At 32.3% G+C, this 72,089-nt stretch overlaps 5 protein-coding genes across 5 annotated transcripts; 4 read left to right on the top strand and 1 right to left on the bottom strand.

Moving 5' to 3' along the window:
* The first annotated feature begins 20,501 nt into the window (after nt 1-20,501).
* Nucleotides 20,502-22,119, top strand: LOC136784294 (uncharacterized). The gene is made up of 2 exons (XM_066744875.1): nt 20,502-21,279; nt 21,329-22,119. The coding sequence occupies exons 1-2, from the start codon at nt 20,502-20,504 to the stop codon at nt 22,117-22,119; spliced, it is 1,569 nt and encodes a 522-aa protein (XP_066600972.1).
* Nucleotides 22,120-23,527: 1,408 nt separating this feature from the next.
* LOC136784293 (uncharacterized) lies at nt 23,528-26,412 on the bottom strand. Its single transcript, XM_066744874.1, has 6 exons — nt 26,399-26,412; nt 24,871-25,540; nt 24,542-24,727; nt 24,151-24,400; nt 23,740-24,069; nt 23,528-23,661 (listed from the first exon to the last, which is right to left on the bottom strand). Exons 1-6 carry the CDS (start codon nt 26,410-26,412, stop codon nt 23,528-23,530), a joined length of 1,584 nt encoding a protein of 527 aa, XP_066600971.1.
* Nucleotides 26,413-35,933: 9,521 nt separating this feature from the next.
* Nucleotides 35,934-37,556, top strand: LOC136784318 (uncharacterized). Its single transcript, XM_066744895.1, has 2 exons — nt 35,934-35,954; nt 37,236-37,556. Exon 2 carries the CDS (start codon nt 37,236-37,238, stop codon nt 37,524-37,526), a length of 291 nt encoding a protein of 96 aa, XP_066600992.1. The 5' UTR covers nt 35,934-35,954; the 3' UTR covers nt 37,527-37,556.
* A 7,325-nt stretch (nt 37,557-44,881) lies between these two features.
* On the top strand, nt 44,882-48,024 carry LOC136784292 (putative nuclease HARBI1). Its single transcript, XM_066744872.1, has 4 exons — nt 44,882-44,966; nt 47,507-47,528; nt 47,591-47,774; nt 47,851-48,024. The coding sequence occupies exons 1-4, from the start codon at nt 44,882-44,884 to the stop codon at nt 48,022-48,024; spliced, it is 465 nt and encodes a 154-aa protein (XP_066600969.1).
* Nucleotides 48,025-58,243: 10,219 nt separating this feature from the next.
* LOC136784291 (uncharacterized) lies at nt 58,244-60,478 on the top strand. Its single transcript, XM_066744871.1, has 2 exons — nt 58,244-58,507; nt 59,663-60,478. The coding sequence occupies exons 1-2, from the start codon at nt 58,244-58,246 to the stop codon at nt 60,476-60,478; spliced, it is 1,080 nt and encodes a 359-aa protein (XP_066600968.1).
* Nucleotides 60,479-72,089: the final 11,611 nt, after the last annotated feature.

The following is a 72,089-nucleotide window of genomic DNA, read 5'->3' as shown; positions in this document are numbered from 1 at the left end:
GAATAGAGATATCATACAATTTTTGATGTCTCTTTATATATGGATACTCAATTTCAATGACTTGCACCAGGTATAGTAATAGTCTTACGAAGTTGAAACTTAAGTATGTGAAAGCTTGAAACTTAAGCTTTCATTTAAGACCAAAAACATATATAAATTGTTATTTGGTCCGCAGTTATTTGACAATTAGTCGAGCAGTATGCGACCAGCATTTTGTCCGGAAAATATCTGCTCGCTAAGCTCTAAGAACAAATGCAGGTCGGTATAAGTTATGGGTGCCAAATGGGTACCACTTTTAATTTTTTTATTTTTATTATTAACAATACTACGTGTTCCAATTCAATCAATAAAAGTATAAATATGTTAATTGTATTTAAACTTTCATTGATTTATTTGAAACCGTAGAATAGTTGTTAACCAAATGAAAGAAAAGTTAAACGTGGTTCCCCCTTTTTGAACCCATAATTTATACAGACCTGAATTTACTTCAAGAGCTCAGCGAGCAGATGTTTTACGGGAAAAATGCTGGCCGAACACTGCTTCATTAATGATGTAATAATTGCGGACCTAATAAGAATTTATAAACGTTTTTTGACTTGCATGAAAGCTAAAGATTCAAGCTTTCACCTACTTGAATTTCAAATGCCTCAGACAATTATTATGAGCGGTGCAAGGAATTGAAAATTGATATCAATAATTAAAGAGACGTCGAAAATCTTGTCATGTTCCTCTCCTTGAATACAGACACCCATTAGATTTTCTTAGGTCAAATTAATGCAGTAGGATGCGGAATGTAATAAGCTTCACGACGATATCCTTAAATTTATTCTGTCTCTTAGGGTTGCCAAACTACACGCACTTAAAGGAGAGCCTGTCTTTTTCACAATTTTACCAAGTGGTCCTAAACTTTTGGCCTGCAGTGTATATGTAAGCATAATATAATACATATATTTGTATGTTCACAAAATCTGTGCATTTCGAAAGAAAAAAAGAAGTACAGACATCGAATTTTTCCTTTTAGAACATTCGGCGGCAAATAAAAATATTAAAAATCTTTGAAAGAATCAAAGCGTTAAATATAAATTTAGGGTGTAGCGTACTGCTAACTTTAAGAAAAATCTGCAACTTGCCTTATCTGCCGTCTAAATATATTAAAAAGGGATTTTCATATATAAAAGAAGAAATATATGATAGACAGAACCTGGACATAATGTTAAGGAAATTGATGATATATGCATTAAAGCAGTGGATTAAAAATACGGATCCCAAGATCTTAAGCATATATAGAGCAAAAGACACTACTAATAATCCTCAAGAGAGGTACCATCGAGCACTTAATAAATTATTAGGAGATCAACCATCATTTACTCAATTTTGCTGTAAGTATCTGATGTATATACATAGACGTTGCAACGCAGATCATTGAAAATATTTTGATCACAGCTTCTTTAGACAACTCTGTGTAAAAAATATGGAAAACATTTTTTTTCTATCTCATTCTGGATTTTAATTCATTGCTTCGATCTTTAGCTTATAGCCTATAACATTGCTGCAGACGACAGAGTGAGAAGGAGAGAATGCGAAGGTGAGAATGGAGGCAAACAATTTTATACCTTCCTAGCTCTTACCAATGAAGCAATATGATAGGCAAGACCAAAAAATCCAATAATTCATATTGATAGGGATAGAGAAAATTATCATTCCACTTTCTTCACTCAGAATGATCTAATAAAGATTTTTATTCAAAATATTTCCTATGATATGCGTTACACTGTGTTGATCACTAGTCCCATAGCTATAGTGTTATAAGATTATTCCTTTTCTTAAAAAATTTATATAATTTATGTCTAACTTTTTCAATAGATAAATTAATCCAGTTAATAAAAGAAGTAGATAGAGAAAGGAAGCAGCTGCTAAACAATAAAAAGATAAGGACCGTACAAATGAGGAGAGGACAAAGAATTTTTAATAAACATATAGAGGAAATTTTATGACAATTTGAAGAAGAGGTGACCGAGGATGAGGAAAGAGCAATCAAAAACTTTCTTACGCTTTCTTCTTTCAAAAAAGAAGAAACTATAAAGAAGATAAGAAGTTTATATAAATGCGATTGTAAATATAGACATATATATGCATATATCTAGATTTAATCGAGATATGCAAGAAGTTGTGCAGTACCAAGTAAAATGGATGGTGAAAAACTGAAATTATAGTATTATCTTAATACCTACTGAAAATCATGCGATGCACTTTAATTTATTAAATTGAAACTCAGGTTTTGATTTTACATTCCAGTAGTTTAACACTAGAGCTTATATGCAATTGAAAATCGAATTATGTAGTGCACGATTGGTTAAAAGTTAAAGTATTTTGGAAAAAGCTATTGAGATAAACCAAAAGAGTTACATGGAGAAAATTACAAATTAGCAATAAAAGAAAGTAATTTGAGTTGCATATGACCTACAGGTTATCAGTCAATGATAGTTCAATATTTTCATCATCAGCTCCCCTTAATTGGAACACCCTACAACTTTAATCTGAAATACTTTTCTATATCATATTATTTTTTATTCACAGTGAACCGCATTCAACGCATGCCTCCTTCTATGAAAATAGCTGGAAAAGGACCGGCTGAAACAGTATTTTTAAAAATGAATAACTCTTTTAAATAACCTAGCTACAATTTACTTATTTATTCTCCCTAATTATAAATAAATCATATCATTACACAGTTTTTTATTATCATTATACCATAATTTATGTATAAATAATTTAAGATTATTGATCAAGAAAAAAAGAAGAGTTAACAGAATTATAATTTGAAGATGAAACCAGGTTTTATGAAAGAAGTGCAAAATATGTATAACTTAAATATCACTCATTATGATTGGGAAATAGCTTACAGATATGTTTTATTTTCACAAATTAGCAATGGAATATTATCTACTTTTATTTAGGCGTAAACCTATTTAATAACAGCAGTTGGTTTACTGTATAGATGCAGTCCAGTTAAACTCATTTATTTATATAAATAAATTGTGGATATAATCACAAAATCGCTTATCGAAAGAGATATATACATTATCTCTGAAATAATGTTTCTAATTGTTTATATTCGCGGATATCCTTAGAGAAATATTACTTGCATCGCGCATATCTATATGCCGCTTTCGGTTTCATTTCACAATTTTTGAAGATATATTTTATGTGGAAATTATCGGAAATTTGTCATAATTAACAATGCAAATATACACCTGATGGGCATCTATTGCATTTTGCATATAATATCACAATAAATTCGAACATTATTATGAGAACATAAGCCCTGTGAGATTTCACGTTATTGCACAGCTGGTAATCTTTTCCTTTTCTCAATCTAAATAGTAATAACTGTAATCTATGGAAAAAGCTGAGTAAAAAAAATCAATATACCATAATTTAGCAAGTAAAATAGTATATAGGGGTAGTCAAATGGTTTCCAATACAATTTTTATTTTTGGCACAAATCATATCATCAGGCACATACATTTATAAAATCTATTACATGCCATATATAATTATTGTGACAAAATCATTTGAAACGATCTTATATTTTCTTGCTTGAAAATCCGTTTATCCTACTTAATCTAGGACTAGCATATTGACTAATCCATATATTATCAGAACTATGCATGCTTTATGACTATCTGCTATAATATAAAATCTACTCCCCCATGGAAAAATATATATTTCAAAATATAAATGAAAAATGTAAAAAATATATTAATAAATATATGTTCAATTATACGAGATTTGGCCGAAAAATTATAGTATAATATATATTCATGTTCATAATTTTAATTATATGCATGAATATATATTATAGTATAATTTTTCGGCCAAATCTCGTATAATTGAACATATATTTATTAATATATTTTGTGGTATCTTTAAATATACTTTATGATATATCACGAATATATAATCAATATATAAGAAATGTAGTTTATAAAATATATGTATTAATTTTTTATTATATGTACTGTTTATTATTATTTATACAATTCATATATGTATATATAAATTTACTGGGGTTTCTGCTGATGGCGAAGCTGATTCAGTTTGTTATTTAATGCTGTCCCCAGAATACTAGCATTATATACCACTGGATGTGCTGCCTTTACTGCATCTAGAAAGATTTAAATTTAAAGTATTGAAAAATCGGTCATAAACTATGTAAACAGATACACAGCAAATTTAACTTAAAAATCATTAAAGATTTTTGGATAGATTAATATTATTACCTTTTATTGCTTTTAGTTTATTTGGGTCTAATGCTGTATGTACAGAAACTTTATCCTCTCCCTCGGTTTTTATTTTGGGAGCTCCACCTTTTAAATTACTCCGTAGCAGAGTTTCCAAAGGAAATGAGGCCATCATCAATGCTATTGCCATCCCTGTATAGCTGTTCCTTGTTTTGGCGAAATTCCATTGATTTTCAGTAATTTTAATTCCGCTTCCTTTATAAATTTCAACCTAAAAAGTTAAAGATTATATAATAAATTAAATTTATATACCTTTGACTCTTATAAAGTATTAAATGACATGTATTTACAAACTAAAGAAGCATTAACAGTCAACATAAAACTGAATCTCATATTAAAAAATTGTAGATTTATTCAATACAAATCCAGAAAGTGCGAATACCTTATATGAACTTTTACTTAATTTTCTCAGATGATGCGTGCATATAAATTTTATTTAAATTTTTTTTGTAATACATTTACCATTTTTTCGTTTTCGTCTTCATCCTCACTGCAGTTCTTATAGCTTCCCATTTTTTTTAAATTTGTATAATTCCTTTTTAGCTCTGCTACATCTTTTTCTAGCTGCATAATTTTATCACTTTGTTCTTGCATAGCTAAAAATAAATAAATAATTTAATAAATATTTAATAATTATGAAAAAATATTTACGCTTTAATAATAAAGAAATGGCCGTTATTATAATGTATAACGAATAATCTACTATGTTTTAAAATCTTTCAAGAAAAATAAATAATTAAAATTTATTTTGAGGCAGATAGTAAAAATTTACTTTATAAAAGAAGTATGCCTAGACAATACATATATGTTTGTGTATATCAAAACTTATCGTGTGTATGTCGAGTCATTACAATGTATCTGGGCCCAGAGTGTAAAATTTCTTTATCATCAAAATGTGCGTAATTTTATATTGCTTAAACTGATTGACAATTTACTTTTACTCAATTCTTTGTAATCTGGAAAGGCTGAAACTTGGCTCTCTTTGGGTTTTGAGTTTGACCACAAATTGTCTCTCCTATCCCATGCATTTAATTGTGCAGAATTTTCACTTGCTTCATAACGAGGCTTCTTGCTTATTTCTTTTAATTCCTGCAAAAATTTGAAGCAAATAATATACAGATGAAACAAAACTGTACAAACACATAGATTTTATTTCTAAGAAATGCATTTTTTTGCGCATTCATTGATCGTTTTCTACGATTAACATTAGTATTTTATTTTGCACAGCATATTTTTAGAAATTTATTATTAATTTCATAAATGATAATAAATTTTAAAAAAAATTGCTGCGTATAATAAAATACTAATGACAAAACAGAGAAATAATTAACAACCGATAATAAAATTTAAGTATATAAACTGCAAGTATAAAGCACATGCTATGTCAATCATAGAAACTAGTTAAAAAAAAATCATAGTAACCATAGTAATTTTTAAGAAAGTCATATATTTTACTAACAATATCCGAATCCTCAGTACTGCTTGTATCCATGGAATGGGGATTATCGTCTGAGGTGTTTTCTTCAAGGCCTTGATTGCTGCATCGTAGTGATTTGACACCTTCTATAATCTGCAATGTATTTTCCAATTCTTCTTGTTTTTCTGTAATAATCGCATTTCATTAAAATGATACAATAATAATTAATCAGTAAGATAAGACTTCAAAAAAATAATTAATATATACCTGATATTTGAATAATCAGCCCATCAAATAAATTCCAACCTCCTTTAGGCCTTTTTCTTCCGTTTCGCCATTCTATGGCATATGGAATTTTCTTGCATTTATAGTCGGAATTATATTTACAAAAGTCAAAGTTTCTTATCCATTCCACTGGCACATCAGTGGAATACGTATTTTTCGCAGTTCCTTCCGTCCATTTGACTAAAGCAAATAATTTCTTATGTTTGCTCAAATTTTTCGATTTAGACATCTTGGTTACTTTTCTAATGTGCTCTACGTAGAAAACAATAGTGTTCAATTGTTTAGTTTGAAAACTGATAGTAATGGATATTTCCAATCGCATAAAGGCGGCTGCTCATTACTATATCGCTGTATAGTATATTAAATGAGTCCAACGACAAAACATTATTGTACATATGATACGACATCTGATTCGCGCCACAAATCACAATCCATTCACATTTATTATGCACCAATATCTAATATTTTATAGATATAGGGTATTCCACATAAAACTTAGGCTTTTAGATTTCGTATTTAGGACTTATTTATCTAAAATACAAATGACTAAAAATGTATTTTTAATTCTTGTTATAATTCCGAATAATTTTACTACAGCGGAAGAGGAAAAACTAATGGCTGAACCGGTAGAAAAAAAAGGCGTGGGTCTTATAACTGTTTTAATTATCACAAAAGCAAAGCATCAATTCCACAGCGAACTCAAAGACGCCATAGAGAAAGATTGTATGGGTATGTCCAAAATGCGCAAATATATGCAACTAGGATGGTGACAAATTTCTAATATAACGATATACACATAATTGTTTTCCTTATCGTAAAACTCATCCATCCATAAATAAATCATTATTACACAGTAATTAAATCGTTAAGAAGTTATTATTTTATTTCTTTCAATTTGCAGAAAAAGATTTCTTGCTTCATTATGTACGCCTCTCACAAATACTGCTGATAATTCTACAGAAGAAGTCACTCTTTCTGTAAGAACACATTCATTTTATTTACAATTATAATTGATAGAAAAAAGTAAAAATCATATTGTTTTTATATAGAAAGTAAATAATACTACCAACTATGATGAAAACAATGAAGAATTTATGACAAGTGAGAGCGAAGGGATTAATGTCAATATTAATGATATAGACCCATTGATAATAAGTAACAATAATGACCAAGATATTGAAAACGATGAAAATAATTATGAACAGGGGAATGAAAATGAATGTACAAACTCTACATTTAATTCCCAGCTATCCGAATATCCTATTGAAGATTTAATTAATAGCTTAATTATAATGGCTTTGAAGCAACGTCATAATTTAACTCACGCAGCAGCTGAAGATGTATCAAAATTGATGAAAACACAAAACTCCTACGAAGGAACTGATTTTAATTCATACCATTCGAAAAAGTTGCTTGAATCCTTCGCAACAACTATTTTAGTTTATCATTTTTGTAATAAGTGCACTATTATTATCGGCAATCACAATCACAAGGAAGCTACTGCTACGTTTAGGAAACTGAAGTTTTTTCATTGTGAAATTTGTGAAGAAACCATTAACGTCGATAAAAATATAAAAGCAGGAAATTTTTTTCTTTTTATGTCGCTGAAAGAACAATTAAAAGACTTTTTTGAGGGATCGGCATATGAAACTTTATATAAAGATTTACGTTGCAAAAAAAGAACATATGCAATTGAAGATATTTATGATGGGCGATCATATATAAATCAAGTAGATGATAATGCGATAAGTATTAACTGCAACATTGATGGTGTTCCTGTTTTTGAAAGTTCGCAAAAATGTATTTACCCGCTAATTTGCACTATTAATGAACTTTCTCCAAAAGATCGTCGACGTTATGCAATGATAATTTCTCTTTGGTTTGGTCAAACAAAACCTAAAAATATGAATGAGTTTTTAAAACCATTTATAGACGAAGCTAAACTGTTGTATCACCAAGGATTTTCTTATGTAAGAAAGGTAATTTTATATACCAAGAAAGTAAAAATACTAATGTTTATATGCGATTCTGTAGCTCGACCATTAGTAGTAAATGGAGCTCAGTTTAATGGCAAATTTGGGTGCAACTTATGCCTTCACAAAGGTAAATGTGTTAAAAAAGGAAACGGACATACAAGAATATATCCTGTAAATGCACAACACAGCCCTTATGGCGAAGGACTTAGGACGCATTCACAAACTTTACAAGATGCAAAAAATATGTCGAGAGGAATGAAAGGCGTTTCAATACTTTTTGAAATTCCTGAATTCGATATCGTTACTGGTGTCGATGTTGACTGGATGCATGCTGTTCTACTTGGCGTATGCCGTCAATTTACTAAATTATGGTTTGATTCATCTTATCATGGACAAGAATTTTATTTCAAACCACTGTTGAAAGATATGGATGAACTTTTGCTTTCGTTTTATCCATCATTAAAAATTTCCCGAACTCCAAGGAAAATGTCAGATTCCATTCACTGGAAAGCTCATGAATGGGCTATATTTTTATATTTTTATAGCGTACCTATTTTAAAAGTTTTATTTCCTAAGAAATATTTTCGTCATTGGTGTTTACTTGTAGATGCAATATCAATTTTATCTAAATCCTCAATACTAATTTCTGAAATTGAGTACGCCAGAAATTGTTTACTTTCGTTTGTCAAAAAATCAGAAATATTGTATGGAGAAGAAAATATTTCATTTAATTTACATCTTTTAACACATTTATGCAACAGTGTTATAGAATGGGGACCTCTATGGGCTCATAATGCATTTATATTTGAGGATTGCAATCAGGAAGTATTAAAATACATTAAAAGCTCTAATGGTGTGCCTTTACAAATTTGTAACGCTTATCGAGAGCATATTGTTATCAAGAAACTTAGGGTAATATGTGATGAACACTTAACAATTAATCAAAAGCTATTTCTATCTAGAGTTATCGATGAAAAATTTCATCCACGTTCTGCACTCACGATAGAAAATATTGTTATGTTAGGTAGCCCTAATACATGTACAGAATTATGTCGACGTTACTTTTTAGCGTTTTCGCGAAGAAATATACAATTTCAGTCTAATACTGTTTTTCAATTTTATGAAAGAATTATCATAAATGATGAGGTAATACACTCAAAAAAATATACAAGGCCAACAAAACGTCGTAGCTATTTTGTTCTTTTAAAAGATGAAGAAATCTTTTCAATTGAAATATTTGTAGTTGTTAATACTAACAATCTACAGCAGCTGTATGCTATTGGTTATTATTATTTAAGGCAAAATAAGCCTTTAGTATCAAATTTTAAATTAGATCATTTAATTCCATTAATTGGTAGCGATAGTAATCTTTCTGTGATTGATGCTAAAGATATTTGCGAAAAAATTACTTTAGTAGAGATTGAAATATTTAATTTATGCATAGCTTGTGTTCACCCAAATAAGTTTGAATTTCTTGAATAAATATTATTGTTAAATTTGTATCAAACATGTATTTAAAAATAACCATATTTACTACATGTGAATATATATAAAAATAATATTTTGTGAAAAAAATGTAAAATATATATTTCTATATATATAGTATGCTTATATTTAGTACTTTTAAACTTTATATAGCATACATTATAGTTTTAATATAAAGTAAATTATATTTTTAATAAATTTTTAAATATACTTTAAAATACATTCAATATTATAAAAAGTATTGTGGCATTAATTTAAAATAAATTATATTCTTGAAAAGATTTAAAATATAATTTAAAATACATTTAATTATATAGAAATTAATATAGTTTTTATTTAAAATAAAATACATTTTCTAATATATTTTAAATGTATTTGAAAATTCATTTAATAATGTAGAAGTATATTACATTTTTGATATATTCTTTGGTATATTTTAACATATATTTAAATAAATATATTTTAAATTACAATTTCTTTATATTTATCAATATAATATTATATAACTTTAAAATATAATGACATAAATATATTTATATGGATTTATAAAAATATATTATTCAATATATTATTCTTCTTTGAAATATATAAAAATATATTTTTATACATTTTTCAATATATATTTTTCCATGGGGGCTATTAAAGTGTCAACTATGCACATTTAACAAAACCAGACTTACATTTACTAATTGTATAACATTCCATTGTATCATTCTTTTGTCTTTAATGAATGATATTTCAAAAATCTCTAACATCTCAAAATTTGTCAAATTAAGTTGTTCTATGCAATTTTCAATCTCATAGTTTTTCATGTCATAGAAAGTAAACTATTGGTAATGTGCACGGTAAAACCTACTGAGAAAGTCAAATTCTAAATTACATCTCTTCCCCTAGGTGACTTGTTTAAACTAGTTTTATTATCATAAGGGAAGGACTTTCATAATAGTTAATAGTAATTTTAGGTATGGAAAATGTTTGCATAGTAAGGCAAATTGTAATCCTCTTGTCGAGCTAACTCCATCAAGCCATTCCATGAAAATATTGATAATATAAAGTGCTGTATTTTCAAGTATATAAGTTCGCATCATTTAAGTTACTCTACACATATATATTAGCTAATAACAAATAATGTAATTTAATGATTCAAGAATTTTATACAACGTTGCTTCGCCTATTAATATTTTTTCAGTAATAGCTAAACCATCTTCAATTGCCACTTACATAATAGCTCTAGTATCCAAAAGTACAATAAAAATAAGATTTTTTTAGGATATGAGAGAAAAATAATAGGCAAGGAGCAACGTTTACCAGATATATATACCTATGACCTTATACATATATTTTTTCATGATACCATAATCAAGCTCTTAATATCAATGCAATTGTGAAGTAACCTGTGCTTGGTAGCACATTGCATTTGAAGTGTACACTTAACGGAGTAACACTCTGCTATTTGTTTCCATAAGTAGTGCAGAATCTACCAGAAAAATGTTAAGGAGGATACACACTCTTCGCTCCCAGAAAGAAAAACCTACAACCATACTTCCAGGAGGCCTTAAAATCACTGGCGCAGGATAATCCAACGGGGTGAATAGAAAGTCAGTGTTATATAATTAACCTTGCAATGGCATTTCTAAAACTTGACATGGACCAGTTTCAAGCTTTATTCAGGAAACGCATCCACTGCAATTCTAAATGTTACTACAAATTACATGATCTATCAAATTTAGAAACATTTAAAAACTGATATCTCGAATAAGATAAAAACCTCTCAAAAACTGCTTCAAATTGATCTCAGCAGCTTTAAAATTGGCAGTAACATTGAATCATATTTTCTTCTTTTTCATCTCTGGCAGGTACTTTTCTCTGTCCAGAATAACTTATTCCATTAATGTCACTCGAAACTGCTGAACTGGTGAACGATGAAAAAATTTCATAATTGGCGGTTTTCCTAAAATATGATAAATTTGCCACACAGAATAATATTCTCTTTGTTTTAAAAGGATTGATGAGATTGCACGATAAAATTTTATACTTATCTAATAATTTTATTTATTTTATCCATAACCCTTCTCCGACAAAGTGCATGAAATTTATCTTAGCAGCTTCAAAATTGTCAGTAACAGTGATTATATTTTCCTCTTTTTTATCTCTGACAGGTACTTTTCTCTTTCAGAATAACTTATCCCATTAATTTCACTCGAAACTGCTGAACTGGCGTATGATGAAAACATTTCATAATTGGTAGTTTTTCTAAAATACGATAAATTTACCACACAGAATAATATTCTCTTTGCTTTAAAAGTATTGATGAGATTGCAAGATAAAATTTTACACTTATCTAAAAATTTTATTTATTTTATCCATAACCCTTATTACCTTTTATATCCGCTGTTCCAGTCGTGTTGCAATTCACACATACACATTCAAACAGAAATGTCAAACGAGTAGTTGCGTTCCAATTTAAGCGAGCGCTGACATGAGAATTACTCATATACCAAAAATGTATAGAAATCCGCACGCATTCTAATGGCCTAGGGATTTTTCGGAGAGAATTCCCTCTACCGAAACGATTGTGTCTATGGGCGGAGGATGAGTCGCCGAGACCGGAAACGCTGCTGGATGTCCTAGTGAGCAAGGATGAGTGGGCGGAATTCCGCACGTTTTGCAGGTTGACTATTATGAAGGACGACATGGTACGGGAGCTGGAGATGAGCGGATGCAACGTAGACTCCAGCAACCGGAAAGAAGCAGGAGGACACTCGTGAAGAGTGGTAAGGGGAAGATGATGGAGGAAGGTCGGTAAAGGCGAAGGTAAATATGCGGACCTAAGCATCGAGGGTCATGGCATTGCATCTACAATGCCAACGCAAGGGAAAGGTTAGGTCGGGCAACCGACCTAATCTGAAGGGTAATGATAGGCGGAAGGTTAGGGCGATGCATGCCTTCGGTGGTTCCGCACTAACCTTCCAAACTAAGCCCAGTGCAGGGGTTTTAGTGGGTAAATGCTCCTGTGTTGAACCGCCATGCGGGGGAGTCCCACATAACCTAACGCGGGTGACTGTCCTTTTCAGGGCACTGCCCTTTTCAAAGCGGTCGCGGGGGAGGTATGCATAAAGCATTTCCCCTTCACTTAAAATAGTAAAACAAAGGGGGTTGTGCTACGGCCGCCATCTTAAAAGAGGGGTAAATTTATATATAGAAATAAGGATATCTTAACCAATAGAAACCGCAGAACATTGTTTTTGTTTAGTTTTATAGAGAAAAAGAAGATCTAAAAGTTTTATTTGAAGTATTTCTTTGTAACTATCCTTTAAAAAAAGTTATTAAAAAAAAATAATAAAAATTAGAGGATTGTTTTGTTTTCCCTCCATTGTCTCTCCCCCCCGTTGATTCTAATAAAAAAAAGGTTAAAGTAAATGTTGTAGAGCACTAAATTTTCTACAATTTTCATTTTTTAAATTGTGAAGTGGCTAAATCTATGCGGCTTGGCAGCATCACAAGCATAATTATTGAAACTCCTCGCCCTCTCGTCTACGCCCCATGGGGTCATTATTTTAAATAATGTTAATCGGAACATTCGTTGCTTCCTCGATTACCGTTCTACGAGTCTGTTAAACTAAGATTTTATAGCCCAAGGTCAGGAGAGGCTCCATGACCGCTGCGGAATCCAGCCACCACTAAAGGTCAGAAGTCTCACTTATCCAATAATATTGCTTTTGTTTATCTCACCGGCCACCAATGATATTTAGTCCTATGTCGCGATGCGCTGGTGGCTTTCTTTTCGTGCCTTATACACCCTATGGTTCATGGTTACTTGTACGGCGTGCCGATCAGAGTGGAGGCCTTGCCTCTCTTCACCGCCCATCCATCGCCAGCTCCAGGAAGGATGCCAATACCACCTCAATCGTCAACAAGAAACTCCGCAGTTTCGCACTCTCACTTTCCGGACCCCCAATGGTTGTCGACCCTCCACCCAACAGGACTGGGACTGAAGAAGAAACTAACTATCGCTACACCAGGCCACCTAGGCCTGGATTAAATCAAAGTCCTCTCGATATGAGGCATAACGATAATAAGATGGATCTCGCAGTTCCTTTTTCTCGCATAACGGACCCATAATGACTTTCGACCTCCACCCGATGAGACTTGGACGAAGGGCAGGCTGACTGTTGCCTGCTCGGGCTCTCTCAGAGCGTTTATCCATAAGTGGACTCCTGAACAACCTCAGCCTAAGTCTCCTGTTACCGCTGCCGCCGACGAAAATATTTAGTCGTCCCGGACAAAATTGATTCCGGACGACAGGAAAGAAGAGACTAATCTAATACTGCGGATCCTCGTGAATCTTCGGTGATCCGATCGATATCCGAACCTATTAATGACTAGGTGGGGATGATCGTGAGGTACTCAGATCACTGTATCGCTCTGGGAGTCGAAATTTGGCACTAGTTGGAATCCGACGTGAATCTGGAGCTTCTCGAACCTGACCTGCGACCGTTTCCAGGAGCCTAGTCGAATCTACCGGACCAACGTTGTCCTGGGGAAAAACTACCGTATGCGAGAGGAAGAGTTTGAGGTGAAGAATATGGAAAATTGAGCAAATCGGTGAGTGCCTCCCTCGGGTCGACCATGCCAGTAATTGCCTACTTTCTTTATATCGAGTCATTTATTGCAATATGCCGAAAATCCTTTAATTCTTGCTTGCGTGTGATCATGGCCGTGAATTAGAAGACGAATCGTTGGAATAAAGTTCAAAGTAGAGTATCGGGAAGTAAGCTGGGGAGAAACTAATTATTTCTTCTTCTAGTTAATTATCGTTGGCGGTGTCGCGCGTCGAGGCCTACCTGTCGTAGGCTCGACATAATTGTCGATTTATTTATCGAGTCTTGCCGAGACGAAATTGCCGGAGTTTTGTATCGTTTAACGGATTGATAGTTCAAGATTGAGTGTCACTGGACATCAACTCCGTCTCCAGCTCACTCTCCATTTGAGGGATATGTTCTCCGCTTTTGAGGCATGTGAGATTTGTAACAGATATTCGTGACGAGTAATTGACGGTATAGGTGTTTGGCCGTAATCATAGGCCATATTCACCACCTTTTCTTTAAAGCTTCTTGTATCTTCCTGCTGTATCTCCACTTTACGTTATCTTGGGTTGGCAGGATATATTTTGTATTTTACTAGCATTTCGCTTGTATGTTTCCGTAAAGAGTGGATACTTATAATCCTTTAATAAATTAACGTAAATTGTAATAGAATGTGGCGGGCCAATCTATTTACGAATTTCGACTTCTCGTTCTTATGATTTGGAATCTGAGGTGTTCTCGATCATTGTAAAATAGCTTATTTTGTTAATAAACCTCAGAATTTTCCTGGGTAAATCGTGCCTTTTCCTTTATTCGAATTTTACCTAATTATTTAATGATTCTCTTATCAGCTTTAGCGAAAACCTCTCTTAACCTGACCCCTCTCCATTATCCAGAAAGGGACCAAGCTAGCCCAGCCTTTTTGGGGAAAAACTTTACTGTATCGAAGAAGTCATTTTCGTGGAGAATAACATACTAGAGAAAACTGGTCTACGTGGACTTGGCGCCCAACCTATCGTTCATTGAGATCTAGTTTTAGAGCATTCGAAGAGGGACGTAGAGAGAATCGCGTATTAGTTTTTGGCGGTATCGTATCATCCCCAAATACCATTTATAGAGTATCCCGAATTTTGCTCTACGCGGCAAGTTTTATCACCAGGATTTTTGCAGCGTAACAAAATATTTACGTACTTTTATAAATGTAGAAAATAAACAGCAATATAATAACTATAAAATACTATTTTAATTTTGCCCTTTTCTCCCGTGGTTCTTCCTTAGTATAGCATTCATTATATTAGCATAATTCGATGATGTGTTAAATGAGTAATATTCTGTAAAATTCGAAGTGTTGGTGTGTTATTATATATAGTCTGAGGATAAGGAAATGGGGAAGGGGAGCAATATATAAGAAGTCGAAGTGTAAGCCTGATTGTATGAAACGTTCTTACTTCTAAAGTAAATCTGAAACTAATTAGTTGCAGTATAAATTAATACATCTTTGAGTGATTGTGTTTTCATTACCACAATTAAATTGTGAATTTTTGACAAGTTAATACAAGGGAAAAGTAGTCGAAATTGCTGGAAGGATATTGTTAAAGAGAATTACAACGAAAATCAGCAGAATATCGAAAATTAACGGAAAGAACCAAGTTAGTCTGAATTACTATATTTGACTATTGTCTTTGTTCACATATTTTTGTAAATCTTTATATATACACGAAGACATCATTATGAATAACAATATAATGTAAATTATATAATGTAAAATCTCTATTCAGTAATTTTTGATTAGGAGTTTTAATTTCTACATTATTCGAAATACAAGGTTTATGTTTCTTAGGAGATATAAGTCTATTTCTTAAGAAACATAATTTTAAATTAAAATACATCTCCATTCTACTTGCTAATATAATATAAATAAATCATTTTCTTTTAATAATAAAATTTATCTATGAAAATACATGGAGGAAAATTGTTAACATCAAATTAATTATAATTATATAATGTACAAACACTAAACAGTAGTTCATGATTAGTAGTTTCTTATACATTATTTGAAATATAATATTTATGTACGTCAGGAGATCTAAGTACATTTTCTAAAAAGTTAAATTTTAATTTAAATAGTATCTCCATTACTTGTAAAATAATGAATAAGTATTTTTGTTAAATAGTAAAATTCCTTTACAAAAATATTTATTAATTATTTTGCAAATAATGGAGATACTGTTTAATTTAAAATTGAGCTTCTCAGAAAATGTACTTAGATATCCTGACATACATAAATATTATATTTCAAATAATGTATAAGAAACTACTGATCATGAACTACTGTTTAGTGTTTCTACATTATATAATTATAATTAATTTGATGTTAACAATTTTCCTCTGTGTATTTTCATAGATAAATTTTATTATTAAAAGAAAATGATTTATTTATATTATATTAGCAAGTGAAATGGAGATGTATTTTAATATAAAATTATGCTTCTTAGGAAATAGGCTTATATCTCTTAAGAAACATAAACCTTGTATTTCGAATAATATAGAAATTAAAAACTCCTAATCAAGAATTACTGAATAGAGATTCTACATTATATAATTTACATTATATTGTTATTCATAATGATCTCTTCGTGTATATATAAAGATTTACAATTAGTGAAATTGAGGCTTTACAAAAATATGAGAACAAAGACAATAGTCAAATATAGTAATTCAGACTAACTTGGTTGTTTCCGTTAATTTTCGATATTCTGTTGATTTTCCTTGTATTCCTCTTTAACAATATCCTTCCAGCAATTTCGACTCCTTTTCCCTTGTATTAACTTGTCAAAAATTCACAATTTAATTTTGGTAATGAAAACACAATCACTCAAAGATGTATTAATTTATGCTGCAACTAATTAGTTTCAGATTTACTTTAGAAGTAAGATCGTTTCATACAATCAGGCTTACACTTCGACTTCTTGTATATTGCTCCCCTTCCCCATTTCCTTATCCTCAGACTATATATAATAACACACCAACACTTCGAATTTTACAGAATATTACTCATTTAACACATCATCGAATTATGCTAATATAATGAATGCTATACTAAGGAAGGCCCACGGGAGAAAAAGGCAAAATTAAAATAGTATTTTATAGCTATTATATTGCCGTTTATTTTCTACATTTGTAAAGGTACGTAAATATTAAAAATATGAAAATTGTAGAGAATTTAATGCTCTACCACATTTACTTTAACTTTTTTTTATATTAAAATCAGCAGGGGGAGAGATAATGGAGGGAAAACAAAACAATCCTCAAATTTTTATTAGTTTTTCTTCAATAAATTTTTTTAAAGGAAAGTTACAAAGAAATACTTCAAATAAAACTTTTAGTTCTTCTTTTTCTCTATAAAACTAAACAAAAACAATATTCTGCGGTTACTATTGGCCAAGATATCCTTATTTCTATAAATTCACCCCTTTTTCAAGATGGCGGACGTAGAACAGACCCTAGGTGTTCGAACTTTGCGGATTCCGATTCTCCGGGAGACAACCTTTCAAATAAATAAAAAAAAAACATTGAAGTATTTTTTGCAATTCACACAATTTTCTAATTTGACTGGACTACAAACCTTTTGCAAATTAGGATGGATAGCTTATCTAACCTTTTCTGATGTTAGCGTTTATTTCTGTAGTAAAATCTGCTCAATCTATGACTTGTTTTTACACTAATTAATACAAAAAAACATAATTTCAAATAAATTATTTGTAATATCAAATGAGTAACTCGGAATTATTTGCTTCTAATCATGGAATTGTAATCAGCGATCCCGGAAACTATTATACGGCCAATGATTTTCAAAATATATGTTTATCACAATAAAGCGCCCCTGTAAGGGTTCAAAGGAACACCATGTTTACAGTAAGTCCAATTTTAAGATCCCACCTTAATTCATTTTTTCATTATTTTATTGTAAATAAAAATATGTAAAACAAAAGTTATTTAACAATAAAGGAGACACATGACAATTTCGTTAATTTGGCTGTCAAGTCATTTGAAAACTGCTTGCAGGTCAACTTGGGTTTTTTCATAAATAAACATTAGTATTCTTTATTATATAATCTTTGTAGCTAATTTGAAGAGCTTTGCTAAACCCTGTTTTAATTTTAAAATTGCATCCACTCGCTTATAAGATATTTCTATTCGAAAGTATATATACTTGGATTATTACGTGTGATGTGCGTAGCTGTTACGCATAATCTACAGCTAAGCTCACACAACTGCATGTAAACCTAAATATATATATCTCGTAAATAGAGGATAAATTGAAAACATTATGAAATACTTTTAGAAAGTTTTTGAAATAAGCTACAGGAACATGTAGTAAATTATATGGTATCCTATTGTTAAAAACCAGAAGCTGGCATTCGTATAGCCACAAATTATTTTTCACGTTAAACCAATGATACCACCTCCTGTCCTTCCCGACGTTAAACACTTTTTAATTGATGTTATGTTTGCAATCAACAATAAAAAATATTGGAATATGACTCTAAAACAGGACATTTGGTATATAAATATTTTTAAAAATATACAAATAAGCTAATGGAAATAGTATTAAGCGAAAATAAAATGAAATATATGTCATAAAATTGCATCGGATAGCAATATGCTACACGGAGAGAATATTACAGTACAATTTAGCGAAAAACACAATCAGTTTTACTGTATTTTAAAGTATGGTTGACATAAGTCTGCATTACTGTACATTTTAAAGTCTACACAGTAAAAACTCGAAACCACGAATATCTATTGTGTATATCACTGATTTTTGCAAGAAAGCATGGGAAATTTTACTGTGGTTCCAACAGTAAAAGCTATAGTAAGAATTAATACTTGAATTTTTACTGTGTTAGCACTGCAAATCTTAAAATCGAAAAGTATGCCCCCCCCCCCCCATTAACACATTTTTCATTGACATGAAAAGCCCTATTATATCACAGTAGCATATATATATTTTTTTATTTGATTTATAAGTGTTTATACAGGGTGTCCAGTTAACTATGGCCAATCCGGGATATTCGGATAGAGGGTAAAATTTCGAGTAACAAAGTTCGAAACACTTTGTGGATAGCATCCTTAATTAAAAAGTTATTAGCAATTAAAGATCCTCAGTTTTAATTGGATTTGCTTAGACGGAGGATTCTATTGGTCGCATTGTTAGCCCATAAACGCTAAGTTCAGTAAAAATTAATTCTAATGCAAACATACGGGCACAGGGGTATGACACTCCTATATATTCGGAGGGGATCAAGTTAGTTCCAGGAGAAAAGGCTGGGGTTTAGATGGCGCAGCGGTCGCCACGCTTAAACGCGTAGTGCGCCGGCGCAATCAGTTCGTCTGGCTCGACTGTTTGGCGCGTTTTGGCTACACTATTCAAAATTGAATCTTGTACACACACAGTTTCTGCTTCCTTCTTCTATCCAATATCGAAAATGCATCCCACAAAATAGATTCATGTACATCTCAAAGGGAAACAGTCACTGTACTTGTACGTGATTCAATTTTGAATAGTATACTACGTAACGCCCCTCTACTGATGTTTTCAGCATTTCGATGAAATTCATGTTGCTAGCTTTTATTTTGTCAAAATTTTCTATCATTGATTAGAAATGTCTATATTTTATGTAAGTGTAATTTATTTGAAATTTGAAACATAAATTATGGAAATATCAAAACTTTAATCGTTTTTATTATCTCCCTTATATATGGATAATATTTACGAAGTTTAAGGATTCAATTATGACATATGGATGTCGATAGAAATAATTAAGCTTTAGTTTTTAATACATAAAAGCACACTCGTATAATTAACATAAGTTATTATCGCGGTATAAATGAAAGAGTAAAAGTTTTATATAAATTGTATGGGGAAGTACCCTAAGCTCGGACAATCCCTAAGATCGGACACTATTTGATTTGATCATTTGAAGCCCCCCACCTTTTGACTATCATCACTATTAGAACAAAGCTGTCACGTGTGCTACGCGGTAGGTTGGGCGTAAGCGTGTCGAAGCCTGTTAACAAGCAAGAGCGTTCGCAAATTTTTCATCGCATAATATCTTGTCGCAAGCAATATTTAGGTGTTTGTAAAAGCCACTAACATTTGAAAATTGAAACAACCAATACTACTTATTGTTACTAGGTATGTCACCTTTTATATTCCTTTCCTATTTTTAAGATTGATCAAATCCTTTAAGACCAGGCAAAATTTTTGTATGAATCCAAATTTCCTTAAAACCGGACACCTGAAAGATCCCCTAATGTCGGACAAATTAACATTTATGATTTCTTAATTCTAGTGACTCGTATCGAATATTTGTTCAAATTAAATATGAGTAGACAACGTGAAAAGACTCAGTCAGTTGATAAATAAAAAAATACTGCGTTCTACATGAAAAAGGCTATTGATAAGGTTCTAAGTAGAGAATTATCTTTACGAAAATCATCAATAATTTATAATATTCCTAAGAGTACACTGCATGATTATATAAAAACATTAAAACGAGGTGAAGAAATTAAATTATTGGTTAAACGAGGAAGATTTGAGCCAACTTTTAACGAAAAATTTGAGCAAGCTTTAGTAGAACACGTAGTTGACATGTCAAATAGATGCATGCCTCTCACTCGGAAAGAATTTTTAAAGCTCGCTTTTGACCTTGCCGAAAACTTGAAATTGGATCACAGATTTAATAAAACCACGAAATCTGCTGGTCAACACTTCTACTATGATTTCATCAAACGTCATCCTGAGATAAGTCTAAGGAAACCAGAATCTACAAGCATTATGAGGGCTGTAGGCTTTAATAAGCCACAAGTAGATCGGTTTTTTGAGAATCTCAAAAATCTCTACGATAAATTTAATTTTGGTCCATCTAATATCTTTAATTGTGATGAAACTGGTGTTAGCACTGTTCACAAACAGATGAAAGTAATGACGTTAAAAGTTAATCGTCAAGTTGGCAAACTAACATCTGCAGAGCGAGGCAAAAATGTGACAGTTTTGTTTTGCATGAGTGCTGCCGGTTATTTTATCCCTCCTTATTTCATATTTCCTCGGCAGAGGGTCAATGAGAGACTAATGATCAATGCTCCATCAAATAGTATAGCTATGGCACAACCAAACGGATGGATGAATGCTGATTTTTTTTTTAAAATGGATTCAACACTTTGTAAGGTATTCTAAACCTTCCAAAGAACACCTAGTGCTACTTCTTTTAGACGGACACTGCAGTCACAAAAGTCTTGCTGTTATAACTTATGCAAAAGATAATCATGTGCACATGTTAAGCACGCCACCCCATACAACTCATAAGTTACAACCCTTGGACAGAGTTTTCATGAAACCTTTTAAAGATGCATATTCTGAGGCATGCGGATCATGGATGAGAGCTAATGCCGGATTAAGAATAACAGAGTATGAAATAGCTGGAATGGTAGCACAAGCTTTTACACTTGTCGCCCGTTTAGAAATAGCCAAATCTGGATTTCTTTGCACGGGAATTATGCCTTATAACCCAAATGTCTTCAATAACTTAGATTATTTGCCATCAACTGTAACAGACGTTCCAGCCAAAGATAAAGAGAGTGTTGAATCACAACCGTCAACAAGTAGCACTATTGTTGATGAAATTCACAAAGTATCCCCTGTCCCAGATGCTTCAGCAAGAAGAATAACAAATCGGCGACGAAAGGCTGAAAAAAGTGAAATTTTGACATCTTCTCCTTTCAAAAAAGAGCTTGAAAATAAAACTATCCCATTAAAAACCTCTAAATACAAGGTAGCAGCTTTTAAAGGAAAAGCGACCAACGATCTTGGAAAAATAAAGAACTCTAAAAAATTATCTGCTTCATTAGCAAAATCTCAAACTGAGGCTACCACTTGTTTATTGTGTTTAGAAAACAATGAAGAGGATTGGATTTTATGCCAAATGTGTAATAAGTGGGTACACGAAGCTTGCACTGTACTCGAACCTGGTGAAGATCGTTACATTTGTGACTACTGCAAATAAAACAACAAAATATTTTTTTATTAATAAATATATAATTAATATTAATGTTCCTTAATATGTTAAATAAAATAGATACTTAGTCAATTTTAGTAGTTGCTCATTTCACCTATTATAATAACTAGAAAGACTATTTCAAGACAAAAATAATGACTGTCCGAAACTAGGGGACCCTGTTATGATCTGCTATATAATACTGTGTATCTTAAATATCCAAATTTTACAGTTTTAGCTTATTTTAATATTATTTTTATGTTAGTAACATTAGCTTATATAATATAGATTAGTTTCTATTAACTTAAAGTGAGATGTAGAAATTATTGATCACTTTATTTAAAAAAATGCTTAAGTGTCCGATACTAGGGTACTTCCCCCTATAGGAGCCTATCAGATATTCCTTGGCATTGCTCAGGGTCTTTTATCAATATATATTGACGCCTATCACCTGATACCGCAAGATATCTTATGCAGTCCTTTATTAATAAAATAGTTTAAATTTATTGCTTAAATTTAAAAATTGTAAATATATACCACGAATAATATTCATAAATTAGATATATCATTTATCTGATTTAAATTCTTTGTTTCTTTGGTTACACCAAACTACAATATACCTGATAGCTATTTCACTTAATAATGCATCCATTAATATAGTTCCATGCAACTCACATTGACAAACAGATTGTGGAAAATATTGTATAGCATATTGTTTCAATATTTTACTTAAATTTAACATGTAATAAGAATTTCTTAAACAATGTGATAGCTTTACGGTAGTTCTTTGAAAAACATTTTTTAAGTACTTATAATGCAAAATTTGTTTACACTCTTCGCAGCATTTAAATGGATCTTTTTTTAAAACTTTTGACACGATTGCAGTTGATGAATAATATAATGGTTTGCCGATCTTTATCTTTTCGTTACTATTTTGAGTTTCCTCGATATTTGAGCTGCAACCTACTGTATCCATACTTTCAAAAAAAGACTCGGATACTTTGGGCACATTTTCAAAGAAATTTGTTAAAGTAAATAATAATTTTCCGTCACATTTATTTTCGCAATTAGTCTTAGATGAATTAAATTGCATGTCGTGTAAAAGTAGTGCAAAAAAATTATGCTCAAATTGCCAACACGAAGGATTATTGTTTCTGTGACAGTAACTGCGTATCTTACCAAAAAAGTTTTCTAAATGATCTTGATTTAAATATCTTACAGATAAACTTTCGAATCCTGCAGACTGTACTGTATGCCATATTTTTTGAACCCCTTTTATTGTTGCTATCCAATTTTGTAACGATGGAACATGTTGCTTCTTCGTTCCTTCATTAAATATAAATTTCATTTTTTTCAAAATAGTTGTTGCTTGTGGCCAAAAAATATTATGTTTTGAATTTCCTGTTAATTACGTTCTTCAACTATTCGAGTCCTTCTTTGTATGTCCATTCATTGAGTCCATAAGATCATTAAAAAAGTTCAAAATTTTACTCATATTTTGACCATCCTCTTTACATATTTTTAATGGACCTATTTCAGTATTAACATGACCTATTGAAAAATATAAAATAATTGATAAGAAAAGTAAAACTAGGAAATAGTTTTGTTAATTATAATCTTAAACTTTACCTTCTACGTTTGATATAAATGCAACGAATGAAGAAAAAGTCCGACTGAATACTTGTGTTGCATTAAAAACTTTTATTTTATTCGTTTTCTTAGGATAAATATGATCCTTGTTTATTTTTGGCAATTGTCTCTGTATCTTTTCTGTATGAATATCCATTAAATATGCCGATTCAATAGTTTTCCATTGAACTATTTTTCTAATTTCACTTCCAACGTCGAACTCTAAATTTTTAGTTAGCAAATTATTTCTGACACCCTTAATTAAATGGGGTGGGTCGAAAATGGATATTATTGTATCTGTTCCGACTTTAAATATCTTAAGTATATTACCTAAAAATGAAAAATATATCAATCTGATCTAAATAAAAATTGCAATGTAATTAAATATGCAAAATAAGAGGTATTTCCTACCTGTGACATCTGAGCTAAGTTTACTATCCTCCGTTAAATAATTAATTGCCGCCATATTTGCCGATCCTTGATCGCAAACAGTTCCAACGACTTTCAAATTAATTTTTTGTAAGGAAGAAATTGTTTGTTTTATAATTCGCACTAATGTTATTGTCTTTGTTGCTGTTGTTACAAATCTGTAGGATATAGGTATTTTCCATCCAGAGTGAAGGCCACGTAACATGAAAACTATAGCATGATCCGCAATTTCCTTTGTTCAAAGATCTCCAAAATCTTGAACTCCTACTATGTATTTTGTCTTTCGTATAGTCATATTGTAAATGTTTTTCCAAGCTTACTTCATCCCATATGAGTATGCATATTATATCTCTTTTGTCGGATATCCTTCGACTGCTTTCTTCAAATTACTCATTATAATTTCATTCGACCCAGTATCCAGTTTATAATTGCTTATCATTCTTTGCAAAGTTCGATGGCCAGGAAGAGGAAATAATTGCTCCAAATATCTAAAAGCTTTTGGAGAGGTTTTATAAATCGATAAAGCTAAAATCTTTTCATTCCTTGTAAAACGCCTTGCCTGTGAAAAAGATTGTCTTCAGTGAGTACTATTCTTACATGTTTAATTCTATTTAAATACGTCTACAGCTGTGTTAAATAATCTTTTAAATTTTACTTTTATTGTTATAATCAATGCATCTAACATAAATGTTAAGTACAAACCTTCTTTGTAATTTCACTATTTTTCATGATCATTTGAATCATAGTTCTTTCAGCTTCCGATAAATTATTTAGCAAAGAAATATCTTTACATTTCAATTTTTCTTCCATTTGTTTTAATTTTTCTTTTTGGTTTAATAATTGCTTTTTAATTTTATATTTCCGTTTAGCTTCTTTCATCCTTTCACTTCTAATTACTGCTCTCCTTGCTGTATCATCATTGTTTTTTGAAATAAAAAATGAAGCTCCTAACGATTCTGGAGGGTTGTTATTATTATTATCATCCTCTTCTAAAGTATCTAGACTCTCTATTTCGGGTATAGTGTTATCATTATTGAAAATGTCATCCGTTGATGGTTCAACATTTTCTGAATCATTTAAATTCACTGGTTCTTCAAGTATTCCTCTTTCATTTAATGAATCTATCGATCTAATATTTAAATTCCTGGATGGAATAGCGTCTTTTTTTAATAATCTTAGTAGTCCAAACCGATAGTCATCATCTCTAAAATGTTTGTGGCAAACTCTATATTTTTGTAAGTCCTCGGGCGGTACGTTATTTAATTTATCGCAATTTATTTTATTTTTCCACTGCAGAGCTCTCGCACTGTCTTTTGGGAAAGAATGGCTAGGATCTTTAGTGGTAGAAGAGCAGCGAGGTACTATGCATCTCCTAATAATATTTAATAATTTTAGGAGATCGACACTAAATTTAATTTTGTTAAATATTTCTTTAAATTAAAATAAGCGAATACACACGTACACACCAAGCGAAGAAAAATTCTGAACTAAAAATAATTTCACAGCTTTTAAAAAACTTAAGTTCGACTGTGATGAAACACCAAAATCTGTATAAGAGTAAATGAGTACCGAATACGCTTAGGGCACTGAAAACAATGACTAACAGTTTGAAAAAGTGACAAGAGTATCTCTGCATAGGATATTTTATTACATGGTTTACATTTCGGATTAGCAATTTGGTGGGAGTAATTCTTTGCTCATATTCTTTATTTTCATGCATCCTTCGTTTGTGGAGGGCTAATGTTATCACCCGAGTAGAAATTTTATTAGGAGTTTTATAAGGACCTGATAGGGTTGTCCCCGTTATATGTAAGGAAGGAACTGATCTGGCCCTCCTAGACAACGATATGCCGCGTTTTATATCATCCTGAAGTTAAAGCCTCATCTGGACCTTCTATGGTAACCACAATACAAACCAGTATGATCCTGATTTGACCCATTGAAAAACCTGACTAATTATAAATTAAGTGATATCTATTGGGTTATTCATTTGTCTTTCTTGTACAGGTTATCTTTTAAAATCAAAAAATAGCAGTTGACATCATTTTATTTGACTATAGCACTTCGGTATTCTATATTTCATTTAATTTATTATTACGAAGTAATTGTGTTTAGTTAAGGAAAAATTATACGTACAAGGAACAGGGGTAATTGTTGAACGAAAATGGCCAATCCTATAAGATGTGCTAAACGGATCTGGTCCTGATGTCGAAATCATGACAAGACCAACCCTATTTTAGCCATATTAGGTCCTTATAAAACGTAGGGTTCTCCCTAAGATTTTTCTACTCGGGCAATTACGATGTTTTTTAATTTTCGGAAATAGGGGGAAATTGGAAATGGTCATGAACTTATTGATAAGACTGCTTTCAGAGAGTATCCACCATGCTGACAAAGTCGGCATTTATTGTGTCTTATTATTCCAAGTAGATAAATTCAATGCAGTCGAATACGCCCCGATTTTCATGTAATTTTCATATAGAATCTTTAACACCTCTGTACAAAATTATATATAAATCTATCTAACTTTATTGTTAGAGCATATCGCTTCTTTACTATCAGAATTAACATACGTTACATTAGCAGGAAATTCTTGCGTTCTTATTTAATTAAATGAATTTAAATAAACATAATTCCGGTAAATCTTTGTGACAACCTACAATTGCTACAGGCTTTGGAAAACCCCTTAATTGAAACCTTTCTTAGAGAAAAGGTCAAGTAAGAAATTATAGGTAGTTCTTAATTCTCTCTCTATGGCAAAATGTGAAGAAGTAATAAGTAATGTGACTGTTCCTCCTCAAATTTGACAAAAGTCGTTCACTAAGACCTTTCGGAGGGGGAGGGAGGGTGTTGACTTCAGAAAATTCGACAAAAGTCATTGGCTACGACCTTAGGGAGAAGGGAGGGGTGTTAACTTAAGAAATACTGGATGTGTACGAATGCTTTCCAACCTATCTGTTAGTGTCAGTTATTTTGGCCAGTTCATTCAAACTAAAATACAGTTCGAGTTGGTCGTGCAGAATAATATTTATTCTTTCGTATAGTGTGCAAGTACATAAAGTTGAATAAATTTCAGGAATTAAATTTTGTGGTGTTCTCTAAAGTTACAGAAATGGTAAGAAGGTGTATAGTTCCTTATTGCTCTTCTACTAACAAGGTTCCTAGCCATTCTTTCCCTAAAGATAGTACACGAGCTCTGCTGTGGAAGAATCAAATAAATTGTGATAAATTAAATAATGTACGGCCCGAGGACTTACAGAAGTATAGAGTGTGCTACAAACATTTTAGAGACAATGACTATCGATTCGGTCAGTTAAGAATATTAAAAAGAGACGCTCTTCCGTGCTTGAATTTAAATAATAGCAATACGGAATCAAGAAACATACAAGAAGAAGAAACCAATTATGAAGTTTCAAAAAATGATGTGCAATTTACTGAAGATATATACGATGGGAATGCTAGCCTAAATGCAAAAAGAAATACTTTGAAAGTTAATGATGATAATAAACAATAATAATTATATAATTCTTTGAAATGTACACCACAATCATTATAACAATGATGACGACAACAATATAAGCTAATGATGAAAAAACCGTTTAACATGAAAATCTGTAACGTTTGACAAATCGTGTTTTGAAATAAGTTTTCTCAACTGTAATATTTTATTAATAATATAAAAGAAAACGAAATGAGTTATGAATCCCTTAAGATTTTTATTTATAAGATGAAATTAAACAAATATTAATAATTTACATTCCTTTTCTTCGTAAATTTATAGATATTTCAAATATACAGATAAGCGATAAGATTATTGCACCATACCGCTACTTATATTTAAGTGAAGAATGTAGAGCTATACTTTTTTTTATTATTTTACGTTATTAATTGTAAATGCTGTTTTTTGTATTTAATAATAAACTTTATTAAATATTTTAATCGAAATCGATATAACGTATAATAATTAAGGTCTCAAAGTTAATAAATGCCGTATACGATAAGTGGACACCATTATTTTTATTCTTATATATAACTACTCATACTAGCATTATTCCTCATGAACCCTATACTTTGATAAGCTGAAGGAAAATCATTTAGACAAAGAACTAAATATTTACTTTATAATAAGAGCCAGTAAAGTAAAAAAGACTCCAGTTGCATCACCCACTACGGCGTACAGTTCTCTTCACGCAATTAGAGCCTCTTTCTTCGATAACAGTACACTCTAGGAAATCGAATCGTTCCATAACATAAACAAAATTTAAAAGAACAAACCACCTTAAGTAGTTACTCGCTCCATTCAGACTGTACTAGTCAGGCATTTTTTAAATTTGAAATGAACAAAATCCTGCTTTATAATTTAATTAATAATGATGATATATCAAATAATAGATAGAACACAATGTAAAACAAAAGTTTGCAGTTTTATATTTGCATCTAATACCATTTTATTACCTGTAATCTTTTAATTATTTCTTTAACTTGGTTTCTTTATTAAAAAATTGTTTATTTTTCGCTGGATTTTAAACTTTGATATGTTATATTGATTGAGAAAACATACCACACAAATTCATCGAATCAATTCTTCAATTTATCTACAAAAATAATAATAATAACATTTTTTCTTATATCATTAAGCATCCTTTTATTAAATAAAAGAGATTTCCATACACGTTAATAATTATTTTAAAAATCGACTCAGTCAATTTGCAGACTATGATTTCATAATTAATATGGCATCTCAAAAATTAAAATCGAGCGAAAAATAAACATTTTTAAAAAAAAAAAACAAGTTAAAGAAATAATTAAAAAATAATAATTTATAAAAAAGCACTAGATACAAATATAAAGGTGTAAACTTTTGTTCTACATCGTTTTCCACCTATTATTTGAAATTTTATCATTATTTTTAAATTATAAAGCAGGATTTTGTTTATTTCAAATTTAAAATATTTTTGACTAATACAGTCTGAATTCAGCGAGGAATATTTCTATCGACATCAATACGTCATAATTGAATCCTTAAACTTCGTAGATATTATCCATATATAAGGGAAATAATAAAAATGATTAAACTTTTGATATTTCCATAATTTATGTTTCAAATTTCAAATAAATCACACTTACATAAAATATAGACATTTCTATTCAATGATGGAAAATTTTGACAAAATAAAAGCTAGCAACATGAATTTCATCGAAATGCTGAAAACATTAGTAGAGGGGCGTTACGTAGTACACTATTCAAAATTGAATCATGTACAAGTACAGTGTCTGTTTCCTTTTGAGATGTACAATGACCGGCAGAAATGGCGTCCCTTGATGCGTTTAGGAACTGCGTTTTAGGATCCTTCAGTGTATACTCTATTCTGCTAGGCGGAGATAGGGGAATGGAACGCGATAACTATAGTAGTTAGTTTATCTCGCTCTAAATGCGTGAGTGCGAGAGAGAGAGCTTTATACGGCATAGCAGGGCAAGCCAGGCGTCCCGAGGCTTATTTCTATCTGTGCCATTGCCTATGGCTATCTCTCTCGCTCGGTAAGAATCATTCGTCCGTCCTTGTTTAGGTCAGTTCTACGCCAATGGATACTCTCTAAAGAAGATTTTCTCAGGCGACACCATTGAAGACTGCGATTACAGCGGGGATTTTAAAATACTGTGCACCTGTCACTGTCAAACGTCAGTATGAAAGATTATTGTCGCTTACAGCGTTTGGTGCAATTAACATTATAAGTCTGGATTATTATGTGATATTCTGTAATGCACAAAAACAAATGCCGAAGAAGCGAGCTCCTGCTCATATGGATTAGATTACAAAAAAAGCATAAATATAACATTGTATATTTTAAGGTTTGCAAAAATATGTTTGGAGGCAGTAGCAATGCTTCCAAATAATTAACAAAAAGAAAAGATAATAATGCTTTTAAAACGAAAAAAAAATATCTCCCGCGGGACTCGAACCACCGAAAAAAGCGCTTTAACTAATCTTCGAGGCAAGCGACCTAGCCATTGAGCCACGAACTCTTCATGACCATTGATCAAGATTTCTTCAATGTAAATGATATTTTAAACTGAAGGATATTGAGATATATTATTATCAATGTGTAACGATTATAAAAATATTTCTCTAATAGTAATTAGTCAAGTGTGCGCGTTTAGGATATTATTCTATACATGTTAAAATTTAAAAGAAATAACTCTTCTTAGTCTGATTAATAAACGAGTGAATTTTATTAATTAAAATTATGTTATATTTACAAGAAAAGTTACATAAGTGGAAACCAGTATATTCTTATATTTAAATGAGTTTCTTCTATAATGCCAATAACTTATTGGTTTAAAAAATTAAAAGTAAATTAACATATGTATATATATATGTGCATTACAGAATATCACACAATAATCCAGACTTATAATGTTAATTGCACCAAACGCTGTAAGCGACAATAATCTTTCATACTGACGTTTGACAGTGACAGGTGCACAGTATTTTAAAATCCCCGCTGTAATCGCAGTCTTCAATGGTGTCGCCTGAGAAAATCTACTTTAGAGAGTATCCATTGGCGTAGAACTGACCTAAACAAGGACAGACGAATGATTCTTACCGAGCGAGAGAGATAGCCATAGGCAATGGCACAGATAGAAATAAGCCTCGGGACGCCTGGCTTGCCCTGCTATGCTGTATAAAGCTCTCTCTCTCGCACTCACGCATTTAGAGCGAGATAAACTAACTACTATAGTTATCGCGTTCCATTCCCCTATCTCCGCCTAGCAGAATAGAGTATACAGTGAAGGATCCTAAAATGCGGTTCCTAAACGCATCAAGGGACGCCATTTCTGCCGGTCATTGTACAAGATTCAATTTTGAATAGTGTAGCCAAAACGCGCCAAACAGTCGAGCCAGTCGAACTGATTGCGCCGGCGCACTACGCGTTTAAGCGTGGTGACCGCTGCGCCATCTGAACCCCAGCCTTTTCTCCTGGAACTAACTTGATCCCCTCCGAATATATAGGAGTGTCATACCCCTGCACGGGCAGTGGACACACCCACTTGAGCCTGTGGTAGTGACCGAAAGCCGAGCGACCGAGTCTCGAGAGCGAGCGTCATAAAAACAATGAAAACATAAACACTCTTGAAAATAGTCGCAAGCTAAAATTTAAACTTTTGTAATTTTCAAGTAAGAAGTTAATAATTATCATTTTTGAATTGTATGTATTTTTACGATGAAAATGAGTCCAAACCCAAAATAATTACGCCAATTTTAGAGTATAATTAACAATTTTAATTAATTAATAATGTCGCTAAAAAAGTCATAATTATGTCGCGCTTGGACTTATTTTCACCATAAAAATATGAACAAATCAGAAATAAGATTTAGAAATTTGATAAAACACAATTGCAAAAGTTAAATTTCTTATAAATGTCTTAATTTCATTACCCCGATTCACCCTTTCCTCTGCCAATCAACCGCGTAGAATTATCGAGCTCCCAAGGCTATTCATTCAACAATAGGCCTCGATTTAAAAAACAGAAAAACGTAAATACATTAGATTAAACAAAGAGAAATTTAACTTTTGCAATTGTGTTTTATCAAATTTCTAATTCTTATTTCTGATTTCTTCATATTTTTATGGTGAAAATAAGTCCAAGCGTGATATAATTTTGACTTTTTTAGCGACATTATTAATTAATTAAAACTGTTAATTATACTCTAAAATTGGCGTAATTATATTGGGTTTGGACTCATTTTCATCGTAAAAATACATACAATTCAAAAATGATAATTATTAACTTCTTACTTGAAAATTACAAAAGTTTAAATTTTAGCTTGCGGCTATTGTCAAGAGTGTTTATGTTTTCATTGTTTTTATGACGCTCGCTCTCGAGACTCGGTCGCTCGGCTTTCGGTCACTACCACAGGCTCAAGTGGGTGTGTCCACTGCCCGTGTGTTTGCATTAGTATTAATTTTTACTGAATCTTAGCGTTTATGGGTAACAATGCTACCAATAGAATCCTCCGTCTAAGCAAATCCAATTAAAACTGAGGATCTTTAATCGCTAATAACTTTCTAATTAAGGGTGCTAGCCACAAAGTCTTTCGAACTTTTTTACTCGAAATTTTACCCTCTATCCGAATATCCCGGATTGGCCATAGTTAACCGGAGACCCGTATATAGTCACAACTTACCTTCTGACAGAACTATACAATTTTTCCTTGTAAAAAAACCACATACCTTGACGGGATTCGAACCTAGGATCCTGTGATTACTAGTCCAGCATTTAACCCACTCGGTTCTTTGCTCCTTAAGAGGATGCATTGCGCGTCGAAAAAATACTTCCAAATTATTTTCTACAATTTTAAACATTTGAATATTTTCATAGGGACCAAATTGGCTCATATTGATCTGCTTAATTAACGTATAGGCTTATTTTTTGGATTAAAAAAAAATTTTTTTAAAATCTCGGATATTAATAATATTTTATTTCCCATCAATAATTTCGAAAAAGGGAGCCTTTAAGACGCTGCACCAAACTTCAACGAGTAATTTGAGACGAAGAAGAAGCAAATATTCCCATAAATATAGAAGATTTTTTGGAAATACTTTTGTAGCACAACTTGGAAAAATGTGTAAATTTGCCATTGTTGCGCTACAATAGTATTTCCAAAAAATCTTCTATATTTATGGGAATATTTGCTTCTTCTTGGTCTCAAATTACTCGTTGAAGTTTGGCGCAGCGTCGTAAAGACTCCCTTTTTCGACATTATTGATGGGAAATAAAATATTATTATTAATATTCGATTTAAAAAAAATTTTTTTTTTTTAATCCAAAAATTAAGCCTGTACGTTAATTAAGCAGATTAATACAAGCCAATTTGGTCCTTATGAAAATATTCAAATTTTTAAAATTATAGATGATAATTTGGAAGTACTTTTTCGACGCGCAATGCATCCCCTTAACAACGTATAGGCTTAGAATTGGACTTTTATTAGGCTCCACGTAAAAGCGGGCAGATTACCGATTTTGTTCAAAATAAAATATGTTAAAATATAAGAAAATACAAGAGTTTTGGCACAAGTTAAAACGAAAATTCCTTTTTTATTCCGAGATACAGGCGGTCAAATTTTATAATTTTACTGTTTTTGATAAAACACATAATATTTGAAAATTTATATTTTCTAAACAAATTAAGATAGAAGGCTCTCGCTTGAACTAAAATACTTAGAAATATTAATATTTTATTAGAAAAATATTAAAAAAAATAATTTTTTATAAATTTTTAATACCGTTAATAAAGGTAATAAACATTTAAATTAACAAGTGTATTGTCCTAAGCTGAAAATTATAAAAAAAAACAGAAATGTTCCTTGAGATGTTCTCTACAGATAAAAAAATTATAATGTATATACTGTCTTATAGTGTTTATAATAAAAAAGAAAACGATTTTATCACGATGTGATCTGCCGAAGCTTCTGACCCTGCACGTCCTGACAAAATAATTTTTTTTTTCGCTATAAACACCAAGAGAGTATATACAATATCATTTTATTATCTTTAAATAACATCCTAAGTAAAATTCGTGATTTTTTTTATAATTGTCAGAGTACGACAACTCATTTGTTAATTTAAATGTTTATTACAATTGTTAATGGTGTTACAAATTTATAGCAACCTATTTTCCTTATATTTTTCTAATAAAATATGAATCGTCCTAATTATTTTGGTTTCAGCCAGAATCTTCAATCATAATTTGTTTAGAAGACATGGTTTTTAAATATTGTGCTTTTGCCAAAAACATAAAAAATGCAAACTTTAACAGCTCGCATCCCGGAAAAGCAACAATTTTGCACTCTAATTTGCGCCAAAACTATTATATTTTCTTATATTTTAACATTTTATTTTGAAAGAAAAAAGAAAGGATCGGTACTGTACTCCGAAATCTGGTCGTTTTGACGTGAAATGGCCCAAAAGCAACACGCTTATCCGTGTTAAAAATTTTAGGTGTGTAAAAAATATTTTAGGTTCGATACCAAATTTATTGAAAGACATACATCAAAAGTTTCACCCTATAAAGAAACACAAACTTTAATATTTTCAAAAATGACGCACTTATGTGTTAAAAAGTGTGTAATTTATTCAAATGGTGTAAACCTATAATATGTGTGTCGTTCAATACATTTCATCTCGGAACTAAAATATTTTTACACACTAAAGATTTTCAACACGGATAAGCGTGTTACTTTCGTTATATTTAGTGTGCAAAGTAACACCAACACATCTAATATAAAATACACATTAATGGGTATAGAATAAAGAATTATAATTCTGTCACATAACACACTTAGAGCTCACAGTGTAATGATTGTAACGTAGAATTTTGAATTTATGTCACAGGGCGATTTTAGTCATGTCCTATTGGGGTCAAGATATACATATGAAGAATAGTACATTTATTATTTAATTTGACGAATTTTTACTGTAATACACAGTAAAAATTACTTTTAACTATTTACTGTGTTAAAAAGGACTATTTTTCCTGTACACTTCAGTAAAAATTACTGTAAAACAGTGAAAATTACTTTTAACTTTTTACTGTGTTAAAAAGGACTATTCTTACTGTACACTTCAGTAAACATTGAAATGTAAACATTACTTATTGATTGGGTTTACTGCAAAGTTCATGAACTTGATTTTTTCGAAGAAATTATACTAGAAATTACTGTGTGACAGTGTAAGTGCTACTGAAATTAAAGCACTTTACATCGGAATGCAGGGTTATGTCAGCAGTACTGTGGCTCCACCGTAAAATGTACTGTAATATTCTCTCCGTTTTTACATACGTCTGATAATATCTATTAATATTTTTAAAGTTTTTTGAATAATCTGTGACCGGTTATTCAATTATATACAAGATTTCTATTTCTTTTATATTTAGAACCTGCCGACTATTATGGTTCACTGAGCGCTATTAATGGTTTCTTATCAGTGTCAAAGGACCGTTGCTTCTCACTGAGTTCTTATAGGAGACAGCAGTCTGAGTTCAAAGTGATTGCTATTAATGACGTCAAATTTTGTCTTGCACTCTTACAACTTTAAGATTAGTTATTTCGATAATCTTCATGTAATAGATTACTGTAGAGAAAAGATTTTAATTTAGGTACTAAGATTGCGTCGCGCGGCTTTAATTATTATTAAATATAAATTCCTTTAGAGAATGTTATAGAAGCGTTTCAATTTTATTTGTTTTCATTAGAATCACTGCAAATTTGTTATTATCAAAATATATTTAATTTATGAAAAAAAATTGCGGTGGATTTAATTATGCGTTATTAGGTAGATAAGAAAGAGGGATACACTTAATGTACGTGACCCAAATAATTTACTCCAGTGTGTAGTTCTAATGAATCTTTAAAAACTTTTTTACTATAAAACTAAATTGTAGAAATTAAAAATATTCAATGATTTATTTTATTTCATCGAAGTGAAGACATATCGGTGACAATTATTTATACTAGTGATATATGTTTTAAATATGAATTATAAAGATTAATATTTCTGTTAAAAATATCATTTAGTCTTTGAATTTGAATCAATACTTCATTGCTAACTATAGTATTATAACTTTTTTATTATCACATAAAACGTTTTTATAGTTTCTATGCATATTAGTTATGGAAGTATAGAGGGGATCAGAGCGATGGGTATAAAAAGCCACCCATGTTCCCGTCGTATTCAGTATCGTTTTGAAACCGTAGACGGTAAATTGAATAACGTCTTTTGTAAAGTAAGTAAATTTGTGTATTCTCTTTTAATTTTTTAATTTAATACAATTATTTCCACTAACAACTTTAAATATATATAAATTGCATAATATTAGTATTATTTATTTTAATGATATTTTTTGCATGTTTAGCAACAAAACATCTAAAATTTTTAATCGATTCTTATTCTACATATATATAAATCTATTTCCAAATTGACTGTATATAACGTTAAAATTTATAAACTTTTTGAAATAAATATTTTAACAATTCTTTTATATTCATTAACGAACATACAGATAAACTCATCGAAAAAGTAAGAAAGGTATTTTCAGCAATCAAAAATATTAAAAAAAAAAAATACGCGACCTGTCGATTTGTTTTAAAGAGGTTACAAAGTATCTAAATCAAAATGATTCCAGACAGAGGAGAAAGTTATAAAGGTCATATTGAGATATTTTAAAACGAACCTCTTTTCTGGTATTGTATACAGTTATGGTTTATCTCGAAAGTCTTCCAAAATACGATACTAATTCATTATATTATACAGATATTCGCAAGATATCTTAATTACAACTTTCTTATAGGTGCGAGTTTTACTAAAGTAGTAGGCATAACTTCTACATATATAAACGTATAGAGAAAATTGCTTATTTAGTTATAATGGTAAATGAAATTATCTAGCAAGCAATTGGACGAAATAATAAATTAATATAATATTTTAGCAAGCTTTTGAGATAAGCTGGAAGAATATGCTACAAAAGAGAAAGGAAAGGGGGAGAGGGGGTTTCATTAAAAAAATTGAAGGTAGCTTTTATAATTTTTATCTACATCTACCTAGAATATTTTTATTTTATGGTTTCCCTCCAAAGCACACACACATGCACAAATTTGGTGTGTTTAAACTCTTTTCCAAAAAGTGTTTGTGCTTCTTGAAAATACCTACATTATTTTGATGGGCTGCATATCATACATATTTACTGTGATTCTACATTAATATTATTTATAATAGAGATATTATATATATAAAAAATCAAATAATTACTAAAATACTTATTTTAAGAGATTTATTCATTATCACGCGTTATATACGGTTTATTTTGAAAGTAACTGTATGTGTATTGAAGTATTTAGTTATATTTATATTTAAAATTTTATTTAATTTATTGTATGGAAAAATAATAATTAAAATTAAATTTGTAATTGTAATTTATAAAATCTTTTCAATAATAATATTCGTAACTAGTTTGAAAGTAACTAAGCTCGGATTAAATTATTTATTTTAACTGTCTTTTTATTTATAGATGAGAGTTTTCGCAATAGCCTTCTTAGCAGTCACTTTAGGAGTGTCATATGCGTTTCCTCAAAAAGACGGCCAAATATTTAGTAACGAAGCAATTAGGCAGGCGCAGAACACATATCTCATTCCGAAGGATGCAACTATACAAAAAGTGCAAGAAGGAATTGAATTAGCTGCTTATGAATCAATTCCTGGTGATCAAAAAATTAATCTTTTTGAAATTTTAGGAGAACATGTTCCACCTGAAGTTGTAAACAATCTTCAATCTCAAATAGATCAAATAGGTCGTAATTAATGTTTCTCAATTATCTTGACAAAAATCTTTATTAATATTGCGCTTTATAGAAATGAATAATTAATGAAAAATAGTTCTTAAGATAATACTACTAATTATATATATATTATGTAAATGTATTCATATTATGTTCTCTATTTGTATAAATATAATTAAAATATATTGATTTAATATTATCTAATTATATAATGTTTTTCAACGCTGATTTACACTGTTCTGTTATAACAATGCTTAACAACGATGGTAGTTACTTAAATTTATCATTTAATAGATTTCATAATAAAAAATAAATAAATAATAAAATTAAATGCCAGCTCAAAATACTGCTAAAAAATCTATTAAAAATCACGTTAAAATCCTTTTTATGCACGTACGTAAAATGATTAATTTAATCATGCTCTGCTATATGGACATAGTTTACGGTGAAAGTCGTACAACTACTTAACGAATTCCACTTTCACTTCTCATATATTGACTTCTTTTGGTTTCAAAGGAGTGGAAAAATGTACCAGGTTACTCCTTTCTATTTGTCCTTCTAACCTAATTTTTTTAAAAATTCATGAAATGTAGAAAGCTTATACTACTGATATATATATATACTTTTACATCACTCAAATAATCTCTTCTTTTTATTTTATATGATATCTTATTTGTTTAATATTCCAGGTACTTTATAAGTATTTAAAAGACCAGGTGAAAAGGTAAACATTTCATTTTTGTGTGTGGGTTCCTGTCTACTAGACATAATTAACAAATAATATGCAGTAAGCATATAGTTCAGACACATAAAATAATAGTAGGAAGAGAAAGCGAAGAAGCTACATGTTATAAATCAACATTCTTTTTATTAGATCTAGTTACAATATAATTTAATTATTTCATAGATAATATTACATGTGTTGTAAAATTATTTATTTTTGCTTATTATTTTCAACATTCCAAATCTATTATGGTAGTTGATATGACCATACATTACAATTTAGACTTTAATGTTCATAAGTTATACAAGTTTTGCTAAAAATTGTATATTATGTTAATGCAAATGCTTATTTGCAAGAAAATTAAAAAATCTTATTTATATTAGGAAGAAGCCATTTATTTGTATATCAATAAATTAAAGAACCATTATATTCTTATGAAATCTATATATATATATATATAGTATTATATTATGCATATATCTTTCAAAAGTTTTTCAGCACATTATTTTTTATGAAAGAACACATAACTTAAATTTCTTGAAAGTTAATTACTTTGCATTTTATCATGGACAAAAAATCAGAGATTTAACAAATGAAGAGGAAAGTTTTATATTTTTCCAAAATGAGTTATTTTTCTGTTTACAAAAACTTCTTATCAATGGGTAAATTATTTAAAAATTCTTAATTTGGAAAAAATTTAGCAGCCAGATTAAATGAAATATTTTGAAATTTGTAACCAGCATCTCAGAAAACCCCTTATTTCAAATTTTATTGAAATCCGTTGTGCAGATTTAAACGTTCCAGAAAGAGGTAAATAGTATGCAGCTGTATATCAAGAGAAACGGTACTCTCTCAATGGCAAGTACCATATGCTGCTGAGTGCTGCCGTGTAACATATACAGCAAGTTTGGCTTACTCAATTCTCAAACCGATTTATCTCTGTGAATAATTCATTGTTATGATTTAAGTAAAGCTTTTCTTAAAGTAGTCTTAAAAAAACTTTCATTTGAGACCATGGAAATTCAGATCGGTTCGTGCAGTCCAGAGATCTCATATCTCTGTTTACTAATATACGCAAAATATTATCAAATAAAATTTTCTCTTTCAATATCTCAGAGAATATCCTTACCTTGAAGTGAGTTTTCACAAATGTCTTTGCTTTGAAGTTGATACGTGTTTGAACTTCAATATCGAAATGTCGTAGAAATGAACGCATCGTAGTTTATACAAATTAAACAGACGTAAGCTATCACCAACTATTACATTGACTAAATATGTTTTCATTCATTATGAACTAACCTTATATTATTTCAAATAGACATAACCAACAAAATAAAATAAGTAAAAGTATGTTATAAAAATATAAAGCAAACCAAAATAAATAAAGAATATTATATATGAAGAAAAGCTGTCAATTGAGGACTCTGTATAAAAGTTAGGTAAGTCACAAAACATTTTAAAATACAGGACAAGTTAATACTTTGTGTTACTTTGTATAATTTTCAATTTTAGATTCATATTAATTTTCGGACATGAAGCTGCATAATAAGACTACATATAAACAGGCTATATTTCAAAAGCCATGAAAAGGCAATCGCTAGTATGAAGATGCTTTGTAGCCTGTTGCAATAGTCAGTGATAGTAATAGAGAAAAATTATTTCATTATATATATCAGGTATTATAATATTGTAATTTCAAACTTTCATAGTAGTACAACTTAAAGAAATAAATTTATTTCAATTTTAAACATTATTTATGAAATGCAAACTTGGCTAAAGAAAATTAGACTAATATACAATTCCGTTTTATTTACTTAGTGCAGTGTCATTTTCAGGTAAAATTAAAAAAAAATGTTTTTCGTCAAATGTTGCTGAGAATATAGCTGCCTAGCATAAGATTCAATTAACCTCAACAAATAATTATTGAGGTATATGTATGTTTATATTAAGAAGGAGACTCACGTAAAAATTTTGTTTTTTAAAGAATTTATTACAAAAAAGCGAGAATATTTATTGATTCCTAATAAAGTGCACGTTAATATTAAAGTTAAATGATACTAAAAATAATTATTTTACTAGTAATAAAAAACAAAATGGCGGCGCTGTAACTGCCTAAATTTGCATCATTTGATTTACGTCGTAGAATATACAGGCCTTTGTGGCTGACTAAAACCGAAAAACTAACAGTTTTATTTAAAGTACATTTTCCCCACACTACGCGTAAAGTGCGTATTTTAGCCCTCTCTGGCGGACACTAAAATGATCTATGTATATCATGGTAATTTCCAAGCGCGATAAATTAGCTGAATATAGTTCATTTGATCCATCTAACCGACTTATTATGAAAAACAAAAGAGTTCTGCACGCTTTAAGTTACTATAGTGCTACTCAGTCAATCAGTCAAAATGCCTTAAGAAAATTCATCGGATGATGAAAATTTTGATAGTGAATTATTAGTTCGCAATATTTAAAAAGAAGCCAAACTGCTCATAAATAATTTACTGCCACAAAAATCTAAAAAACTTTATCTGAAAGCCTATGAAAACTTCATCTAATTGAAGGAGAGAAATTCAGGATCATTCGATGAAAATGTTTTTATCGTATATTTTGAAGAATTGTCTAACAAAATGAAACCACCTACACTGTGGAGCATATGGTCCAAGTTACGAGCTACATTGCACGCAAAGTTAATATTGACATTGACAAGTACAATAATCTCAAGACTTATCTAACAAATAAGAATAAAAGTTATAAACCAAAGAAATCCAAAACGTCAACTTTATCTGACATTAACAAATTTTTGGACCTAGGCGATGATACCATCTACTTTGCAATATGAAAGTTTGTATTAATTATATTTTGGTTTTTATTGAAATTGTCAAAATATGTATTTGTGTGTATTTACTTTACTAATATATCATATTAGGCTATCATTATTGTTGGATTCTTCGGATGCCTTAAATACCAAGAAATTTTAATTTAAAGAAGAATGATGTTGAAGATTATGAAGATCATTTCATTATAGGTGTCAAAGAAACTAAAACTTATATTTCTCGAAATTTTATGATTTCAAAAGAATATTGTCATATTCTTAAGAAATATATATTGCTAAGGCTTACAAAAATGCAAGATGTTGATATATTATTTGTTTCTTATCAGAAAGGAAGATGTATAGCACAATTCATTGGTAAATACAAGATTAGTGAGATACCTAGTATTATTGCCAATTTTCTTCAACTACCTGAACCAGAAAAGTATACAAGCCATTGCTAAGGCGCAGTTCAGTAACAGCTCTATCGAATGCAAGTAGAAACTTGGTTTAGGAAAGAAACATGGGGGTTGGAAGTCTGATTTAGTAGCTCATGGTTACATAGACTTTTCCACAACAAACCAAAAACAGATATTTAATATGATAGCTGATTCAAATAATAAGCCTAAACATTTTTTAAATCATCCTCCTATAAAAGCATTGTTTCCACTGCAAATGTGCCCCAAAGTAAGACTGTTTTAACGGATACATATAAAGTACCAATTGAATCAGCTAATAAGAAGACATATACACTATTAGATACACCATCTACGTCATATGGAAATGTAACATAGATAATTATCTGAACGATGAAAGTGCAAACATTAAAATAATGCATCATCATGTCAATAACTGTCATGAACCTCCACAAAAAAAAATTAAACCAAGCATAGAAGAAAAAGGTAAAGGAAAGGATCACATTACTTATTACCAATCACGAAGAGAAGCTCCCAACAAACATATACCAAAAGCGATATTTCGAAATTGTAAAATAAATACTGTTAATATTAATTACAATTGTTCATGTAAAGAAAATTGCTTAAGTAGACATAATTAAATATATTGCTGTATCATTCTATTAAAGCTACATCTCAAAAATATATAGTTTAAATTAAAATTCAATTTCTAATTAAAACTCTTTTAAATTTTGTCAATTAAATATACGCACTTTCAGCCTAATGTGGGGAAAAGTAGTATCACCCCAAAAAGCACTTTCGTGTAAAAAAAACGGCAAGTAATTTAGTCCTTTCTCCCAAAAAAATATAATCCCAATTAAATACCATAAAATAAAAATTTACAAAAAATAAATCTCAAACAAAAATACCGGCAACACAAAGGATTGAAATCACTTATAAATTCGACAAGTAAACAAGCGGTAACATAAAGCACTGAGATCGCATTATTTAGGCAACTAAAAAAAGTGAATGAATAATTAATATAATATAATTTTTGTATACATAATACTTGCTGGGATGGACCAAAACGTGCAGAGTAGTAGATATTTCAAAATCAAGAGACACGGTAGTGTCTCGACGGCAAGTACATAAAAGTAGAAAAAGTCATGCCTATACCGCCGTCGAGGCACTAGTCTCTTATACAGCTAGTTGGGGCGTCCCAATTTTCAAATCGATTTTTTCCGCGAATAATCCATTGCCATTATTTAAGTAAAGCTTTTTTTAAAATGGTTTTGAAAAAGCCTTCATTTGCGCCTAAGAACATCAAAATCGGTTCACGCAATCCAGAGATCGCATACTCCGTTAGCTATATATACATACATAAAAGAACATCACAGATTCTTGAGTTCTCGCAAATTACGAAATAGTAATTGTTAGATATGTCCTATTATCATTATCATTTACAGTAAGAAATTGCAAATATTTCTCTGTAAATCATATGCATTGAAAATGTAACTAAACGTTTTATCCGGGTTAACTTTCAAAGAAATTATATTCTTCCAAGCCCCACAACCTTTATAAAAATGACTACTTCTGTCAATATTTATTTTAAGGATCATAAATTTGTCGGATTACGGTGATTAGAGAAAGAGAGCGAGAAGACAATAGTCGCTGTCCTTCTGCAGCGGCCCAGCTGATCGGCTAAACAGGAAAAATTTTCACCGAGAAGCTTTAATTTTCTGTGTCATACATAATTCGCATTAAGCTGAGCAGAGAAAGAGAGCGGGAAAAAAATTGTTGTTGTCCTTCTCCAGCGGCTCAGCTGATCGGCTAAAAAGGAAGAATTTTCATCAAGGAGCTTTAATTTTCAGTGTCATACATGATTCGCATTAAGCTGAGCAGAGAAAGAGAGCGGGAAGAAAATTGTTGTTGTCCTTCTCCAGCGGCCCAGCTGACCGGCTAAACAGGAAGAATATTCAATTGATCGAAATGCTAGGAGAGTCGCGAAAGACAGAGAGATCCGAAAATACCTCTATGCATCTTGCTTGCACACCCGACGTGTAACGCAGTCTACCGACCTCGGCCGAAGGTCTTTATACGCGACTGCGCGTAAATAACTGGCGACAGTGGCGACGCCGCTCACAAGAACGAGGCATACGTTTGTGTTGGTTCCCCCGTGGAGGCATGGTGGGGATACCAAATTCCCGCAGGTTCACATCACTGCATCGTTGAACCGATTTGCAGTCTTTGAAGCTATTTCACGATGTTATAACTAAGAATTAGTTACAGCCATATCCAAAGCATGAGTAATCATTCGAAGCGTCCATTTTTTAGATTTGAGATGCGTTCGATATAATGATAAAAACCAATCAAAATGATCGACACCCCCCATATTCTCATTATACCGCCTTATCACTTCTGGACATTCAAAATCAAGCATAATTTACTTCTTTTTATCCCATCTTTTACATTTATCAGTAACGCCAATACCAACAAAATTTGATCCAATATTTACAAAAGAGTTATCGTACAACTTGATTAGAATTATACCTGAATTTTTGCAGGCAACGTTTTCAAAAAACCCTCGTTTTTCATTCTTCTTTACAAGCTTCTCTGAAACAAAAGGGGGTTTATAAAAACGGTATATTCGCAAAGTACCAATTGCTTTTAAATTTTTCAATTTCAACCATTCTAATAAATGGAAGGTTGTGAAATAATTATCAAAATAAACTTCTATTTGAGGATTAGATATTCTTTCTGTTAATTGCATAACAACTGCAGCTCCTTGCCCAAACTGCAAAAATTCTTTATTGAATTCAGTCCTTTTCCCTTGGTATATGAGGGAATCATAAATCAAGCACGTTGAATTACAGAGTACGAACAGTTTCACTCCCCATGGATTAGGCATATTTTTGATGTACTATTTTACGTCTAAATTACCACGATAAGGGACCATTTGCTCAACAATACTTAATTTTTCTCCTAGAGGTAGTTTCAAACAACCTTGTCTTACATCATCGAACAACGGACGAACTTTCCAAAATCGATCAGTTTCTATTGGAGCATTAATCTTTGAAAAATGAATTGTTGATCGTAATTGAAAAAATCTCTTCATTTTCATATTCTTACTGATCATACCTATTGGGGCATTTGAATTCCGATACATTTCAATTCTTGGAAATCTATAGAAACCCATTAGGAAGTGTATACAAACAAAAATTTTCAATTCTGGAACACTAGTAGCTTTCCAAGCACAAAGTGATTTCGAGATGGCGTAGTGATTAGTGCATTCAACTGCAATTTGCAGTAAATCATTAGTAATATATTGTAACGAAGTTCCCCGTTACGTACGAGATACCGAATAAAGAACATAAAAGCTACCGAACAGTGGATATTATTAATCCCTATGTTACCGACTCGTGAGATAGGCTGACGAGTCGATTATAGCTAATGTCAAGGATAGACTCGATGACAGGCAGAGGCCCGGATGAAAAGACCGGCGCTCCAGGAAACGATGTCAAGGTTGTCCTGAGAAGTAAGGCAGGGCCATGCCAAACAACCCAGGCAACCTGAGATAAGGAGAAGCTGTCTCGGGCAGTCCTAAAAAGAATGACCGTGTTTATAAGTCCCCACGAGGAGGGGAGATAGAACATGGAGTCTGGCTTAAACGATGGTTACGCGTTTCAAGCAGGCTGCGCGAATGTCGTGCGCAGACTGCCATAGCAAGCAGTCGGAACGCGACCATGAGACTGGGCTGATGTGTCCGTGCCTGCTGGTGAGCGCGTTACGCGCCATTCAACAGCCATGGGTCCGTTCGCGTACATGAGGCGTGTACTATAGGCCAGCCTGCATGTACGTCATGACTGGATACCGGCCAATGCATAGTGGGTTGTGCTGGGGTGTAGTTAGCCCGTTGGAATGTGTCCCGGTGCCCTCCGTAATCCAATAGGCTTGCGCTATGGCTGGACGAGCCGCGAACATCGCCTCCATGGTGGTCTGCTCCTGGCAAACTCTATACTTGGCAATGATACCGCATGTTCCCGCACCCCTCACCACTGCCTGAGCGTGCGTGGTGAGGGATAGATGTATGCCCCTCAGCAGATAGGTCAGCGTGTTTCGAACTTCCGCAAGGAACCCTCCCCTCTCTCCACAACCTAGCATACTGAGCGACTCTGGCTACCGCTACTGTCCAAATGCATGGCCGCAGGGCCGTATAAGATGCATAGAGATTGGAGTCGAAATACTCAAATGATATCGCAGGGTTGTTGGCCACCCAACTGACCAACTGGCACCCTGATACCGATAAATAAAGACGGGCGAAGGTAAAGGGAAAACCCGTAGTGTGAGTGACCCCTCACACTGACGGGAATAACGTTACAATATTTACTGAAATATGAAATTGGATTTTCTGGTTCTTCAGTATTCGTTCGAGAAGGAAATGAAATATTTGATTGCACTTCAACTAAATCTGAACTTTTATATAAACATTTGACCCATTGGATTTTTTCAGGCGCCGTCAAGTTAAATGCAGTATACAATTTATTTTTTTTAGTATTATTGCTGTTTTTGAATCGTCTTTTTACCCTTTCATCCAACTTTTCTACCTTCTTATTTTCATTATATTCATCTTCAACTTCTAGATAAATACATAAATCCCGTTATAATTTCAATAAATATAATTATGAAGACGAAAGGCAGAATTTTATGTGAAAACAACCAATACGAATTCTGTCACTATATAGCCGATGTACAAATCTCTCTAGTTCACGATCACATTCTTGAAGATCATCAATATCCGAATCATTTCCATCGCCAAGAATCGATAAAAATTCATCATTAAGCTGTTGTTGTTTATTTTTTATTCTTACTGATTGCCGCATCTCTCTCTCTCTCTCTCTCTCTCTCTCTCTCTCTCTGAAAGAATGTATCGTACTCGTTGACTGCATATGGGTAATATATTACCCAATTTTTCAAAATGAATTCTAATTTTTTATAAAGAATAAAATTATACATAAACCATTTGAATACCTCAATAGTCCTATCATGAATAATAATAAATAATTCTTATCTTCACAAACTCTTCCTGTAATTTATAAAAGCACTGTATTATACGTTCAATTGCTGAGTCGTGAATTTCACTTAAGTAACCTAAAAAAATTAGCCTTGGAAATAAGGAATAAAAAATATCACAAAAGGCAAATTCGTCCTTTTTTGTTTAATGCAAATTATATTAACATACCGTATAGGTATGATCGACAAATAGGTTTTCTGGAGCACATAATCGCTGCATAAAATGAATGGGTATTATATTAATTAAAGGCAGTCAATGGGTTAAAGTAAGCTTTATAAATCCGAACGCATTCTTACAGTATAGCCAGTACTGGCTGCTTTCGGAAATTTACTGTCAGTACTGGTAGTGTTACTTCATAAGACTTACATTTTACAAAGATACGTACATTTGATATTATTTTTGATTCAATATTACTAAAAAAGAAAAAAAAATATATTTTATTTTGATAGTATTTGTTCTCAAGACTATAAACAGACGAAAAATATTATTGAAAATGAATGCAGAATATGCAAGTGTTATAACATGCAAAGCGTTTGAAGCATTATTGAGCACAAGTGAATGTGAAAGCTCCGATGAAGAAGAATTGTTTAACATAACACAATTTTGTATAAATAATCAAGATAATATTCCACGGAACAGCATACAAAATTGTTTTAAATATTGTTCACTTATATACTGATAAAGAATTTAAGAGTCATTTTCGGTAAAAAAATAAGCATTAAACAGTACAATTTTTCACATTTAAATTTTATATTTTTTAATATTACTTTTCAGAATGGAGCGTAACACTTTCAAACTTTCATTGGAGTTATAGATTTGTGGTCTGGAATGGCAATCACAGTTTGGAAGAAATCCAATAAGTCCAGAGTCGCAATTATTAATTGCAATTTGAATGTTTGCCACGCCAAATTCATACAGGTACTAGCTATTTATATTTTTCAACAGTTATTTCCCTATAATAATAAGAGAATATTAGATAATTTAAATTAATTTAATATTGAAAGGTGTATTAGTGATCGTTTCAACGTGAGCAAGTCAACTGCATGGATTTGTGTACGAAGAGTTATAAATGCTCTTTATTCACGCAGGCATACTTTTATACGTTGGCCTTCCACAGAAGAAGCTAAAAGAATGTATACGAAGATCAAAGAAAGACATGGCTTTCCAAAATGTGTAGGTGCCATAGACGGTACCCATATTAGAATTGCAGCACCAAAAGAAAATGCAAATGCCTATATTAACAGAAAAGGATATTCTTCAATACAATTACAAGTATTATTATTATTTTTTGGTCATAATTTCAAAATGAAAGTTCATGATATATATAATTGTATATATTATCTTTTAGGTTACATGTGACTCCGATTTGATATTCTCACATTGTTATTGTGGGCCAGCTGGTTCAGTCCATGATATGAGAATATTTCGCCTTTCCAACTTTGAAAATATGCTAAAAGCCACAAATTTTCCAGACGACTCTCATTTATTGGGTAATTCTGCTTACGTTTTACAAAAACATTAATAGTACCATTTAAGGACAATGGCCGTTTAACAGAAGCTCAAATTAAATTTAATAAATGTCACTTATCAACTAGAATGATGGTTGAGCGATCACTAGGGTTATAGAACGGAAGATTCCGCAGCATCTTGAATAAATTACCTATAAAAAGAACTGAACTAATTCCAAAATATGTCATAGCTTGCTGCATACTTCATAATATTTGTATATTAAAAAATGATTTTGTGGAAATTCCTATCATAGTTAATCATGGAAGATATACAGAGCATCTACTAGATACAAGTACTATATTACAACAAAAGGAAGAAGGAATAAGTAAACGCAATGCAATAATGTAATTTATTAGTCAAAGAAATGTATAAGTTACATTTTAATACGCACACACTATATTTTTTATTACCTAAAAATTATCTTTGCTTGAAGAAAATAAAATATTTTATAAATAATCATGCTTTATCTTTAAAAGAACGAAAAACAAACAAGTCTTATAATTCACAGCGCACTTTAACAAATGTAAAATAAGAATATCAACTATGTTATTTTAAAGTAAAAATATTCACATTAATCCTTTCGTAACACTTGCAATAATAAGTTTTCTATTCTTTTAAGGTGTTCTACTTTTTCTTCATAACGGCTCCTTGCATCAGCCCTACTTTTTTCTTTTTCAAGTAGACATTTATCAGTATAGTCTTTAAATACATTAATCAACTCTCTTTTCTTAGCTGGTAAGAAAATTTTGTAGAGGTTAATCAAAGTAACTTAGTTGAAGTTACACGTTAATTAATTTTATAAGCTGTTACATCCATAAAATGAATTTACTTGGAGGTTTTTCTGTTGTAGTATTTACACTTTCTCTTTCGCTCTCAAAACTGGTTCCAGCTACTGCTATTGGGTTCATAAAAGGCTTGTCACCTAGTATTTTATTCATCTCCTAAAAAATAAATGTATAAAACTTTTATAATAAATGCTTAAATTAATAATTATCTTACATTGAAAAATTCACTTTTATTAACATAAAAATTTTAAAAGAAAAGTTAATTATATAAATAATGAAGAGTTTATTTACCTCATAATAATCCCATTTAGGTGCTGGATTATTGCCAGATTTATTATTGTGGTCTTTAATCTTTTTGTTCTGCCTTTTCAGCACTTGAAATTTCACTCAACATTTTGTCCCAGAAATATTAAAATTGTGGTGATTCATTTTCTCCGAAACTTTCTCCCAAAAACATTTATAGGGGTTTTTCCATCATTATAGATATTCTCTATCTCTTTGAATATTTGTATTAATTATTTTGTTTCTTGTAACGTTATTCCCGTCAGTGTAAGGGGCCACTCATACTACGGGTTTTCTCATTACCTTCGTTCGTCCTTATTTATCGGTATCAGGGCGCCAGTTGATCAGTTGGGTGGCCAACAACCCTACGTTATCATTGGAGTCTTTCAACCCCATTCTATGCATCTTATACATCCCTGCGGCCATGCATTTGGACGGTAGCGGTAACCAGGGTCGCTCAGTATGCTAGGTGGTGGAGAGAGGGGAGGGTTCCTTCCGGAAGTCCAACCCTCGCAGACCTATCTGCCGAGGGGCATACATCTATCCCCCTCACCACCCACACTCAGGTGGTGGTGAGGAGTGCGGGAACATGCGGTGTCATTGCCAAGCATAGAGTTTGCCAGGAGCGGACCACCACGGAGGCAATGTTCGCGGCCCTTCCAGCCATAGCGCAAGCCTATGGGATTACGGAGGGCACCGGGACACATTCCAACGAGCTAACTACGCCCCTGCACAATCCACTATGCATTGGCCGGTACCCAGTCGTGACGTACGTGCAGGCTGGCCTATAGCAAACGGCTCACGTACGCGAACGGACCCATGGCTGCTGAGTGCCGCGTCACGCGCTCATTAGCACGCACGGACACATCAGCACAGTCCCACGATCGTGTTCCGACTGCCTGCTATGGCAGTCTGCGCACGACATTCGCGCAGCCTGCTTGAAGCGCGTAACCGGCGTTCAAGCCAGACTCGATGTTCTATCTCCCCTCCTCGTGGGGACTTATACACGGAGAGAATATTACAGTACATTTTACTGTGGAGCCACAGTACTGCTGGCATAACCCTGCATTTCGACGTTAAATGCTTTAATTTCGGTAGCATTTACAATGTCGCACAGTAATTTCTAATATAATTTCTTCGAAAAAATCAAAGTCATATACTTTGCAGTAAACCCAATCAACAAGTAATGTTTACATTTCAATGTTTACTGAAATATACAGTAAAAATAGTCCTTTTTAACACAGTAAAAAGTTAAAAGTAATTTTTACTGTGTTTTACAGTAATTTTTACTGAACTGTACAGGAAAAATAGTCCGTTTTAACACAGTAAAAACTTAAGAAATCATTTTTACTGCGTATTACAGTAATTGTTCACGATTTTAGGTGTATTATTGCGAGCGGTTCGAGACTCGAGACTCGGACCAACTCGCTCTAGCATGCTCTCGCTCTATGTCTCTCTCACTCCTCACAGTTCGGCACAACGTCGCCAGGTGGCTGACTCGCTTAACGGCTTTCTCGCTGGCAAGATTTAGCCTGTGAGGTAGTTAAGCGAGCCAGGAAGACTGCTCGTCGTGGCTCGCACTGTCTCGACCACCGGTACAATTTTGGGACCTTGTCTTCCTCTAACTTTTTTAAGTTAACCTATCTGCGTATACCATTTTGGTTGCGCAGTCTACATCCTTTCCTTCTTTCCTTTAACCGGTTAACCATCTTGACTTCTACTTCGAAAGCGATACCAGGTCAAATTTCACAATATATACATATATTGTATCCGTCATGTTGTGTCCATCATATCTAAAGATGCCATTACACGGCGTGTGGAGTGTGGAGTGTCGCGCGGCGTGAATATTGCCACGCCATACCAATCACACGCGCGGCGATTTTCACGCGGCGTGCCTATTTAAATGGTATTTAAACTAGCCGAAATAACTTTTATGTTTAATGCCATAATGCAAATGTTTAGAGTCCTCTACTGTATTTTAACCCATACTGTTGTATAGGTTAGGGGACCATACTTGGGGATTTGAGCGTCTGTATTCTAACAACAGAAATAAAAGTGTAGCAAAGAACATAGTTAGGTGAAGGAGAATACATAAACAAAAGATTTATGATTCCACTACCCACACATACACCTGTTTTGGTCCAAAATCTCATAACTGATATCATTGTGTACAAGCTATAACCAGCTGATAGTCCAGTGAACACATCTACATGAAATTATGATTGTGTTTGGTTATAGTTTGATTTCTGACATCTCTACTGGCCGGTTTCATACCGCAAAAGTATATTATATGTCACGCGTCTCCGTTGACTCCGATCAGAGAATCCTTTGTTAATTTTAAATAGAAAGAAAAATGTCCAAACGACGAGAACGTGACACAGGAGTAGCAGCAGCATGTTACGTTTTGTTTACTGCCGATGCCGAAGATGAAGTTCCGGAGAAAAAAAGAAAACGTTGGTGGATATCATCGCACAACAAAACTCGCACAACGTAACGTTTAAAATTTGAAATTTATTTTTATATTTATCACTCCGAATTTAAATGACTTGGCCGTAATGTAGGTGAAAAATTGAAATTGTAATAAGTACGGATCGACCGATAACAGCTTTTTATTCAATTTCCTACTACCCCTATTTTTCTATAAAGCTGAAACTAGTAGATCAAACAGCGACAGAATGAGAACCCGGCAGAGATGGTAATTCAAAGGAAATTCCTATCCCTACCGAACTCTATACCACTTCGAAACTCTCACTAAACCGTCGCGTATCTGTGAGGCCCCCACTCTTGTCCCTACTCGTTGATCGTGCGTACCATTGCTTTAAAGTCGGGGAGTCAGGGCACAAAAATATTGCACTTTTTCCACTTCGTGCAATAGAGAATTTTATTTTTTTAAACTGTAGTTTAGAACGACCTTCATGAGCTCCTAAAGTCTCTAATACGAAGGAGGTCGGGAAGGTCATTATTATTGCAAAAAAAGATTGAAAATCGCGTTTCTTCCTAGTTTCTCTTAAATAACTCGATTACTATTGATCAAATCAAAAAATGTTTCAAATGAAAGTTGTTCCCAATTAAATTTCGAATAAGATAGGTGAGTTTTAAAAAATCAATTGTATTTTGTTATTAGTAAAATCGTTAGTGAAGTGCAGGAAGTGGAAAAAAGTTTAAACTGTGAGAATGTATACAAAAAATGGTTGATCGCTACTAAAAGTTCACTAAAAGGTGTCTTTTAGTTAGTAGAATATATTGTATAGGCCATTTCTTCAAATCTCAAAATGGCGGCCTATTGCAAAATTGTTTATGTCAAAACTTCAAGTAGCTGACAATTTTTTCCTGGCGATCATAAATTAATGAAACCAATTGCAATCGATTGGTATTAACGTTATTAACAAACAGTAAAAAGGGCATATTTTGAAATAATAAACAAAACTTTTTTTAACTGAAAAACCCGTTGCTACGGTCTGTATTTGAGTAAATATTGAATTTTAACGATTGCAATAAAATCTATTGCAATGTTTATAAAAAACCATGAATTTTGAAAGAAAAATCATGACGGTCGGACCAATAGCAGCCGAGATCATTAACTTTTAATGAATCAATTATTACGTGAAAGCTATTTGACTTTTGAACGTGAAATTTGGCACAGTTGTAGTAAACATATCACCCTATCACCTAAATTTTTTTCTGCATCTACGGACAATTTGATATGGTTTGAGACTAAAAACAATCTGTTGAAAATTGCGCGCCCGGCATTGGCGATCTGCTCGCTGCGAGGCGCTGTGGTGGGGGTAGCGGAGCAGCAGTGGAAAGAGGCGTGCTGGCGACAGATTACTCTTAATTATAAAAATAATTTTTAGACAACCAATGGTTGCGCGACGATGAATTTTTTTTTTTATTTTAAGTCATTTCCTTTTAACTTTATAATTATTGACATAAGAATTTAATAAGAGTACTCAATCAATCGCTTAAACTGCATAACTAACCGAAAAATTAAAACTTATTGTTTTCTAATGCAAGAATATAATCTATAAATTTAATCACGTAAAATGAAAAAGAATTTCATCGTCGTACGACCTTTGGTTGTCTAGAAATCATTTTTACAATTAAGAGTATTATCTGTCTCCAGCGCGCCTCTTTGCACTGCCGATCCACTACCCCCACCACCGCGCTACGCAGCGAGCAGATTGCCAACGCCAGGCGCGCAATTTTCAACAGATTCTTTTTAGTCTCAAACCATATCAAATTGTCCGTAGATGCAGAACAAAATTTAAGTGATAGGGTGATATGTTTACTACAACTGTGCCAAATTTCACGTTCAGAAGTCAAATAGCTTTTACGTAATAATTGATTCATTAAAAGTTAATGATCTCGGCTGCTATTGGTCCGACCGTCATGATTTTTCTTTCAAAATTCATGGTTTTTTATAAACATTGCAATAGATTTTATTGCAACCGTTAAAATTCAATATTTACTCAAATACAGACCGTAGCCACGGGTTTTTTCAGTTAAAAAATGTTTTTTTTATTATTTAAAAATATGCCCTTTTTACTGTTTGTTAATAACGTTAATACCAATCGATTGCAATTGGTTTCATTAATTTATGACCGCCAGGAAAAAATTGGCAGCTACTTGAAGTTTTGACATAAACAATTTTGCAATAGGCCGCCATTTTGAGATTTGAAAAAATGGCCTAGACAGTATATTCTACTAAGTAAAAGACACCTTTTAGTGAACATTCAGTAGCGATCAACCATTTTTTGTATACATTTTCACAGTTTAAACTTTTTTCCACTTCCTGCACTTCACTAACAATTTTAGAAATAACAAAAAAAAAATTTATTTTTAAAAACCCACCTATCTTATTCGAAATTTAATTGGGAACAACTTTCATTTGAAACATTTTTTGATTTGATCAATAGTAATTGAGTTATTTAAGAGAAACTAGGAAGAAACGCGATTTTCAATCTTTTTTGCAATAATAATGACCTTCCCGACCTCCTTCGTATTAGAGACTTTAGGAGCTCGTCAAGATCATTCTAAACTACAGATTAGAAAAATATAATTCTCTATGGCATGAAGTGGAAATTCAAATGCTAATTCTCCCCGAATATTAGAACGTATGTGCGGTGCGGTCGGCCTCCTTTGGCAGAATGCGGTCAGCTTCGGTATACTAAGAGCGAGAAGGAGCGATATATTATTATCGGACCTCTTTCTCGCGCTTCTTCTAGGCTATCCTTTGCCTCACAAAACTAACAAAACATCTAGATTATTATATAAAATCACATTATCCAATTAAGTGAAAACTATTTAATTTTTCATAATTACACAAAATAAAAAAACCTTATTATGTCCATAAAGACGAGAAATGCGAGCATTATAAGTTGTGTGCAAATTTTGTAAAATATTACAAATTTTCTGAAGCCTTTCAGGCAATATGAATGAAATGTCAGTCCGAACAAGGAAATGAATAATTGAAATAAGATTATTTAGAAATGTATAATTAAAAAGAAATTGATTTAAACATATTCCTGTAAAAAATATTAAACGAAGCAAAAAATATACATCTTTTATTATTAAAAGTAACAACAATAAGGAAAAACTGCTGTATGTTCTTGACAGCCTTAATGCCCTTTTTTAAACAATGAAGGGAACTTGCATCAGAAAACTAGGTTTTGTGACATTCTCAAAATTTCGGCACCAATTTTCGGATGGCAGAAATATTTATTTCATTTATTTCAACCATACTATCTTCTACACCATTAGATAGTGAAAACAGCGCGTAATAATATTCTTGAGTGATCGTGACAGCCTTATTTATTTTTTCATTGATGAGGAAATGCTATCTATCTCGCGTTTACCCTTAGATGGGCAATATTACCCCGATAAGGACCATATAACTTTCAAATTTAGGTTTTCCTTCGTTCTCCTTTGTCAATTACGTACCCATTAGGTGAAGTTTCCTGATTGGTTCTCGCTCTTTGTCCTCTACTGCCCTAACGGTGACCTTGAGGAAAGAGATCATTTGACATTAATTACTCCTTGATCCAAGGTCTATACGCCTGTACGTTATTGTAGTATAACTCCGAAATCTTTCGGAAAAAGGGGGGGCGGGGGGGGGGGGGGGTGGGGGGTAAGGGTAAGTAGCTTTTCGCACCACAGAAAGTATCCCCCATGGTCCTAATTTTTAACATTTTTTTTAGGCCTTTTAAATGTTGATTTTCGGTCTTCTAAATTGATTATCGTTCTTGTTATGTATACATGTTGGAGAACATTTAAAACCATTAAAAACCACCCCTCGATCACCCTCCTATCTATTTTAGTTTGTTTTTGGTAACCTCTCAACGTTAATGATCTCTAATATCTCCCTCTGTTTAGTATAAAACGTTTGTTTTAAGGTGACCTTGATATTATTATTATTCTAACTCATTCTGCCTGTCTTATTAGTTACCTCAGAAGTCAGTTCCATTTTTCCTAGTGGCCACTGGATGCTAAAGATGCTCATTTTAATTAATTGCTTCTTGATAGTTCCACTTCTCAATCCCCATACAAATTCACCTCTCAGATAGATTTCCAAATTTAGGCAAAATGCAAAATGGGTTGACAATCCTCTTAGCTTCTATATGCAGATGATAATATCATCATAATCTGATTTTTTACACTCTTTAAGAAGCAATGAATTAAAATGAGCATGTTTAACATTTAATGGTCACTATGAAAAACAGAGTTGAGTTCTCAGGTAACCAAGAAAGCAGACGGAACAAGTTAAAACAATAATAATTCCAAAGCCACCTTAAAACAAACGTTTTATACTAAACAGAGGGGGATATTAGAGATCATTAACGTTGACCCGGCAATGGGCGCGCGGGTTGTCCAGAGCATTCCGAAAATAGAAATCTATCGGTAACGTAGCGAAAAATTTTTGCAGTCACTTACAAATATTAGCGTTTAATTAATACAAATAACGTAAAGAAATGCAATTGCTATTTTATACCAAAGGGAACATCGCATAGGTGATATTTATTGAAAAATAAATGTGTATTTATAAATATTTTATGTCAAGCAATGAAAAACAAATGGTGTGTCCGTGGCACCCCACGCGCCTATCTATATGTAAAAAAAACCACGCGCCTATTGCCGGGTTAAAAGGTTACCGAAAACAAAGTAAAATAGATAGGAGGGTAACCGAGGGGTAGTTTGTAATGGTATTAAATGTTCTCCAACGTGTATACATAAGAAGAACAATAATCGATTTAGAAGACCGAAAATCAACATTTAAAAGGCCTAAAAAAAATGTTACAAATTAGGACCATGGGGGATACTTTAGGTGGTGCGAAAAGCTACTTACTCTTACCCCCCCCCCCCCCCCCCGCCCCCCTTTTTCCAAAAGATTTTGGAGTTATACTACAATAACGTACAGGCGTATAGACCTTGGATCAAGGAGTAATTAATGTCAAATGATCTCTTTCCTCAAGGTCACCGTTTGGCCAGTAGAGGACAACGAGTGAGAACCAATCAGGAAACTTCACCTAATGGACATAAAACTATGTTGATTGTGTTCATTAATTCTTTCTTTATTAAAATAAGAATTAAAAGAAGTAAATGATACGTTAACTGTTTAAACTGTTTCTATTTACTATAAGTTAAATAAAAAATTATTATTTCCTGCTTTATGGAGAGCATTTCAACCAGTAAAAATAACTTTAATAAAATGAAGTGAAGCAAAAAATTCAAATTAAACAAATTTAAAAATAACGGTAGAAAGAATATAAATGTAGATTACATAATTGCAATTAATTCAACATATTCTTATTAAATATTGTACATTTTATTGTCTTTCAACTATTTCTTAAATGTTTCATAATTAATTATTCATTGTACAACAGCATTCTGTTGTTATTTGAATTGAATGAGTATCTCAGGAGAACAGTATGAATTACTGTGCTACAACCTACTTAAACTTAAAATGTGAGATAAAAATGTAAATAATTACATCATATTGTACGAACGTCAATTTGTTGGAGCTCATTCGATTACGATTTATATAAGTGAACGGTTTAAAAGTACATCAACGAATAAATCCCTATTGAAGTATCAGTAAAATTTTTTAAACAGATGAAAGTTGTATCAAAAGGAATGATTTTTGATGTCCAAGTGAATAAACTAATCCGCATAAGGTAGCAGCAATTCATTCGGTGCGGAAAAAAAATACAAGAGCGCAATTTTTGTGATGTTCGAATACCTCCTCAAGTACACCTTCTCACGAATAAATGTTTATTGTGGAATCAGGGAAATTTGTTAAAAAGATGAGATTGTTATGAAAAGATAAAGTTTTTTAAGTAGAACAAAATACATTAATTTTTTTGAGACAGTAAAAATTAAATTTTCTAAAATTATTGACATGTTGAAATAGCAGTGGTTCTCATCCTGTCGCTGTTTGGTCTGCTACCTTTGGTCTGCTAGCTTCAACTTCATAAACAGATGTGTTTTTCAGAAGAGTTTCTCTTATGTGTTTTAATGATCTATTGCAGATACAGTGCGACTAATATGCTGGAAAATTTCAGTAGGGAGCCTTCTGGTGCTTTTTCCAATTTTTGTCGAATGTCAGAAACAGACTTCGAATTTTTAATTAATAAAATTGGACATATAATAGCAAAACAAGATACTAACATGAGGAAATGTATTCCAGTAAAGGAAAGGCTAGCAGTAGCTTTACGATTTTTGGCTACTGGAGACAGCTATGCCAGCTTGTCTTACCTTTTTAAAATATCACCACAGTCCGTGTCAAAGTGCGTGGATGAGGTTTGCAGTGCACTAATTGATAGTTTAAAAGAAGAAATAAAGGTAATTAAGCTTTAAATGTGTTTATATTAAAATTGAAAAGATACAAAAAGTTATTTCAATATAGGTTTTAACATTATAAAAGATAGAAAGAAGAGAAACGAATGCATAAAATGATTTTAAATAGAGTTTATATGTTATGAGGATTATTTGGTTCTGGGAAATTTTGAGGAGAAGTTTGAGGGTTTGGAATAGAAGTAGGATTTAATGGAGGAAAGGATTCTGAGGAAAGACTAGAGGAAGATGGAAACTGTGATGATAAGGGTTGAAAGTTGGGATAAGAAGAAAATGGAGTTTGTTGTGAGAATGGGTGAGTGAACGGTTGAGAAAATGATTGAGTTTGTTGAGGCAATAGATGAGAGACCTGATGAGAAGTGGATGGAAAATGTGGAGATAATGAAGGAGAAAACTGATAAGAGGTTGATACGTGGCTATGAGGTTCAGGAGGTGAGGGATCTGGTGAATGTTGTGAATAAAAAGCAGAAGAAGATGGCAATGTTGACGATGTATGAGGCTGATAATGAACGGATGAAAAAGATGTTTGAGATGATTGAGGGGGAAGAAAATGTGTCGTTTAATGCATTGCTTGCGATGGTAATATGAGCAATTGCTCCTGTCTCATTCGAAACATCAAGCAATCGATCTCGTGCATAGCAAGCTCGCGCTTATTTTGGTCTAATGCTCTCAGTTTTCGGCATAGTAGTTCTGAGAATAATGAGCATTCGTCTTCCTCTGGCTTTTCTTGGATACTTTTTAATACTGCGTAAGCTTCGTCCATCCGTTTCTCTCTTTCTGCGCTTTTTGAAAGCTTACGCTTCTTAGACGAAGGATTATTCCGATTTTGCTGTTGAGAATTGGAAATGCTTGGACTATTCTCATGCATTATAGGATTAGGTTCGTCTATGAACTCACTATCATCCTCTTCAAGCTGACCTTCATTATCCTGTAATAATGACATAACGTCAGTTTCATAAATTAATCTCAAACCTATACACAACAATTTAATGACACTGAAGTTAGCCACAAGTTGGTCAAAAATCGAAGATGCAGCAAATTGAGTAAACCAATTTTTTTGTTAATTATAAACTAATGCAAACAACTGTCACTACTATAGTAAACATTTATTTAACCGAATAATCACAAAAAAAACAAATTAAACCAGGAAGTCAAATACCAACTCTTATACAAAATTTTTAACATACCAGTGAATTTTTCTAATTTTTTTTTACTACGCAGCTTTAAAAGCAATTAAATTCTGAAGAGAATAATGCAAATTTCATGAGGGAGCAAGATCCGCTTAATGATTTCTATAAAGAACATTGGCAGAAATGCATCTGCGAACCCACGTTTTTCACCGACATCGTTAAGATTTAATAAACATTTAGGGGATCTTGCTCCCTCATGAAATTAATACTATTCTAGTCAGAATTTTATTGCTTTTGAAGCTTTGTGGTTGAAAGAAATTAGAAAAATTCACTAGTATGTTAAAAATTTGTTATAAGAGTAGGTATTTAACTTCCTTCTTTAATTTTTTTTGTGTGATTATTTGGATTAATAAATATTTATTATAGTAACGGCAGGTGTTTACACTGGTTGATAATTAATAAAACATTTTTTTTACTCAATTTGCTTAATTTTCGATTTTTTTCCCAACTTGTGGCTGCAACTTTTGGCTAACTTGAGGGGCATTGTGCACGATTTGGTCGAAGATAATGGAAATTCCCGTATGTAACATTTATTTTGTTTCAGTTACCTACACGAGCAAACGAGTGGATGAATACGGCAAATGATTTCCAAAACAAATGGAACTACCCACATTGTCTTGGTGCCATAGATGGGAAGCATATAGTAATTAAAAGTCCAGACCATAGCGGATCAGAATTCTACAATTATAAAGGAACTTTTAGTATCGTACTATTAGCTGTAGTAGATGCTAATTATTCTTTTATTTATGTAGATGTAGGATGTCAAGGACGAATAAGTGACGGAGGTGTATTTAGGAATTCGTCGTTTTTTAAAAAATTGTTTAAAAATGAGTTGCATCTTCCGTCAGATAATACGTTACCAAACAAGGATGAGCCTATTCCTTATGTTTTTGTTGGAGATGACGCGTTTCCCTTATCAAATAATCTTATGAAACCTTATTCTGGGATTCATAATAAGGGAAGTAAGGAGAGAATTTTTAACTACCGGCTATCTCGTGCTCGTCGGATTGTGGAAAATGCTTTCGGCATTCTATCAAGCGTTTTCAGAGTTTTAAGAAAACCTATTCTCTTATCGCCACACAAGACCACAAATATTGTTATGTGCTGCACATTGCTACACAATTTTTTAAAAAGAAGTGAAACTTCAAGATATTTTTATGCACCAAATGGAACATTCGACTCTGAGGAAAATGGTGAATTACAATCTGGATCGTGGCGTAATAATGATAACGAATCCACCTCAATGCTACCATTTAGAAGAGTAGCTAGAAGACCAGGTGTCGAGGCCTCCAATATTAGAGATAGGTTTGCAAACTACTTTAAAACAATTGACGTGTTACCCTGGCAGAACGAATGCTAATTTCTTATCATTATTTATTTATTTTGTTAGTTCATGTATTTCATTAAATGACGAGGCCTCTACAGGGTTAGCCAGATAAAACGGCTGAGACCATGGACATAAAATGCTGTTTAACTTTGTAACTATAAGAGATAGCAATTTTTGCTATAAAACCTTTTTGAAGCGTCTTTTGATTAGCGTTCAAAAAGGTCTGATAAGAAAAATTGCAATCTCTTATAGTTACGAAGTTAAACAGCATTTCATATCCATGATCTCTGAGCCGTTTTATCTGGCTAACCCTGTATACAGTCGATAAATAACTTATTCTTGTATTTTATTAATTGACGAGGCCCTTATACAGCCGATAAATAACTTATTCTTGTATTTTTTTAATTGACGAGGCCCTTATACAGCCGATAAATAACTTATTCTTGTATTTTATTAATTGACGAGACCCTTATACAGCCGATAAATAACTTATTATTATATTTTATTAATTGACGAGGCCTCTATACAGCCAATTAATTGCATGTTAATGTATCATAAAAATTGGATTAATATTTATGGATATTCACTATATTGTATAAAAATTGATTAGACTCCTAGATCGCCGATAAACAAATGATTATTATTGTTAAAAATGTAACCATAATAATGAATTAAAACAGTATTTAAAGAATGTGGAAAAATACTTTCAATTAGTATAAGAAATTGTAAGACAACTACTGCGACTAGTTTTTACAAATGAAGGTGATGTTGCGAAAAATCATGGACAATTTTTAAATCTATCAATAAATGAAATCCATAAGCTTCAAAATACTTCTGTACTGTCGATAATGTAGATTTCTGTAAGGTCGGTAATTTTCTTATAAATATTTAAAATACATTTATTTTATACATATAAGGAAAAAGGAAATTATTTAGAATGAATGTCCAAATTTATATCCGTCTTTCTTCAATAGGGAAATCCTCCAAAATTATAAATGTACGATTTACGATAATGAGTGATATTATTTACCTCTGAACTTATCGTTGTTCTAGGACAATATACGGAATGCAAAAATTTTGCCATTTGCTCATATGCAAACCAATCTGGCTTAAAAGTCTCTGCAGTTCCACTTCCCGTCTTAGTGCTTTCTTTCACTTTCGCATGCAGTTTCCGGAACGTACCCATCAACGCCTCCTTTTTCTTTTTTAGCTCTGTGACGGAGCAATTCAGGCTGAAATTTTGCTTGATCCTCAGCCAAGCATCGTAGACCAAATTACGATTTTTATGGTCCTCGTTTCTTGGATCCCAAATAACTGGTTCTTGCTCATAAAGATTTAGAAACTCGGTAATTAAATCGTTGGACCACGACATGTTGACGGGTAAACTGTTTACACAAAACTAATTGAATTAATCCTTACATTGTCTGATTGTTTATCTAAATTAATATACCTCAAGCAGGATGGTTAAATGTACAGATTATAACATCAATATCAAAATACAGGTATCGCGTCTGTATTCTGACAGCACTAATAAAAGTGTAGCAAAGAGCATATACAGGTGAAGAGCAATACATAAACAAAAGATTTATGATTCCTATTACCCATACATATACCCATTTTAATCTAAAATGTGGTAACCGAAATCACTGTGTACAAAGTATAGTCCAGCTGTTAGCTCTGGGAACACATATGCGCGAAATTAACAATTATGAGGACCTGAACCAAACAATTGAAATCTACCGTCATTCTGATATTTTGGGCAACATTTTAAAGATACTCGTGTAAAATTTTTGAGGATCGCAATAAGATTTGCGAGTCCCTCACGACATCTTGGAGGCAGTATCGCAGGATGGGGTCGCGTTTGTTAAAACTCAATACTTCGCGAGCCTTTTATACGATAATATTATTTTAAAATGCAAAAAAAGAACAATTTATTTTTCTTTATTTATTTACTTACATATATTATTTATTATAATTATCGACTTATATTTATTAATAAATTTTAGTGAATAAAAGTTTCTTCTGCGATGGGACTCGAACCTGGAACCGATGTTAATCTCATGCGCAGCCCCCTCACATTTGGTCGATTCGGCTAACCTAGAAGTTGTTTGACACAGGCTTGTTTATTTAACCTGAATTATACGATATATTTTTTTCTATTGCTTCTGCATACGCGAAAACAATATTCAATAAAAATGTAAGTTTAGCTTAATGGACTAAATGCCGGACAGCTGTAAGTAAGATTAAAATCGGTTCCAGGTTCGAGTCCTACCGCGGAACAAATTTTTCATGCACTAAAATTAGTTAATAAATATAAGTCGATATTTATAATTGATAATATATGAAAATAAATAAATAACTAAATAAATTGTGATCGATTTTTTGCATTTTACAATAATAGTATCGCAAAATAGGCTCGCAAAACTTTTAGCGACACTCAACATTTTTATGCGGGATATTATAAAATTTGTTAGTTTATTTTTAAGCACATTTTCTTGTGACACAATAAATTACGAAATTAACATTGTAGTCTTCATGAGGGTTCGTGACAATTTTTCTTTTAGTGACGAGGAAATGCCTCGTGCATACCTATCCGATGAATGCCTTTACAAAGTCAAAACTTCGAGAAGATCCTTATGAAACTTCCATATTTTTGTCTTATCTTTTTCATCTTTGTAAATTACATGTCCTTTAGGTGAAGTTTCCTGATTGGTTCTCACTCGTTGTCCTCTACTGGCCAAACGGTGACCTTGAGGAAAGAGATCATTTGACATTAATTACTCCTTGTTCCAAGGTCTATACGCCTGTACGTTATTGTAGTATAACTCCGAAATCCTTCGGAAAAAGAGGGGGCGGGGGGGTAAGGGTAAGTAGGTTTTTGCATCATCTAAAGTATCCCCCATGGTCCTAGTTGTAAACATTTTTTTTTGGCCTTTCCAATGTTGATTTCCGATTTTCTCAATCCAGTAGGACGCTATTTAAAGTCACATCCTGTAGGGGGTGTAAAACCATTCAAAACCCCCCCCCCCCCCTCGATCATCCCTGTATCTTTTTTAGTTTTTTTGCAGTGGCCTTTTAAAGTTTGTGATATCTCATATCTCTCTCCGTTTAGTATCACATGTTTCTTTTTCAGTGAACTTGGTCTCATTATTATTATAATTCGTATTTGTGTATGTCCTGTCTATTTTTTTCGCTTGACCTATGAACTCAGCTCCATTTCTTCCACTGGTCTAACGTAAAATTCCATATTTTTAGTGAGACAAAACCTTTAGCCTAATATATAGTGTTTTTCAAGTTTTTATGTAAAAGGATCGGAAAAAATGAAAACAAGCAATGCAAATATGAAAAAGATTAGCTAAATAATGATTACAATTCCTTCAAGTAAATGTAGCAAATTTCTGGGCTCCTATAAAAAAGTAAATAATACTATTCTTATGCAGAGTAATTATAATATTTAAAAAATAGATTTATATGGTGCAAGGAAAAATTAATACGTATATGATTATTTGAATTTAATTATGTAGGGTAGGATGCGTGACTGGCAGCTGATTCTGAATTAATAGTATTTTATGCATCAATAATCTTCAATTCTTAAATCTTTCTACGTGTAAAAAGTGATGCATACGTTACACTAAAATTATTATAATTATCAAGATAATCCATATTTACTGTAACTTGAATATTAGATAGGACCAAAATATGAATTAAATGTATAGCGCGCAGGTACCATTAAGAAACAAACCACATTAGCACACAGTTTTATAACTTTTCCTATTTCACAATTCAGTTTATTGTGAATTAAAATATTTTCTTTAGTAATAATTACTATAATTTTATAGTTGAAGAAAATAATAGAATATAATTAAATAGAATAACAATTTTATTGTTATATCCATTTAAAAATGTAGGAGCTATAACTGTATATAAATAACCTCCTATACGAGAAAATTAAGTTGTTTCTATAATAAAAAAATAATTTAGAACACCTCACTTCAATAGTATCAAAATATAGTAACAATAGAAAGGTTATCCTTAGCTCATTATCGTAGTGCTTGAAACCTCTCATTATATACTTATCAGGACTACTACATCGCTTTTATAGATAATATACTTTATGTTATAATTTACTGGTATATAACTAGGGAAATTCCTCAACTTCAGCTCATTCCCATTTTTTGTTTACTAAAAAAAATTGATGAATACATGTTTTAAAGGGAAAAAGTCAACGGCATAAAAAACCCTTTTTATTAATTCTGTTTCCATTACATACAGTTGAGCTATCATCACATAATTCATGTTACATGATTCGTCGCGCGACTACGGATTCGCATAATCACCTTCACTCGTTTAATTTGTATTCACCTCGATTCGTATCTTTTCGTTACAATTGTCCCTTTGGCGACTGTTCAATTTCAGTGGTGACCATTTACTTCACTCCGTAATTGTTTCTCTTTCGACTGACCAAGGATCAGTGGGAACTACAAATCCTTACTCCGTTTCGTTAATAGTATCAATTTTCTCTCCGTCCATACACGTCTGCCTTCTTTGAGATTTTGTAACCAACTGTCTCTCTGTCGTAAATTGACTTCCTAAAATATTTTGAAATAAGACTCACGATTATACATTAGTTGATTTGCTTAGCTGCATTACTAATACTAATAAATCACATCGATTTATTTACCTCCTTCTCTTCACCTTAACATACTTTTGTGTCTTTACTTCATTTTTATAGTTCTAAATACTATTTGTTATTTTCCTGTGTTAGTTTCGATCCTACTGATTACTTCAGGAAAATTTCTGAGGATGTTGTAAGGACCTTAAATAAAATATGTGTTCTTCTATTATCCATAACACCTTTTAATCAGAACGGTCAATCACACTGCTATTTATTATTCTCTCAATAACCAAACTCTGACCTATCGCCAGCACGGTCGCGAATAATCCTTTCTTGCCTAACTACAACTTCCCCTCAAACCGTCGCTATCAGCCACTCACACCCAATAATTACCACGTGTCTTCTTCATCTCATTAGCTCCCCTTCTTTTCTGTCTTTTCGCCAACGTTGCCATATCCGCGCCATCTTTATAATCGACGCGTGCGCTATCGGAGAGACTACACTCATTGCTGGTGATTTCAAATCATTAACTCTTACAATGTCTTCCAATTTACGATCCCATGCACATCCCTCTCGTCGCAGTGGAGTCACTTCACCTGATCCCCGGGATTGGGGAATTGGTGTGACATGTTATATACCGCGTCCGTTGCCCCGCTGGTTGACAGAGAGCACAAGTATTTTGGATCCCAGATTGGAAGAAGTTGATCCCGATCCAGATTTGCTATCTCTTTTGCGCCAATTTTTCGAGCGATATTATAATTTTAGGTCGGGATTCACTATCCGGTGGGACCCGGTGATGGCGCACCAATTGGCGGTCACCAATTCTTTGAGGAGGACGATTACTCTATCCTCTCTTCTACACCGAGGGGGTGATAGTAACGGTGTCCGGTATCCCCGTAAACCCCGAAGCCACACTATTAGGTCCGTGCTGCACGAAATTATTCATTGCTGGCTCTTTTATACCGGGAACTCCGAAGATGGGGGGTCGAGTCACCAAGCGGACTTCTGGTTCGAAATTGAGAAATTTAGGATTTTATATGGCATCGATATCGAGCCTGGCCAAAATTACTGGCGCAATATATACAATTAATGCTTTTTGTTTTTTTATTTATTTTTCTCAATTTCGAACAGTTTTCTGACATTCATTTTCTTTTATTTTTTCGCTGATTACAACCCCCCCTCTAAAGTAAAATTTATTTTAAAATTATACAAAATTTATTTCATTTGTTTTCTCCATTTTGATTTTTGTGCCTGTCGCACCCTTCATAGCGTAACTCAGTACTTATTATTTTGCTTTGGGCTATATATATAGTGCAAAACGGTGGCCAGTGTTCCGTAGGCAAACCAATGTGGTTTGAAAACGTCAGTAATTTTCAAGTTTTCTGTTAATATCCTTAAAAGCGATAAAAAATGATATGATATCGCGAATCCTCTTGAATATATGCTATTATTTTTATAATGTAATGGCCTGCAAAATGAAATAGAGAAAAACAAATGAAATAAATTTTGTATAATTTTAAAATAAATTTTACTTTAGAGGGGGGGTTGTAATCAGCGAAAAAATAAAAGAAAATGAATGTCAGAAAACTGTTCGAAATTGAGAAAAATAAATAAAAAAACAAAAAGCATTAATTGTATATATTGCGCCAGTAATTTTGGCCAGGCTCGATATCGATGCCATATAAAATCCTAAATTTCTCAATTTCGAACCAGAAGTCCGCTTGGTGACTCGACCCCCCATCTTCGGAGTTCCCGGTATAAAAGAGCCAGCAATGAATAATTTCGTGCAGCACGGACCTAATAGTGTGGCTTCGGGGTTTACGGGGATACCGGACCCCGTTACTATCACCCCCTCGGTGTAGAAGAGAGGATAGAGTAATCGTCCTCCTCAAAGAATTGGTGACCGCCAATTGGTGCGCCATCACCGGGTCCCACCGGATAGTGAATCCCGACCTAAAATTATAATATCGCTCGAAAAATTGGCGCAAAAGAGATAGCAAATCTGGATCGGGATCAACTTCTTCCAATCTGGGATCCAAAATACTTGTGCTCTCTGTCAACCAGCGGGGCAACGGACGCGGTATATAACATGTCACACCAATTCCCCAATCCCGGGGATCAGGTGAAGTGACTCCACTGCGACGAGAAGGATGTGCATGGGATCGTAAATTGGAAGACATTGTAAGAGTTAATGATTTGAAATCACCAGCAATGAGTGTAGTCTCTCCGATAGCGCACGCGTCGATTATAAAGATGGCGCGGATATGGCAACGTTGGCGAAAAGACAGAAAAGAAGGGGAGCTAATGAGATGAAGAAGACACGTGGTAATTATTGGGTGTGAGTGGCTGATAGCGACGGTTTGAGGGGAAGTTGTAGTTAGGCAAGAAAGGATTATTCGCGACCGTGCTGGCGATAGGTCAGAGTTTGGTTATTGAGAGAATAATAAATAGCAGTGTGATTGACCGTTCTGATTAAAAGGTGTTATGGATAATAGAAGAACACATATTTTATTTAAGGTCCTTACAACATCCTCAGAAATTTTCCTGAAGTAATCAGTAGGATCGAAACTAACACAGGAAAATAACAAATAGTATTTAGAACTATAAAAATGAAGTAAAGACACAAAAGTATGTTAAGGTGAAGAGAAGGAGGTAAATAAATCGATGTGATTTATTAGTATTAGTAATGCAGCTAAGCAAATCAACTAATGTATAATCGTGAGTCTTATTTCAAAATATTTTAGGAAGTCAATTTACGACAGAGAGACAGTTGGTTACAAAATCTCAAAGAAGGCAGACGTGTATGGACGGAGAGAAAATTGATACTATTAACGAAACGGAGTAAGGATTTGTAGTTCCCACTGATCCTTGGTCAGTCGAAAGAGAAACAATTACGGAGTGAAGTAAATGGTCACCACTGAAATTGAACAGTCGCCAAAGGGACAATTGTAACGAAAAGATACGAATCGAGGTGAATACAAATTAAACGAGTGAAGGTGATTATGCGAATCCGTAGTCGCGCGACGAATCATGTAACATGAATTATGTGATGATAGCTCAACTGTATGTAATGGAAACAGAATTAATAAAAAGGGTTTTTTATGCCGTTGACTTTTTCCCTTTAAAACATGTATTCATCAATTTTTTTTAGTAAACAAAAAATGGGAATGAGCTGAAGTTGAGGAATTTCCCTAGTTATATACCAGTAAATTATAACATAAAGTATATTATCTATAAAAGCGATGTAGTAGTCCTGATAAGTATATAATGAGAGGTTTCAAGCACTACGATAATGAGCTAAGGATAACCTTTCTATTGTTACTATATTTTGATACTATTGAAGTGAGGTGTTCTAAATTATTTTTTTATTATAGAAACAACTTAATTTTCTCGTATAGGAGGTTATTTATATACAGTTATAGCTCCTACATTTTTAAATGGATATAACAATAAAATTGTTATTCTATTTAATTATATTCTATTATTTTCTTCAACTATAAAATTATAGTAATTATTACTAAAGAAAATATTTTAATTCACAATAAACTGAATTGTGAAATAGGAAAAGTTATAAAACTGTGTGCTAATGTGGTTTGTTTCTTAATGGTACCTGCGCGCTATACATTTAATTCATATTTTGGTCCTATCTAATATTCAAGTTACAGTAAATATGGATTATCTTGATAATTATAATAATTTTAGTGTAACGTATGCATCACTTTTTACACGTAGAAAGATTTAAGAATTGAAGATTATTGATGCATAAAATACTATTAATTCAGAATCAGCTGCCAGTCACGCATCCTACCCTACATAATTAAATTCAAATAATCATATACGTATTAATTTTTCCTTGCACCATATAAATCTATTTTTTAAATATTATAATTACTCTGCATAAGAATAGTATTATTTACTTTTTTATAGGAGCCCAGAAATTTGCTACATTTACTTGAAGGAATTGTAATCATTATTTAGCTAATCTTTTTCATATTTGCATTGCTTGTTTTCATTTTTTCCGATCCTTTTACATAAAAACTTGAAAAACACTATATATTAGGCTAAAGGTTTTGTCTCACTAAAAATATGGAATTTTACGTTAGACCAGTGGAAGAAATGGAGCTGAGTTCATAGGTCAAGCGAAAAAAATAGACAGGACATACACAAATACGAATTATAATAATAATGAGACCAAGTTCACTGAAAAAGAAACATGTGATACTAAACGGAGAGAGATATGAGATATCACAAACTTTAAAAGGCCACTGCAAAAAAACTAAAAAAGATACAGGGATGATCGAGGGGGGGGGGGGGGGTTTTGAATGGTTTTACACCCCCTACAGGATGTGACTTTAAATAGCGTCCTACTGGATTGAGAAAATCGGAAATCAACATTGGAAAGGCCAAAAAAAAATGTTTACAACTAGGACCATGGGGGATACTTTAGATGATGCAAAAACCTACTTACCCTTACCCCCCCGCCCCCTCTTTTTCCGAAGGATTTCGGAGTTATACTACAATAACGTACAGGCGTATAGACCTTGGAACAAGGAGTAATTAATGTCAAATGATCTCTTTCCTCAAGGTCACCGTTTGGCCAGTAGAGGACAACGAGTGAGAACCAATCAGGAAACTTCACCTAAAGGACATGTAATTTACAAAGATGAAAAAGATAAGACAAAAATATGGAAGTTTCATAAGGATCTTCTCGAAGTTTTGACTTTGTAAAGGCATTCATCGGATAGGTATGCACGAGGCATTTCCTCGTCACTAAAAGAAAAATTGTCACGAACCCTCATGAAGACTACAATGTTAATTTCGTAATTTATTGTGTCACAAGAAAATGTGCTTAAAAATAAACTAACAAATTTTATAATATCCCGCATAAAAATGTTGAGTGTCGCTAAAAGTTTTGCGAGCCTATTTTGCGATACTATTATTGTAAAATGCAAAAAATCGATCACAATTTATTTAGTTATTTATTTATTTTCATATATTATCAATTATAAATATCGACTTATATTTATTAACTAATTTTAGTGCATGAAAAATTTGTTCCGCGGTAGGACTCGAACCTGGAACCGATTTTAATCTTACTTACAGCTGTCCGGCATTTAGTCCATTAAGCTAAACTTACATTTTTATTGAATATTGTTTTCGCGTATGCAGAAGCAATAGAAAAAAATATATCGTATAATTCAGGTTAAATAAACAAGCCTGTGTCAAACAACTTCTAGGTTAGCCGAATCGACCAAATGTGAGGGGGCTGCGCATGAGATTAACATCGGTTCCAGGTTCGAGTCCCATCGCAGAAGAAACTTTTATTCACTAAAATTTATTAATAAATATAAGTCGATAATTATAATAAATAATATATGTAAGTAAATAAATAAAGAAAAATAAATTGTTCTTTTTTTGCATTTTAAAATAATATTATCGTATAAAAGGGCTCGCGAAGTATTGAGTTTTAACAAACGCGACCCCATCCTGCGATACTGCCTCCAAGATGTCGTGAGGGACTCGCAAATCTTATTGCGATCCTCAAAAATTTTACACGAGTATCTTTAAAATGTTGCCCAAAATATCAGAATGACGGTAGATTTCAATTGTTTGGTTCAGGTCCTCATAATTGTTAATTTCGCGCATATGTGTTCCCAGAGCTAACAGCTGGACTATACTTTGTACACAGTGATTTCGGTTACCACATTTTAGATTAAAATGGGTATATGTATGGGTAATAGGAATCATAAATCTTTTGTTTATGTATTGCTCTTCACCTGTATATGCTCTTTGCTACACTTTTATTAGTGCTGTCAGAATACAGACGCGATACCTGTATTTTGATATTGATGTTATAATCTGTACATTTAACCATCCTGCTTGAGGTATATTAATTTAGATAAACAATCAGACAATGTAAGGATTAATTCAATTAGTTTTGTGTAAACAGTTTACCCGTCAACATGTCGTGGTCCAACGATTTAATTACCGAGTTTCTAAATCTTTATGAGCAAGAACCAGTTATTTGGGATCCAAGAAACGAGGACCATAAAAATCGTAATTTGGTCTACGATGCTTGGCTGAGGATCAAGCAAAATTTCAGCCTGAATTGCTCCGTCACAGAGCTAAAAAAGAAAAAGGAGGCGTTGATGGGTACGTTCCGGAAACTGCATGCGAAAGTGAAAGAAAGCACTAAGACGGGAAGTGGAACTGCAGAGACTTTTAAGCCAGATTGGTTTGCATATGAGCAAATGGCAAAATTTTTGCATTCCGTATATTGTCCTAGAACAACGATAAGTTCAGAGGTAAATAATATCACTCATTATCGTAAATCGTACATTTATAATTTTGGAGGATTTCCCTATTGAAGAAAGACGGATATAAATTTGGACATTCATTCTAAATAATTTCCTTTTTCCTTATATGTATAAAATAAATGTATTTTAAATATTTATAAGAAAATTACCGACCTTACAGAAATCTACATTATCGACAGTACAGAAGTATTTTGAAGCTTATGGATTTCATTTATTGATAGATTTAAAAATTGTCCATGATTTTTCGCAACATCACCTTCATTTGTAAAAACTAGTCGCAGTAGTTGTCTTACAATTTCTTATACTAATTGAAAGTATTTTTCCACATTCTTTAAATACTGTTTTAATTCATTATTATGGTTACATTTTTAACAATAATAATCATTTGTTTATCGGCGATCTAGGAGTCTAATCAATTTTTATACAATATAGTGAAAATCCATAAATATTAATCCAATTTTTATGATACATTAACATGCAATTAATTGGCTGTATAGAGGCCTCGTCAATTAATAAAATATAATAATAAGTTATTTATCGGCTGTATAAGGGTCTCGTCAATTAATAAAATACAAGAATAAGTTATTTATCGGCTGTATAAGGGCCTCGTCAATTAAAAAAATACAAGAATAAGTTATTTATCGGCTGTATAAGGGCCTCGTCAATTAATAAAATACAAGAATAAGTTATTTATCGACTGTATACAGGGTTA

This window comes from Prorops nasuta, unplaced genomic scaffold (genome assembly GCF_024137725.1).
Source record: "Prorops nasuta isolate Cenicafe-Biocafe unplaced genomic scaffold, Cenicafe_Pnas_1.2 PNAS00051, whole genome shotgun sequence".
Classification (NCBI taxonomy): Eukaryota; Metazoa; Arthropoda; class Insecta; order Hymenoptera; family Bethylidae; genus Prorops; species Prorops nasuta.
Note: the sequence above shows the minus strand (reverse complement) of the source record. Positions and strands in the feature narration are given on the sequence as shown.

Bases quoted from the DNA above. Each gene is read 5' to 3' on its own strand.
- LOC136784294 (XM_066744875.1), top strand. From the start codon at position 20,502: ATGAAAAAGGCTATTGATAAGGTTCTAAGTAGAGAATTATCTTTACGA. The intron at 21,280-21,328 runs GTAAGGTATTCT...TACTTCTTTTAG, and splicing joins TAAAATGGATTCAACACTTT to ACGGACACTGCAGTCACAAA.
- LOC136784292 (XM_066744872.1), top strand. From the start codon at position 44,882: ATGTCAAGGATAGACTCGATGACAGGCAGAGGCCCGGATGAAAAGACC. The intron at 47,529-47,590 runs GTGAGCAAGTCA...TTATTCACGCAG, and splicing joins GTATTAGTGATCGTTTCAAC to GCATACTTTTATACGTTGGC. The intron at 47,775-47,850 runs GTATTATTATTA...ATTATCTTTTAG, and splicing joins ATTCTTCAATACAATTACAA to GTTACATGTGACTCCGATTT.
- LOC136784293 (XM_066744874.1), bottom strand. The intron at 24,728-24,870 runs GTTTGTACTTAA...TCTTTTTCACAG, and splicing joins ATAGTGAAATTACAAAGAAG to GCAAGGCGTTTTACAAGGAA. The intron at 23,662-23,739 runs GTAAAGTTTAAG...ATTTTTCAATAG, and splicing joins ATTTATATCAAACGTAGAAG to GTCATGTTAATACTGAAATA.
- LOC136784291 (XM_066744871.1), top strand. From the start codon at position 58,244: ATGATTGAGTTTGTTGAGGCAATAGATGAGAGACCTGATGAGAAGTGG. The intron at 58,508-59,662 runs GTAATATGAGCA...ATTTTGTTTCAG, and splicing joins TTAATGCATTGCTTGCGATG to TTACCTACACGAGCAAACGA.
- LOC136784318 (XM_066744895.1), top strand. From the start codon at position 37,236: ATGAGAGTTTTCGCAATAGCCTTCTTAGCAGTCACTTTAGGAGTGTCA.